At 39.6% G+C, this 72,089-nt stretch overlaps 1 protein-coding gene across 1 annotated transcript; it reads left to right on the forward strand.

The window, feature by feature from the left end:
- Positions 1–9,021: 9,021 nt before the first annotated feature.
- Positions 9,022–11,085, forward strand: LOC110786304 (uncharacterized). The gene has a single exon (XM_021990851.2). It carries the CDS (start codon positions 9,022–9,024, stop codon positions 11,083–11,085), a length of 2,064 nt encoding a protein of 687 aa, XP_021846543.2.
- The last annotated feature ends 61,004 nt before the right edge of the window (positions 11,086–72,089 follow it).

The raw sequence follows: 72,089 nt of genomic DNA on the forward strand, positions 1-72,089 counted from the left end.
CAAGCTCGCGTGCCACGAGCGCTAAGCACAGCGTCGATGGCTCGCGCGCAGCGAGCGATGGCTCGCATAAATCGAGCGCTGGGGCGCGCAGCGAGCGATGGCTCGCGTACATCGAGCGTTGGCGCGCGCAGCGAGCACCAGCTCCCGTGTTCGATTGATGCCTTGCGATGGTGAGCAGCAGCGATGCGACGCAGCGCATGGGCTGCGCGCACATGGCCAGCGATGGTTGTGTGCGTGTGGCCCATGGGCGTGCGTTGCGTGGGATTGTTGCGTTGCGATTAGATCGTTTTGAAATTTTAATTTGAAATTTTCAGTTTACGTAATTTTAATTAATTTTAAAATTAATAATTTAAATTATTTTCTTGGATTTTAATTTTGAATATTGTAATTATAATAAATTTTATTTATTCTAATTATTTTACTAAAATTAAAATCATGAATTAATTTAAATACGACTGAAATTAAATTAAACTTTTTGGGATTCAATTATAAATTTATATGAGCTTTAAATTTTAATTAAATTTGTATCTTTCCGGTTAGACTAGAAATACATTTTTATGTTTAAAATTAGTAAAGCATATGAATTTATTGGTTTATGTGGGAGCCCTTTTTAGTCATAAACTCTTGATTAGGTCTACAAATCCTTAAGGTTAAAACAACTTGATTAGAATTAATAAGGACTGAATAATTTGTAGATTATTGGTGCCCTTGATTAATTGCTGCAAATGTTTATGTGATGCATAATGTGTTTTACTAACCATCTATGTGGGCCATTCATGATAATGAATGGGTGAATGGTATATATTGTATATGTACTGTTTTGCAGGTTATGAAGTGACTAGTATGGCCCAAATAGGATAGAAAATATGGTCTGCGTACCATTAATTTGAATGTAATTGGTCTAAAGTACCAAAGTTGTTTTTCAATTCAAATATGGTCTGCGTACCATCAAATAGTTGTAATTAGTTTTAATTATAGCTTATCCTATTTGAAGAAAATGGTGCCTCCCACGGAGATTTTCAAGACGGACTTTGAAGTTAAAGCTTCAAGATGAAGTCGGGCCATACTAGATCACATTTATCTTATGCATGTTTAAAGTTATTTATTGCTTTTAAATATGTCTTAAAATGCATGAGATCAAAGCTTGATTATGTTGCATGATTAAGGATTTTAGTTCACTTAAAATCTAACCAACATAGTAAGAGCCTTAAGTTCCAAACTTAAAAATTGAGTTAAAAGGTGCCATGCCAAAATATACACTTGCTTGGATATCCTTTACATCAATCTAGTAATAGTTTTCGCTCAGCGAGGTGTTACTTATTGGTCCTAAAGGGGCAAGGTACACAAATAATTGTGAGTACATGTTAGTTTTGGTGAAACTCAACGATATAAGTAAGGAGTCCTTTTATGTCGTGGCAAAATCGATAGGTTTACCTAATAAGTTCTTAGACGTACCTATCAACCAAGAATAGTTTCTAGACTATTAGCAAAAGGCTTTTGCTTACCTAAAATGTTTTAGAATTGAGTCGACAAACTGTGCTTAATTCTTCAATGGTTTTAGGATCTTGGAATCATTTTATTCGCACCTTCCGGAACAATAAATTCGAATAAAATGCTAATAACTTGTTTTAATTGCATGATTGCTTTAATTTTCAAGTTATTATTCATGATAAATGTTTAGACTTTGCATGCTTCAATGTATGTTTTAATTATTGTTTATAATTAAATATCTTGCACTGCGGTAAATCCTTTTAGAAAGGTAACAGTAAATTTCTTCGATTGGTAGTGAATCCAAGAACGATTCATGGAAATGAGAGAAAATGAGCAATTTAAAATGTACGTTTCTTTTAGCGACTTTTATGGTTGTTTTCGAATATCAAAATCGAATGGCAAACCAATTGGTGCTTGTGAATTCAAAATACACTGTAGTTTTGAGATCATAAAGCATTGAGCTTAAACGCTCAGCTTTACCAATGGTTAACAACCTAATATCTTTGTCCATTTAATTCTCGAATGAGTCTAGTCCCTAGACATTCGAATAGATCGATGCTTAGAGAACTTTAGAAGCTTCTGGTAAGATCATCTAGTTGAAACAGAATATTCAACATAAATTAAATGGAAAGAACCTTGTTGGAGTGACATTGGATATGTCTAACAAAATATAAAAGTCAACACTAGAGAATTCAATTCTTAAGGCTATAAGAAAGGGTACAAGAAATAGGAAAACAAAGGAACAGATGAAAGGAATTTACAATTCCGTTTCTACCTGTAAGTTTATGTTTAAAGAAAAGTGACCTAGCAATCAAACTTCCTTGGTATCATATACCGCTTGAGGTTCTTACTTCGGTAATAACTCAAACAATGGAAGCTAGGCTACACTAATGGCCTACAAGTGGGAAATGAAGCATGGCAATGCTACATTAGTTGTAGGGTCATCTAGTTTGTTTTAAGTCCTTTCAAAGGCTGGAACCTAATGGCTATTTTGTTCCATAATCAGCATACCTAAATTTCTGTTTTTCAAACACAGAAAGACTCACATTCAAGAAAAACAAAAACAATGTTTGTTTGTTTATTTGAGTGAAATGGTCAATTACGGGTTGAGTCAATATGCTTGATTAAAACAAACAACTCTTTAACAATAAAAACTTTACTAGGTTCAAATCAACCCCTTGATTTGAGTTCCACTAATCTTTGGCATTGTTGCTTAGACCATATCAACAAGTTAACATTCAAAAGCTCTATTTTGATGGACTTTTGAAAGTTCATTGATTTCTAGATCAATTTAAGACGACTAGTCTTACTTGTTGAAAGTAACAAAAGATATGAACTATTGTTAGAACGCCTAGACAATAGAGTTCAAAGCTAAAGAAAGATTTTATGACTTTATTATTTCACATGGATTTGAGTGAATATAGGTTTATTTACTCAAAGTGATATAAGTTTGAATCTGTTTGACTAGTTCAAAGATTCAGAAGTATAAAATCCACTTGGCAAGAAATCATAAAGATCTAGGTTAGATCATGTTGATGATTACTTGAGACCAAATATGATCATCAATGATTGTGTGTTGTAATTTCACAATCTAGGTCCATAAGATATGACATATCTTAGTTGGAATAATCGAAGTCAATTAGTACTTGATTCGATTAATGATGAATCATAAAGACTTTTCCTATAATTTCTAAAACAAAATGCTCAACTACCACCAAACTAAACCAAATTCGTCAAAGCTATTGAAAAGTAATTTCATAATAACTTTTCGTAAAATACATCTAGAGAGTTCCTAAACTCAGTGGGAGCTTAATGTTTGTTATTCAACAAACTAAGGCCCAAGTATAGATATATGTTTCATTGTGATTTATTCAAATGAAACACAAGGGTATTGTTTCTACCACGAATTTTTGAGAACATAATGTTTGTTTGCTCGAAATAATGTCCTTTTGGAGATTCGTTTCCAAAATGACAAGTGGGAGAAAATAGACCTCGAAAGTCTTCGAGGCGAACAACAAACATAGACGGACATTCCGGAGGCTTTTCGAAGTTCTTTAGAAAATCCGAACACGTATTCTTTAAGGACTTTAGAAGTGTCTTTAAAGAATAGACATCTCTTAGAAGACTTTACAAGTGCTTCAAGAAGAACAGAATATTCAAAGGACTCTCAAAGTACCTGTTGATATTCTATTGTTTGATGTTCTATACTCAAGTAGGCATAGAGTTCAGGTCAATGAAACTATGAGATTCTTCTATTAATAGTGAAGAAACCTACAACTTGCAGTCAAACTATTAATGAGTTTGTGACCTGTAAGAAAGCTATGACGAAACCCAGATTCCCTAAAATGGTTAGAGGCCATATATAGACTCAAATGTTTTAGATGGTTAAAGGTCATAAAACATAACCAATGTTTTGATGACAAAATTGAAATTTTGTTGATTTGCAAGAATAGTTTCACACCTATTGGTTGCAAGTTTGTTTTAAGGATAAAAACCATCAAACATGGAATTGTGTTCACACACAAAGCTAGATTAGTTGCTAAAGGTTACAAGCAAATTCATGACATGGATTGTGTTGAAACCTCATGCATAATCGTAATGCTCATGTCTATAATTCAAGCAATGATTGCATATTGGTACATATGACAATTGGATGACAAAACGTATTCCTCAATCAAATGTTGGAAGAAAAACTATGTACATGGCATGTCATAGGATTTGTGGATCCAAATAAATGCTTGAAAAGGAATACTAACTTATGAAATCTAAGTACAGATTTAAGCAAGCAATTGGGAATTGGAACTGTATTTTAGTGAAGCTAATAAGCATTTTAGGTTCATAAAATGTACATGATTCTTATAGATATATAAGAAGTTTAGTGGGAGTACGTAAAACTTAATTGGTCATATGTGTATCACACATATCTCTCTATTGTGAAATAACATTCAAATGCTAATGACTTAGATTTGAAATTATTCATCAATGATGGACCATGGCGAAACTTAGTACATACTGGGTATTAAGATCTATTTACAAAGATCTTATAATATTGTTTTTGATTAAGTAATGGCATTTACTAAATCAAACACGAAATACTCTATTTGAGATATTCGACCCATGTGAATAAATCTAAGTAAAAGATGTCTGAACTATGTATAAGCGTTTACTAAGTTAAACATCAAAGGATCTAAGTAAGATTCTTAACCTATATTATATGTCAAAGAATTTAGCTAGATTTAGTATCTACTAAAACTAGATGAGCTAAACTTACATGAATAGAATTCAATTGGGAATTATTCTGCAAAAGATTTATCATGTATGATATAATATGAGGATCGCCAAAAACGTATCGTATGGCTTTAGGCATAACGAACATATACCAATCTCTATTGATCTAAGTAAATATCAACTAGATTGAGATCAAGAATACTTATGGTACTTGAAAAGGTACATAGGAATAGTTCTTGATTCAAGGAAATAAAGATATGCTAAATATTGATGCTACACGCATAAACACTGGCAAAGGATCAAGCAAAGACCCTTTGGAGTTAACCATTGACAAGGACGAGCTAAAGAGCATCGTGTTTCAAAATGGCAACATGGATTGGAGACCATGAGTTGTTGCGTGGGAAATTAAAATATTAATTTCTATGTTCTAAGATACAGCTGGAAAGTCTTCCACATATCTGTGAACTGCTTGGATAAGCAAATCCAAACAAAGCATCACTAGCAACCTAAACAGTTGAAGTAAAAGTACTTATTGCCTAAGAAGCAATAAAACAAAGTTGTTTATATTAATGAGTTCTTCATTGAACTTGGGTGGATCACATGTCTGCTAACTTGATGGTTCTTCATTGCAAAATGCGTAGAACCACTATCGAAGTAAGAAAGACTAGATCACATAATAAACAAACTCAAAAGATCGTATCATCATATCTCGAAAAACATTCGATGAAAAGGATATTAAGATTGGCAAAGCATGATAACTAAACCTATGCAACAAGTGAGAAGCAACACTTACATTGTAGCACTGGAAATCAAGCATAGCTTTGAAATTCCATGAACTGTTTTAGAAGATGGGTTTGAGGCCCATGGTTGTAAAACATTGGGGTTGAACATTTATCATATATGAAATGTATTTTCATATTCCATTTAATCTTGGTTTAGTATTAAATGATGAGTCCCTTCAATTTGACGATATATTCAAGATAGACTGTCAGGACCAGTCCTGTGACTAAGAAATGTCTATCAAGTGAACTTGAATGTCAAAAGTTGAAAATGGTCCCTGGTCGGAGTTTTCTATAAAATTGGACGCATAGAAAACGTTAGACGATTAGAATGCAAGATGACTAGTAGTTCTGTTTCTTGAACTATGTGGACATGGCAATGTCATAATCATTTGCATAGATACTTACTTTGGGAAGACTAGTATCGGACAAGACCTATGAAACTTTACTGTAAGAGATGAAAATCTGTCATAAGTAAATTTCATTAAAATTATTAGACACTAAATCCTCAATACCTGAGTGATTTGAGATTACTTGTTTGAGAACTAGTTGCTTTGACGTTGACCAACCGTCGCACCGTAAAAGGAGGCTATAAAGGCAACGCTCAGGTAATCACCTATCAAACAAAGTCTAATCTCAAGATCGCAAGATTGGGATTGTCCTCCCATAAATCGGGATGAGATGCTTAAAAGTTGTACAAGGCCACTCGGAGAGCTAGAAACTATGAAATGCATGGCCGTGCTCGGATGAATCATAGGCTATGATTATCTGTTTATTTGATCAGTTGAACTCTGAAACCGAGGAACACCTCTGGACATAATAAGGATGACAACTCTTACCTTATGTTCAGGAGCAAGCATCGAGCGACAAAGGAATTAGGAAATGCACACTTGTCCCTAAGGACAAGTGGGAGACTGAAGGAAATAATGCCCTTGGTTCAAGTATGCATTCTATGTTAAGTCTAATAAGTGCGGTTCAGTATTAATTAACAAGTTAGTAATTCAGTGAGATCAAGTGAGCTGAATGCCTAGCTAGAGGCCGCTTCAGTTCAAGTGGAATTAATGATATTAATCCACAGCTTACTCTTGACTGAACCCGTAGGGTCACACAAATAGTACGTAAACGGATCAAGTATTTAATGGCATTAAATACTCCATCTATGGATATTCGGAATCGACGGATCTTGGTTTCAGTGGGAGCTGAGATCGTCACAGGCAAGAAATGAATACTCCGGAAACGATGATATTGCCGGAAACGGAAATATGGATCGTATCGGAAATATAAATATTATCCAAGTCGTAGATGTTGCCGGAAACGGAAACATGGTACGTATCGGAAAATATTATCGGAAATGGAAATATTACCGGAATCGGAAATATTGCCGGAAACGGAAATATTGTCAGAATCGGAAATATTATCGGAATCGGAAAATAATTCCGGAAACGGAAATATTAAATATTTGTTCGAAACGGAAATTAATTCCGGAATCGGAAATATTAAATGTTGTTCGTATCGGAAATGAATTCCGGAATCGGGAATTTAATCGGAAGCGTATCGTACGAATTAGCATCGGACGAGGCCCGCTAGACGAAGGCCCAGCACGAAGCCAGGCCATCGCCCAGCGAGCCGCACGCAGCAACGCACGCCTCGACCAGGCCCAGCGCAAGGCCATGCCCAGCCAAGGGCGCGCGCGCGCGCAGCACCGCACATGGGTTGTGCGCTTGTCGTGGGCCGCAAAGCCTGCGCGGGTGCACGGCTTGTACGATGCGTGTGCGGGAAATCCTAATCCTATTAGGATTCGTGCGAAGATTAAAATCCTAATCCTATTAGATTTGCTTTGTTATTTAGAGTCCTAATAAAGTTCTAATTAACAAATCCACATCCTAGTAGGATTACAATTCCTTTTCCATACTCCTATAAATAAGGGCCTAGGGTCATTATTTAAATCGACGATTCAAGTATTCAAAGTCATTTTTGAGAGCAAAAATTCAGTCATATAATTGCCTACATTAGCCGAAAATTCTAAGTACCTTAAGGGCGATTCTAGTTGGTCAAGCTTAAGGCGGATCCGGACGTGCTGTGGACTATCTACGGAGGGACGACACTTGGAGTCCTAAAGACTTGTTCTTGTTCGGTTCGGGCGCAGCTAAGGAGGGCACGCAACAAAGTGTATGCATCTAAACTATGCTAAATGATTATGTGTAAATAATAGGAAAATTTGGTAATATTAATCCAACCTTTGGCCGATTTTCTTTTATTAATCCCACCTACGACATATTTTTTAATAATCTCACCTTTACTACCCAATAACTTTTATTGGGCTTAAGTGATCGAAAATCGGTGAAAAAGTCAACGAGATGGTGATGAATTGATGATAATGACTGAATATATCGAGAGAGGGTACTTCCACGTAGAGACATATTACCGTCTACAACAAGTTTATTACCTGTTAGGCCCAATAAAAGTCGTTGGGTAGTAAAGGTGGGATTATTAAAAAATATGTCGTAGGTGGACTTAATAAAAGAAAATCGGCCAAAGGTTGGATTAATATTACCAAATTTTCCTAAATAATATGCTTTCCTGGCTTTATGGTTTTTCCGCATGATTTATGTTTTGTCATATGTATCATAACCTAACAGACATCATATCCACATGAGACTGAATTGATGTGTTTTTGTCCATCTTGACAGAGTAGATGCCCCTTTGTGCCTCCAGAAGTTCGATTTCTAGGCACGATTTGCGTGGGGTTATGAGCTTGAGATTGCTCATCGAATTAGCCAATTCGTCAACCCTGTTATCCCACTTTATTGGACTAACGACATAACTGCTTTGACGTCTGATATTGTCGTGCCATCCAGGTATCATCGTGTCGCAGGTGGCGTCGTGTCAAGTGAGCCTGTCGAGTGAAGCGACAGGCGACAAAGCCTGGGCGACGTAAGACCAGCGACAAGGCTCTGGCGACAAAGAGGAGATAGGTCAAGTTCCAAGCCCAGAAGCCCAGCATGGGCCGCGCCGTCATAAGATGGGAAGAGGTCCAAGCTTTGACCGAAGATTAGGGAGTTTGTTGAAGACGTGAGCAACGGCCAAGGAGGAATCCCTATCTTCCAGGGATCTTCCCAACCAATAGAACCGTTAGCATTTGGCATATAAAAGCATAAAGAACGGCGTGATGAAGACACATTCACTCAAGCACTTAAACTCTTAAGCTATCAACTGTCTTTAACGTTCATCATTGTACTTTAGGTCTTCGATATCAATTCCCAGAAAAGAAGAGCATAAACAATCATATAGAATACTTAGTGGATTGATAGCCTCATAGCTATCCGCGGTTTTTTACCTTATTCCTGGGTTTTCCGCGTCAACACTTCTCGGTGTCGTGTCTCCTTTATTTGTGTTATTAATTCTTTGCTTAGTTAGTGTCGATCCTAGCCGAAAGTCGTCTCCATACGAATTTTGGCATAAACAGTTTGGCACCGTCTGTGGGGACATTAACTAGGTTTTACACAAAAGCACCCCTGTCACCATGGCTACTGGAGAGATGACGATCGCAGAGATGAAAGCGGCTTACGAGAAAGCCCAAGCCGAGCTAGCCCAAGAGAGGGCATCCAATGAAACCCTCCAGAAAGAGCTCGAATCTGTGAAGAGCAACAAGCACCAGTCCCGCTACAAAGGTGGGAAGCCGAAAAAGCTAACGTTTGAGATGCCCGATGACTTTGAAGATGTGACCGACGATGAGGAGGAGACCCGTGAGGAAGAAGACAAAGAAGCTCCCGATCCGGTGACCCAACGCCTGAACAAGATGGATGCACGCATGACGAAACACTATTCCCGCCTGATGAAGTTAATGACCAGGTTCCCCGGGGCACCTACACCAGTGGAGACCGAGCCGACCGACGGGTATGCAGCGTCGCCGTTCTGCGAAGCGATCGCTAGAGTGACAGTTCCGCACACACTCCGGCTCCCAATCTGGACCACCCTGTACGACGGGACGTCCGACCCCTATAGGCACGTCAACTTCTACAAGCAGCGCATGTGGCAGATCGGGATTCCGCACGACCTAGTGGAACCTGTTATGTGCAAATCTTTCGGCGGCACCCTTGATGGAGCAGCTTTGGAATGGCTCACGAACGTCCCCCCCAGATCCATCTCCTGTTTGTCCGATCTCATCAACGCCTTCTACCAACAATTCGCCAGCAGTCGCCAGTTAGAAAAGCAAACCAGTGATCTCTATCGGTTGGTTCAAGGGCCAACCGAGTCGGTACGCGATTATTTTAACCGTTTTAACTGTGAAAAAATTGGTATAAAAAATTGTGATGTCAGGACCGCTATTGAGGCATTCAAGAGAGGCCTCATCCCCAATTCGGAGCTATACCGGGAAATAACCAAATACCCCTGTGCAACTTTCGAAGAGGTGCGATCAAGGGCCACCGCCCAGATGCGAATCGAAGACGACGAGGTTATCCGAACAGCATCTCAACGATCGATAGGGGGCAGCAGCGACAGAAGATCGTACACCCCGAGGAACAACAATTGGCGACACCAACCATATGTTCGGCAAAACCAGGTACAAAATGTCAATCAGTATTATGATACTAACAATGTTTACAGGAACGAGCGGGTCGAACACCCTAACATCTCCGACTACGGCTTCAACGTCGACATTGGAGGTGTGGTGAACGCCCTTCAAAATGTAGGTGGAACAGTCAGATGGCCCCGGAAGAACGACAGACCGGACTCCATGAAGGACATGAGCAAATGGTGCGACTTCCACCGCGACAACGGACACACAACCGAGGAATGCATATCCCTCAAAAAGGAAGTCGCATACCTCCTGAAACGGGGGCATCTAAAAGAATTATTGAGCGACAAGGGAAAAGAAACATTTTCCAAAGAGCAAACCACCCTGCCCGGCCCAACGACAAGCAGCGAGCGACCAGACCCACCACCGTTCAATAAAGTGGTAAATGTTATTTCCGGTGGTTCAGATATTTGTGGACTAACCTCTTCTGCAGCTAAAAAAATTAACAGGGGAGAATCTGAGACCGTAGAAGAGGGACAAACCGAAGACGAGGTCGCACTACACAGGTCCCTAACTGCAATGGCTATCACTTTCGACGACTCAGATTCTGTAGATACACAGCGGGAGCACCACGACGGGTTGGTAATATCGCTCCCAATAGGGAATGCATTGATCAAAAGGATACTGGTCGACAACGGAAGCTCAGCCAACGTACTGTTCTTGGAAGCACTACAAGAAATGGGATTAGAAGAGAAAAACATTGTAAGGAGATCAACAGTTCTGGTAGGGTTCAGTGGAGAAGCACTACGGACAGTAGGAGAGATATCGCTGCCTACATACGCAGAAGGCGTCAACATGATGACCAAGTTCAACGTCGTCGATTGTCCATCAGCATACAACGTCATCCTAGGACGACCATGGATCCACAAAATGAAGGCAGTGCCCTCAACATATCACCAATCAATCAAGTTCCCAACCAAGTGGGGGGTCATGGAAATCAAAGGGCAGCAAAGAGATGCGAAGAAATGTTATGAGACAGCACTGAAGCCATCCAAGTCACCCATCTAGCAATTACAGCCAGGGTCGACATCGGACGACCCCGACGACCAACAAATCGACGAGATAGTACTAGACCAGACAAAGCCAGACCAAGTCGTAAGGATCGGAGCCTCACTGCCTGACAACATCAAAAGTCAGATAGTGTCGTTCCTAAGAGAAAACTCAGACTGTTTCGCTTGGTCGCACGAGGACATGACGGGAATCAGCCCAGACGTGATCACCCACAAGCTCAACGTCGACCCCAGCTTCAGACCGGTAAAGCAGAAACGACGTAAGTTCGCTCCCGAAAGGAATAAAATCATAGACGAAGAAGTACAAAACTTGATAGATTCAGGGAAGATCAGAGAGGTCAAATATCCAGACTGGTTAGCAAACGTCGTCGTCGTCAGTAAAAAAAACGGAAAATGGAGAGTCTGCATCGACTTCACAGATATCAACAAAGCTTGCCCCAAGGACCCATTCCCTCTGCCGCACATCGACGCCCTGGTCGACGCCACAGCCGGACACGAGCTACTCACATTCATGGACGCCTACTCAGGATACAACCAAATCCTTATGCACCCAGACGACCAGGAAAAAACGTCTTTTGTAACAGATAGAGGAATTTATTGTTATAAAGTCATGCCTTTTGGTCTTAAAAATGCAGGTGCGACATACCAAAGATTAGTCAACAAGATGTTTAAAGACCAACTCGGAGACACAATGGAAGTATACATTGACGACATGCTGGTAAAATCGAGGAAGGCTGACGATCACGTGGAACACTTACGACAATCCTTCGACATACTAAAAAAGTACGGTATGAAACTTAACCCGACTAAATGTTCTTTCGGAGTGTCCGCAGGAAAATTCTTAGGTTACATCGTCACCCAACGAGGAATCGAGGCCAGCCCCGACCAAGTGCGAGCGATCATCAACATTCAATCCCCCAGGAACATAAAAGAGGTACAGCGCTTGACAGGAAGAGTGGCGGCACTAAACCGTTTTATATCACGGTCGTCGGACAAGTGTCGATTATTTTACGACGTCTTGCGCAAAAACAAGGGGTTTAACTGGTCCGACGACCACAAAGCAGCCTTGCAAAACCTCAAAAAATACATGATGTCGCCACCCCTCCTATCCAAGCCAAAAGAAGGAGAAGTCTTACAGCTCTATTTAGCCGTTAGCTCGACGGCCGTCAGCGCGGTCCTAGCTCGAGAAGACGAAGCACAACAACTACCCATTTATTACATCAGTAAGTCACTACTGGAAGCAGAGACCAGGTATTCCTCCCTCGAAAAACTCGTTTTAGCACTCGTTACCGCAGCCAAAAAACTAAGGCATTATTTTGAAACTCACCAAATAGTGGTGATGACTAACTATCCAATCAAGTCTGTGATGCGTAGGCCAGAACTGACAGGTCGAATGGAGAAGTGGACAATGGCACTAGGAAGGTTCGACATCAAGTATCAACCAAGGACGGCTGTAAAGTCGCAGGCTCTAGCAGATTTTGTGGCAGACTTCAGCCCCGACTTAGAGAGAATAGCAGACGACGAAGTCAAACTCATCAACAACATAGAAGAAATATGGACACTCTTCGTCGACGGCTCATCTAACTTTCGTGGTGCAGGTTTAGGCGTCGTACTAAAGTCGCCACAAGGGGACATGATAGCACAGGCAATCTGCTGCGACTTCAAGGCAACTAACAACGAAGCAGAATACGAGGCACTAATCGCCGGAATGACATTAGCTACGGAATTAGGGGCAAGCGGACTCAACATCTTCAGCGACTCACAACTAATCGTCAACCAGATTAACGGCGACTACGAAGCTAAAGACTTAAAAATGACCTTGTACCTCGAGAAAGCAAAAGAGTTAACTTCCAAATTCAAACCCTTTTCCATCAAACAAGTCCCAAGAGACCTAAACACGCAAGCCGACGCCCTTGCCAACCTAGGATCCGCACTCAGAAAATCACCATTCTCGACCATACCTCTAGTACACCTACTGTCGCCCGCCGTCGAAAAAGACATACCACAAGACGCCAGCCTCGTCCTATCAACCTCAAACACAGACAGCTGGACCAAACCCATCTTCGACTACCTAAAGCACGAAACTCTACCCGACGACAAACTAGACGCCAGAAAGGTACTTTTCAAAGCTTCACGATATGTTATTTTGCAGGACGTACTATTTAAGCGATCAGCGAACGGAATGTTGATGCGATGTGCCGAAGAAATCGAATGGGAAATACTATTGAAACAATACCACGAAGGAGAATGCGGAGGACACGAAGGAGGACGAAGCTTATCAACCAGAATCAAAAGAAATGGATACTATTGGCCAGCAATGCTTAAGGACGCCATGAGGTACGTATCCAAGTGCGACAAGTGCCAACGACACGCAGGTATGACACATAAACCATCCAAATTTTTGCACCCAACCCTAACTCCGTGGCCTTTCATGAAATGGGGGATGGACATCGTCGGCAAATTGCCCGTCGCCCCAGGACAAAAGGTCTTCATGTTAGCCCTAACAGATTATTTTTCCAAGTGGATAGAAGCAGGTGCATTCCAACAAGTAAGGGACAAAGAGGTATGCTCGTTCATATGGACTAACATAATATGCAGGTTCGGAATACCGTCAGAAATCATCTGCGACAACGGATCACAATTCATCAGCGACAAAACAAGAGCTTTCTGCAAAACATGGAACATCGAGCTAAAAACATCGACGCCCAGATACCCCCAAGCAAACGGACAGGCGGAATCCAGCAACAAAACGATCATCGCGTCGCTGAAGAAACGGTTGGACGACAAGAAGGGGCGATGGGCAGAAGAACTACCATCCATCCTATGGGCCAACAGGACGACGCCTAGGACGGCAACAGGACAGACTCCCTTCTCACTCGTTTACGGGTGCGAAGCAGTACTTCCCCCTGAAGTGACGTTGCCCAGTGCACGATATGGACTCATGACGCCGGAGCAAAACGACGTAGAACTCAGCGAAAACCTCGACAACACAGAAGATCTCAGGGAAGCAGCGTTGATAAGAATGGCGTCACAACAACAGATCGTGGCAAAATGCTTCAACAAAAATGTCAAAGTGAAGATGTTTAAAGAAGGAGATTGGGTACTGCGCAAAGTATTCCAAAACACGAAAGAATTAAACGCAGGTAAATTAGCACCAGCTTGGGAGGGACCGTACTTGATCGACAAAATCGCCGGAAAGGGGGCATACAGACTCATTTCCAAAGATGGCAAATCGGTCCCCCGAAGCTGGAACGCAACACATCTTAAACTTTACCATTTTTGAAATCTCGTCGTAACCAATTCTATCAGACATCGTATCGTCGTCTTTGTTTTTCTTTATCGTTTTATTTCCGTTTAAAAACCATTACTGACTTAAGCATCGGAGGGCCGTTGGCATCCCCAACGGCCAATCCTCCTAGCGACCCATGTTTTCTTTTGCAGAGTACAAGACACACGACGAATGATAGCCAGAAACAACGACGTACGACGCAAAACGAGAACACGAGAAACAGCGAAAAAACAGCACAGGTATGATTTTACACATCAGAAGATCCAATACTTATTACTTGACAGTTCCACTTGGTTGCAAAGCATCTACTACACGACGGGGTAACCATAAGAAACAAACGACTAAGGAAAAGAAAAACAAATTTATCACAAACACCACACAACGCGCGACCCCAAAGGCCACGACTTTCACATCATCACGCGAAAACACAGACACACAAAATATCCAAACACCTCGCCGCCGCCATCGACGACGAGTAAAAACATCCAAAATGCAACAACAAAAACTAAAATATCCATACCACTAACTATTACATAAAAACATCAACTAGCCATTACATATGTTCGTTTGGAAGAGGGGTCGAGACAACTTGATCCGATATCGGGGGCATGTCAACATTGACCGTCGTGTCTGCCAAGTCCACCTCGGGAGGGGAGACGACGGGAACATCTCCCTCGCCTTGCTCCATGGACGCTTCACCCTCTCGATCAACGGAAGAAACGTCTTCGACCAGAGGGGCGACATCGGCATCAGCTCCGTTAGTACCAGCAGTGTCGGCTTCCATCGCCAACTCATCCGCGTCCACCACCGGCACCGACAACTCCTCAAGGGTACCACCATTAGCAAGGTAGTCATCCACCTCTTTTTGGCATGGCCAGAGGCTAACCTCCCCCTTCAAACACGAGAACATCATCTGCGCCCTCGTCCTCCACACAGCCAAAGCCTCGCAATCCTTAAACTCCTCCTGCAAAGCGTCGTATAAAATCCTTAACCCTTGCATTTCTTCCACGGTCGACGCCAACTCCCCCTTTACCCTTTCCAACTCCTTCGACGCGTCAGCAATCTGGTCGTCCTTGCCCTTTAATTGTTCGTCTTTCGACTTAACCGCCGCAGCAAGATCGACCAACTTCTTCTCAGAAGCCATCCACTTACCTTCCCAAGAAGTCGCCGCCTTCTTTTCCATAGCCACTTGGTTCTTCGAGGAGATAAGCTCGTCGCACAGCAAGGAGCACTGCCTACGCACGGCCAAAGCAGCCTGTGACGCCTGTAAAGAAAAACATGTCACGAAAGCGACACACGACGCGCTTACAAATACTATGAACTGAATAAAATAACATAAATACACTTACCCGCAGGCTTAGTTCAGCAGCGTCCGACGCGACAGAAAGAGGTACGACCTCATGATAATGCTGATACGTCGAGGGCAATATCAAACGGTCTGCATGCGGCCAAACAACGGCATCTTCACCGTCGCCCAAGAAGTTCGGGGGCAGAGTGACAACAGTATCCTCGACGGAACCTTTGTCAGCAGGACGCTTCTTGGCCGAAGCAGCAGGGGGCCTAGTCGCAGCAACAGCAGTCGACGACACCTGAAACGGCCTCGGCGGCGACGACGACGATAGAGGATGAAAACCTTCACCCCCTATAACAACGGGCGTCTCAGGCGACGCACCTATCTTAGAATAACGAGGCACGAGAGGCATCGCCTGACCACCCTGCCCACCAGCATTACTGTTCGACCTCAACCGCTTCCTCGCTCGTTCCATCATCTCGCTCTGTGACATCCTCGACACTGGCTTAGACGACAGCGTATTCTCTTCAACAAACAAAGCGAGAAACCATCAAAAACACACCCCGCAGATAAACCAAGCATATAAGAAACCAAACCAAAAATACCTGATGTATTAGCCATCTCAAACTCTTCCTCTGATGCAGACGACGAATTCGCAACGACTTCCTCGAGTAAGTCCAACCTCCGTCGACGACGAACTAAGCAAATCGTCTCGTCTTCAGCCTCCTCCTCGTCAACGTCACCAACTTGACTCCCCTCTTGACTTCCCAAACGACCTCCGTCACGGCTGAACGATCTCTCCACGACAGACTAACCCAGAAACCTCAGACACTTATCGTGAGAGTCAGAGTTCAGACCAGCTAACGACGTATCAACAACTGCAAGACAAAGCCAAGTAAGACAACGTTCAGTAAAACATCATAAATCAAAAGTACAGAAACATAAAGTACCTTCCGTCGTCCACCCTTCCACTAAGAAGTTTCCTACTTCTCCCAGAGACGCCTTATTCACATAAACAAAACGACTTTGCCAACCCCTATCATTTACAGCTAACCCGACACACAAATTCTTCTTCTTTTTCTTCGTCACCAAAGTATACCGACAACACTCCTTCAAGGATAAATCATAAACATGCATCAGATCAGCCAAGTCAAACGGTGTTCGCCAACCCGAAGTAACCCTATGCACTACAGTAAAAATACGTCAGATCTGGGGCATCAATTGGCCAGGGCTTAAATTGAACACCTCAACAAAAGATCTAGCCAAGGGTGTAAAAGGAAACAAAAACCCCAGAATAAAAGGGTACTCATACATAACCACATAACCCTCCGGGCAATCCTTGGCCTCATCCTCTTGACCAGGAATCCTCACTTCAGCCGACGGCGGCAGACCGGCGAGAGTTATAAAAGCCGCTGGATCCTCAATAGTAGAGTAGAACGGGTTGAGTGACTTGGCCCGACTAACCCCAACATCTTCCTTATCCTTAACCACGGTCGGCCTAGTTTTTGCCATCGCTCTACTAAAATCTACAAGAAAATCGAAGGAAATGATCGAAATTTTACCTGGGTATGGCTAAATCGAAGCAACGAAAGCAATTCCTCCCTTCCTTTTCTCTCTCTTGTTTTCAGATCTGGAAACTTCCTTCGAAAGATTCTAAGACACTTTATTTCATGTCGCGAAAAATTGGCATTTATTACTTCGAGAATCGGAACGGTTCCGTCCCACGAACTGGACGGTTGTAGACGGTTTACTTTTTGAATTTTGAATTGTTTCTTTTGCTTTGCATGCACTCCGCAAACTCACAATTGGGGGCAAACTGTTATCCCACTTTATTGGACTAACGACATAACTGCTTTGACGTCTGATATTGTCGTGCCATCCAGGTATCATCGTGTCGCAGGTGGCGTCGTGTCAAGTGAGCCTGTCGAGTGAAGCGACAGGCGACAAAGCCTGGGCGACGTAAGACCAGCGACAAGGCTCTGGCGACAAAGAGGAGATAGGTCAAGTTCCAAGCCCAGAAGCCCAACATGGGCCGCGCCGTCATAAGATGGGAAGAGGTCCAAGCTTTGACCGAAGATTAGGGAGTTTGTTGAAGACGTGAGCAACGGCCAAGGAGGAATCCCTATCTTCCAGGGATCTTCCCAACCAATAGAACCGTTAGCATTTGGCATATAAAAGCATAAAGAACGGCGTGATGAAGACACATTCACTCAAGCACTTAAACTCTTAAGCTATCAACTGTCTTTAACGTTCATCATTGTACTTTAGGTCTTCGATATCAATTCCCAGAAAAGAAGAGCATAAACAATCATATAGAATACTTAGTGGATTGATAGCCTCATAGCTATCCGCGGTTTTTTACCTTATTCCTGGGTTTTCCGCGTCAACACTTCTCGGTGTCGTGTCTCCTTTATTTGTGTTATTAATTCTTTGCTTAATTAGTGTCGATCCTAGCCGAAAGTCGTCTCCATACGAATTTTGGCATAAACAAACCCCATTGCCACCAGTTTGGCACAAGGGTCGAAAACCCGCATACTTATCCTCGAGGCTACTTAGGAGATCTTGAGGTTCAAAAGTAATGAACCTCCCTCTCCAACTCTCAGGGATAGACTTAAGGATGAACTCCGTGACAAGGTACTTGTGAAGTGCCCAACTTCTGTACCTTTCAGGAGTCATGCCTCGCGCATCATAACTAGGGAAAGGTTGTTCAATGACATAGTGTATGCCATTAACTTTCAAAACTTCGACAAGTTTCTCTTTCCATTCAAGAAAATTAGTCAAGTCTAACTCGACATCCAGAATTTCAGATGATATGATTGTCGTTATGTTTGTGACCATTTTGATTACTACAATCGAAAAGAATTTGCAATAAATAACCATTCATACAATTCAATAACTTTTAAATAAAGGCAAAAACATGCAATCATTAAAGCTATTAAAACATTTCATTCATGCAAAAAGCAAAACATGGTCCAAAATGAATGAAACGATTCCAAGACCCCAAAAGTCCTAAATCCTTAAGCAGCTTTAGCATGTCTTAAGTATTTTAAGATTTTAGGTAAGCAAAACCTATTGCTAGTAATCTCCAAATTACTCTTGGTTAATAAATTAATGCCATAATTTATCCCATTGCCACAACTTAATGCCATTGTTGTTTGAGTTGCAACCACAATCAACGTGCTCCTTTAGGACGCCTTACCACCTAAGTCAACTAAAATAGCACCTCGCTTTAGCGTAAACCTACTATCTTAGATCCCTAGATTTTTGTAAGTGTTGATTTGGAAGGCAATTTTTAAAACTCAATATTACTTGGACCTAGTTGTTTCTATGTTGGTTCGATTATTTAGTGAACTTAAAACTAATCGATTCATAGGAAACAACCTGTTCATGCAAAGCATACATACATTCATACATTCACGCATAATATATATATTAAATTGCATAAATAAATGGTGATCTAGTATGGCCCAAAACTTCTTGTCTTGAAGCATTCAATCTTCATCACCTCCTTGTTAGCTTGGCATTGTCTTGAATCTTCGTTCAAATGCTAACTTAAAGTTCTAAACTTAGAAATACTTGAAATAATAAAATTACATCAAAATTTCCATGGTACGCAGACCATATTTAAAACTTTACATTCAAAGATAGAACGGTACGCAGACCGTATTTAACTATCCTAAATTGGTCATACTAGTCACTTGGAGTACCTGCATTGCATAAGATATATATTCTACGCATTCACCCATTCGTATGCTAAAACGAATGGCCCATGTAAATATGCAAGTATTTACGTGAATTAATTAAAATTCACGTTCACATAAACGCGTCCTAAAAGATTAATTAATTTCCAAATTATTAATCCTTAGACTTTATTCTAATTAAAATGAATTTAACTAAAATAATGCGACCTACGAAATAATTAAAATAATTATTTCATTTTAATTTCATTTAGTGGCTCCCACTCAAACCAATAATTATTCTGGATAATTAATTATGAAATATTAAATTAAAACTCGCGGCCCGGCCCAAGCAAATAAAATATTAAATTAAATATCCCGTTAGCCCAAATTAATGCAAATATAAGAAGCCCAACGAATTAAACGATTTAAATAAAAAGTCCAATTGCTTGATTGGGCTAGGCTTGCGCCCAGCCCCGCCTCGCGTGAGGCCCAAGAGCACACGAGCAAGAGCTCGCGCACCCCGCCCCATCGATCGCGCGCGCGCGTCCCCGCAACGATGCTGCCCTGCGCTGCGTGTTGTGCATCGTGAGCGCTCGACGTCGCAGCCCCGCAAGCTACCTCGCCTGCCCTTCCCTCGCCCAACGCGCACGAGGCACGCAGCATCGCTGCTGCTGCCCGTGTCGCATGGCTCGGTCGAGCATAATGGCCTCTTATAGCTCGACGAGCCATACTTCCACCATGCTCATGTTCGTGTTTTTGGTTCGTAAAACGGACCAACTTAATTAAAATTAAATTTAATTCACGAACTTGCATTAATTTTATTTTTCAAAAAAAATTACGATTTAATTTTTGAAAAACAACGATTTTTAACGATTTAATAAACTTTAACGACAATCCAATTTCGTAAAATTAATAAATCAAGGGCTAACAATATTCAAACTTTCAAGAACGATCGAATCAACTTTAAAGTTTGAACTTTTAATTAATAAAATCCGAAACTTTATATCGTTCATAAACAATTAAATTTCAGATTATTAATAATTTGGTTTAAGTGCGATTAAAATTAACGAAACCATTCAAAATTTTAATCCAATAATTTTTAAAATTAGCCACTGACCCATGAAATTATAATAACATAATAACATGTGCGGAACAATCCCTAAAGCCAGGAAACATGTATAAAGCACAAATTAAGCAAACTTACATTCGAAGCGTGTTTTCCACAATAATCTGTCAACGAACACGAACAAAGAACTCCACTTGTCGTTCCTCTACTTGGTTCACCGACACGATCAGATCCGTCTTGATAATCGTAGCTTAGACAATTGATCAAGATACTTTGCTTTTGGGAAGAACTCACTTTGGAGGCACAGAGAGAATTAGGGTTCTCTGTGTCTCTAGGGTTTGAGTAATATGAATTGTATGTGTGTTGGAAACTAGGTTGTAAGGTTATATCATTAACCTTACTAACCGACCAAGAAAGAAGCAAGGCCGGCTAGCAAGTCGTGCGAGCCAAGCAACACGGACACACGCCCGCGCCCAGCGACACACTGCAGGCCGAAGCCCACAGCGCGCGCGCCGAGCAGCTGGGCCGTGGGCCTTGCTCGCTCGTCGCTGCTGTGCGCTAATGCTTGATGTTGCGTGCTCGCGCCCAATGGGCTTGCCTTGCTTGCTCGCGAGCTTGCTGGCTCGTTGTGCCTTGCACGCTTACGTGCTTGGCTCGACGGGCCGGCAACTCCGATGCCCTTCGTATTCGCGATTTAATATATTTCCGATATATTATTTATCGTTTCGTATACGACGAATCACCGTCGTACGATACGATTTATTCGTGTCGCCCAGCTTACGAATATTCGCGATACGATATACGATTCCGACAAAGGTCGTATCGTATAATACGTTTCCAACTAATTCCCGAAAAGCTATTAAATGAATTTCCGATTCATTTAATCCGGTGATCTGTTACGTTTCATTGGTGTGACCTTGTAGGTTCAGTCAAGAGTAAGTTGTGAGTTCAATATCCATTAGAACTCACTGATCGGAAGCATTGCTCCAGCTAGCTGTTCCGATCACTTGATCTTACTGAATTAATTGTTCGCAATTAATCTGAACCTTGGTATTAGACTTAATGCACCTTGGGTGAAGGACATATTTCCTTCATTTGGCAGCTAGCCCATCGAGTGCTCTACGCAAGCTCTTGCAATCCTTTGTGTCATGACCCACATCATAGTGAAATTTGCAATAGAGGGTACTGTCACGGGTCTCAACCGACGACTTCATAGGAAATTGACGATCGTTTATGTCCCACAATATTGTATAAAGGTCAGTGTTATACTCAATAGGGTCGTCCCCTCTTCTGCCCTGGTGACGAGTTGGGACGATACCCTTTGTTTTCAATGGCCCAGGTCCCATTTGGACGAGCACTCTTTTTGTCAGATTTGTCTTTGCGGTGATGGTTATCGGATGTTTTCGTTCCCTTTAACTCCTTTGGGGCAGAACATATTTCCGTGGCATGGATGAAGAGCTCCGCCTCGTCTAGTGCATCAGCCGTGATCCTTACACTCTTTTTGACCAAATCAAACTTGAAAGAACCCTTCTTGAGTCCTCGAAAGAAATTATCAAAAGCTACTCCATCCGGCAGATCCGGTATCTTCCCTGATACTAGGTTGAAACGTCGCACATAGCTGCGAAGGGACTCATCCTTGCCCTGTTGGATGCGTCCTAGATGCATACTCGTCTTCTTTTCTTCTTTATAGGTCATGAACCTTGTCGAAAACAGCACTTTCAGCTCAACGAAAGTGTTAATGGTACCGGTTGGCAGCTTTTCAAACCATTTCGAAGCCACCCCTTTCAGAGTAGCAGGGAAATACTTACACCATGTTACTTTGGTGGTTCCTTGGACATACATGTGATGACGGTATGCAAGAAGATGCACATCAGGATCCGAGGTACTGTCATAAGCATAAATAGCCGGTGGCTTGACCTTGGACTCCTTAGGAGCATTCATAATATTGGCGCATAAGGGAGTAGTGTAATCTAGTATCAAACCAGCTACCCCTTGTTGAATATGACAGATAGGATCCTGCCTCCTTTCTTGAGATGGCCTGCGCCGTCCACTATCCATTTGGCTCATGGTTGTTCTTGCCGGCCGTCGAGAGAGTGAAGCCAATGGTGCATCATCCATGACGGGAGTTGACCCTGTATCCGAAAGTTCTGACTCTCGGGGGTGGTCTGGCCGAGCTGCCGGTGCCTTCCTGGATGGTCCGGGGTCAGGACGAGCAGGGACCAGGATGCGGCGTGGAGCTATAGGTAAATTCGAAGTTTTGATCCATTCAAAGCGCATGTCTCGCTCATCATTACGAGGTTGGTCCTGATGCCAGACATTTGATCTGGTAACTCCATTCTGAAATGCAGTTCCCATCCCATAAGACTGAAGATGGATGGTACTTATTTCTTCCTGGAGAGTGTCCATTTGAGCCTTAAATCCAGCCAACATATCCTTGAGTTGTCCAGCTGACACCGACAAATCTGGGTTCTCTTCTATTACAATGTCGGCATCTTCTCTTAAATGTCCCCCGGCGGAGGTTGATTCTGGTCGGCATCTTCATCCTCAATTATTACCGGCTCTGGGTGTTGTTGCTTAACAAGTGGACTAGGACGAGCGCCTTGTCCTGAAGAATACGTGTTTCTGTCGTCTCTCCGTCGAGGATGACGTTCGTCAGCCGTTTCAGCCCTATTCGTCTCATCATGATTGGCGTTCGGTGAGTTACCAGAGTGTTGGACGTCTACCATGGTTCCTTACCTCCCCATATACGGCGCCAAATGTTGTGGGAGTATTTCCTTATGTTGCTGACGAGGAGGTATGCGGTTCAGGTAGAGATTGGTCCACGTCACGTCCGGTTGAATTACCTGCAAAAAAGGAATATTCCCGTAAGAATATTCCCTCTGATGCTTAAGTAAGATTGGTGGTTTTTGGAGGAATAAGATATTATTAAATTAAGAGAGAGAGAGAGAGAGAGAGAGAGAGAGAGAGAGAGAGAGAGAGAGAGAGAGAGAGAGAGAGAGTTGATGTAATCAATGATGACGTATTTTTTTGTGTGGAAACTTATGGCCCCCTTTTCTAGGGAAATGGGGTATTTATACTTGTTGTCTCATATAGGACTAAATAGGCAGGTCTTAATTGGCTAATAAATCAGGAGAGGACAAGTGTCTCCATCACGATATTCCTGTTTTGGGCCATGGGCCAGTGGAATAAATGGACAGTTTGTCTAATACCTATCAAAGACACAAATTGAAGGAGCCAAGTGGCTAGCTGGCCACTTTGAGTAGTGCCACGTGGCACTTGTGGATTGGGCCACGTAGGCCGGGCATATTTACCCACAACAAAATTCCTACTGACTGCGAAGTTGTTGTTTTTTCTTTACTCTTTTTCAACTTTTTATTATTGTCTTTCGTCGGGAGATCCATGTTAGTTGTTTTACCATTATAAGGGATGAGGTCCCCTCCTTCTAGCGCCAATTGTTCCGGGTGTGAAGTGAGAACAGTTGTTTGTATGACCGCGAACGTCTGTGGTATCTGCTGACTGCAATCTGCACAACATAATAGATTAACTAGCCTCGGGGGTGATTCGAGGATACCCCCTCCGATGCTTAAGTAAGATTACTGAAGGTAGTTAGGGTTTAACTAAGCAGTAATTAAGTTAAGTGTTTAAGTGATTCGTACCTCATAGAAATAAATGAGGTCCTCCTTATATAGACAAACAAAGTTGTACAGTAGACTCGTGCTCGTAGAGTGGTGACCTTTCTGACAGTGACCTTTTGGTGATCAACGACCACGTGGCACCAGAGTAATGCCGGTAAGGATTCACATAATACGCCGGTAAGGAATAAATACCTTTGATGACTGAATTACCTGTATGTTAGTTTATCTGTAGACGAGTTATGCCGATATGCAGACATACCAGTAGAACATCCCGTACAACAACTTAAACGATTTTATAATTAAGAGAAAAATCATACATCACACTAAGCTAGATAAAAGCTATTTTAGTTTATAACAAAATATTTTAGGTCACTTCGCACATATATTCTTTTTAAGAATATCTTTTAGTATTATAAATGGAATAATGTAAATCCTAGAAGAAATCGATTGTCATGTTTGTTAGGCCATTTATTAGGCAAAGCTATTGCTATATAGACGTCTAAACTCTAGAGTGTTTATATGGAGTAAAAATCTTCTATCCTACAATTTGCCTATTAGTTGTATGTTCCTCCTTCTGTTTCTGTTTGTTTGTTACGTACTCCTTCTGTTTCAAATTAGTTGTTACACTTACCTTTGCATAAAGTTTTAGGTGATAAGTGGTTGTTTGGTTATCAATTGTTATTTTATTGAAAAATTAGATGTGATAGGAGTTAGTGGGGTATTTACTTAATTGAATGAGAGAGGGTGTGAGGACAAAAAAAACTTTAATGGAAAGAGAGTGAGAGTATAATAATTGTGGGGTCATTCCTAATTTAGAAATGTAACAACTAATCTGGGACGGCCAAAAAAGGAAAGTGTAACAACTAATCTGGGACGGAGGGAATATTTCTTTTAGAGTGTTTCACAATGTTTGTTACATGGGAGAATATTTCCTTTTATAAACTTATTATACTATGGCTCTGTTTGGCAATCAGCGGTTAGCGGTTAGCTGTAGCGGATTGTATTTGCGGTTTTGACTAGCTGTTTCTATTAGCTGGTTTGACTAGCTTGTTGTATTAGCTGGTTGTTTAAAAGTGTTTGGTAAATAGCTGATATGTTATAGTTGTTTGATTGACAAAATGACCAATAAGGACATTGATATATTTAATTTTGTGAATTAGCAATTATTACAATATGGATATTTTGTGGGGAATAAAATGTACTACTCACTAACATTAACATAATTATACAACTTTAACCAAAAGAAATAAATATTGAAATAATAACATGGTTATTTAAAAAAAATCTAATTCACGTATATTTAATAATTAAATATCTGAATAATTCTTTATTAAAACATTAAAGAATACAGAAAATAAAAAGATAAACAATTAAACATTTATTTTTTAATTTAAAAAGGATAACATTCAAGTAAAATAAAAGATATTTACTTACCCTATGGATTTAATATGCGAAGATCAGATGAATAATTTCTTTGATATTCTAGGTATGTTGCTTTTTTTTATTAAAAAAGAAGTTCTTGTATTTTAGTTTAATACAAATTATATGATTCAATTAGATCTTGTCAAAGTTTAACATGAATTTATTATTCTATTAGTTCAAAAAAAAATCCAATTGTATTTAATAAATTAAATGAAAAAAAAATCCCAGATTTTATTGTCCTTCATTTAATTTTTTCTGGAAAAAACAGTTAATTAAATTTTTTAAAACACACAATGAAATTGTTTGTTGCTTGATTCCTTCTGTGTGTTTACTTTGTGCTAATTACTACAGGTGTACTAAAGGTGTGTGAAAGAGAAGTAAAAATGTTGTTAAAAAGGGGCAAAATTGTCTTTTCGCGAAATTTAAGGAACCAGCTAATTCAAAACGCTGCTCCAAGCAGCAGATTGATATTTAGTGGACTGAAACGAATCAGTTGTTCAATCTGCTAACTACCAAACACAAACATTAGAGGGTTTGACTTGTCAAACCTCTAATATTGGTCAAACAGCTATTTTTTAGCCAATCTGCTAACTTCCAAACACCCCCTATCATTTTTTGTGCCAACTTTTAATTTTAATTGAACCAATTTTTTCAACTCATTAAATTTCTTTACAATTTCCCAAATATGTTAAGTTAGCAATCTATGTGCTTTTCCATTATTGATTCATTTTGATAAATAAAACAATCTTATTGGTTGTTGTAGTGATTAGTGGATTGAGGTTTTACTTGGATTTATTTTTTTAATAGAAAAGAAAAAGAATCTTTATTATACGTTTATAAACGTGCAAAAGTCCAAACGTAACGAACAAAAAGAAAAGACGGGAGTACTTCTACGGAGTATAAGTAGTCAACCCCTTTTTTTAATATCTAAAATTACATTAATTGCAACAAATGGAAAGAAGTGGCACATGGATAATGGATTAATGGGACAAAAGATTCGAGCTTGTTTATAACGGAGTATGTGTTTAGTATCACGTTGACAAGTTGGAATGTTGGATACTGGAAACTTAGTAGGGGTGAGAAAAAATATCCGATATGTTTGATACGATCGGAAATTTTGAATATCCGATTTAGGTTTAAGGTTTCGGATATTACGGATCCATCCAGGGAAAAAAATTGATTTTCGAATCAACTCTTTTTCCATTTCGGGTATCCGAATTATCTAAAATATTTCAAAAGAAGTAAAAAGAGCAATATAAAAATCCAAAGATTCGATCCAGATTTTCGAATATCGATCCTATCCGATTTCATGGTTTCGGATATTTCGGATTTGATATCCTTGTTACTTTTTTTTTGAATTCTGATCAATTTCGGATTGTTGGATATCCGAAATTTTCGGATCGGATCCGGATCACCTTTTCCCGATCCGAAAATTTCGGATCGGATCCTAGATCCGAAATTTGAACACCCCTAATATGTAGTATATGTTCTAGGTTTTGTTACCTTTGATAAATTAGGATACAATAATGACATAAGGTTATCCTAATTTCAATGTATTTTTCCTTTTCAAGAACAAGAGTTGACAAGTTGGATACTCGAAACTCAATACTATACACAGTGCATGTTCTACGTTTTATTTGAATAAAAATGACATTCAAACGTATATACGAACTTTATCTTGTTCCCAACTATATTTATAGTTATGCGTAGTCAAAATCAATTTTATTCTTATTTATCAGTTGTACTAAATCGTAAATTAACAAAACCGGTAAAGTTAGTAAAAAAAAAAGACCTTTGGTACATGTACTTGGCTCTAAATATACTTCGTACTTAAGTGTAATACCCCGAAATTTTTAAACTCGATTTATTAAAATTAATAATATTTTATTAACGTAATTTCGTTTTAATTATTAGAAATAATTTAAAATTTTCGTTATTTTAAACGTTTTTACGATTTATTTTAAACGATAAATTTATAAACGAAAATTTATTTATTTTTCGTTAACGATATATTTTACGAGACTTTGTTTTAATTAAACATTTCTATTTTTAGTAATTTCCGAAAATAGAAACAGAATTTCTGAATTTTAGTCAACCATGTGAAATAACGAAAATGCCCTTGGAGCACCAAGATTCCATTTCCCTTCTTCTCTTTGCTCTCCACGTACAAAGCAAGAAATGCAGAAATTTCTTCATTCCTCTCCACCATCAATTCAGTCCACATTCATGCCTTAATCCCCAAGAATTTGAGCTTGTTCTTCACTCTACTTGACTATACAAATCAATCCTAATTCCAATTGAATTTTCAACATCAAAAATCAGAGAAATTCATACCAATTTTTACCCCCCTTTTTGCTCCTGCTCCGTGCGAACCACCACCACCCTCAGTGGCTGTTGCCACTGAAACCACCACCAATCGCCAGCTCCTCCACCATCTCAACACCATCGCACCACCATCATCCCTCATCTCTCCTGCTTTTCTCCTCCCACGCACTCCCCTGCCCCGCTCTGTCTTTTCCCTTTTTCGGCACCACCAACGTCGCGCCACCACTCCTAACCTCCTCCACCACCTTGCAAACCAACTCCCGCCCCCTCATACTCCGGCGAGACGCCGCCCAGGACCGCCCTAGAACACTCCCAAACTCCCCTGATTTCTCCCCTGTTCGCGCCCCTCTCCCCCTTCCCTCGCCTGTTTCTGCCGCCTCAAACCACCATCACCGTCGCCTCTCGGCGCGGTTTCACCGCCCAGGCTGAGCCCCCAGCCTCCCTCCTCTCTTCCTCCTCCCCGTGTTCCTCCTGTTCGTGCCCCTGCTTCGTTCGTGCCCTGCTCCCCTTGCTGCTCAATTTCAGAAACTTTGTTTCTGAAATTGAAACCTCTTTTATTCCTCCTTATTTAAGTTGGGCCAATCAATTGGGCTTTGGGTAAGATAAACCTGAATTTTAGATTATCAATTCCTTAATATTCATGTTTTAATAAATTTTATGATATAATTATTTACTAATGAATTGTTATTATTTCCAGGAAATAAATAAATTTGATTATCGAGTTTAAGAAAAATAAATTACCGTACTAAATTTATCAAGGACATAATTAAATAAATCTTGTGTAATTGATTTAGAATTTATATATACTTCGATTGAAATTTCCATAAATTATATATATTACTAAAATTGGTGTTTAATTATATTTTCATTAAAACTATGAATTTATATATTTCTAACTTTATTTTTTTAGAAAATTCGTTATTTATAATAATTCGAAATTTCTAAGTTAAATTATTACCATATTAATAACTAATTCAATTATTTAATATTTTGAAAGAAATTGGACTCGGAGTTCAGAAAGAACGATCCATCGAACAGGAAGTATAAACTACGGTTGAGGTAACATCTATTGCTAACACCCACAGTCCCCTTATGAACCATGTTTTATGAATTTATGAAATATGTTTATATTGATATGTTTTAATGGATTGTGGGATATGAAATGTGTTTATAAAGTGTGTTTTATGATGATTATATTCAAGCATGTTTATGTATGATTTTATAAGAACGATGTTTATGAGTTATGAATAAGATACGAAACATGATAAATAAAAGTGTAACAGGTTCTGGCAGTTAGTGGGGTTACTATTTCTAGGTCGTGCACGTACCGCCGTACCGCGGGACACCCAACAAGGGAGAGTGCTCCTTGAGGGTTACCGCAAGCTAAAAGAGAAACTATTTAGGTACCGGCGTATGTCCAACAAGGGAGAGTGCTCCTTGAGCACTATCGCAAGGTGGGAGACGTCCCGCAAGGCTAACTTGTCAGTTACCAAGTAAAAAGAAGGTTTTATGAAAGATAATGGGAACTATCAAAGTTTCAAGTTATAAATGATGTTTTATTGCATTTATGAAAATGTTTTACTATGTTCTATTCTCCCTGATTTCAAAGTAAATAAAATGAATTGAAATGAGTTTACGCTGTTAGGGTAGTGTGTTACTGGGCCTCGGCTCACGATGTTGCTTTTGTTTTAGGTACGAAGAAGATCATGGGATGCCTTAGAGTGAGGATGCAACCATCAAATTCACGATCGATGTTTAATAAAGATAACTATGTCATTAGTAATAAAGGGATGTATTAATTAAACTCTAAGTTTGATTTCACGATTTGAGTTAGATTTTCAAATTAATGATTAAACATGTTAGAAATATTTATTAAGATTTCAATGTAATTTTTAAAGAATTAATCGAAATGAAGTATAATCACTGTTACTCAACAGTAGTCAGTAAATGTAAAAAGGTTATGTCGCCTTGTATTTCCCACGAGGGAGATACGGCAAGTGACGCTCCAACTAAATTAGGGTTTCCGCTGCTAATTAAAGATAATTAACCTAATTAATGGTGTTTAGAAGTCGGGGTGTTACATTAAGACAAGATTATTATATTAAAGAGTATGAGTTAAAAGAGTATCTAAGAAATATGCAGTGAATTGTTTGTATTAAGGTTTCAATAAGACTTTTGCACTTAATAAATGTAGTTGACAAATTAGGATAATTAGTAAAAAAGAAGTAAAATTTAGTTTGGACCCAAAGATGAGAATGAGCTACCTTATTGGTTAGAGAATAGCGAAAGCAAACAAGAGAAAGAGTAGACTTTTAAACAAATACAAATTAGAGTCAGAATAAGAAAAGGTTGTCTATTTGGGAAAAGACAGAAACAGCCTTTGCAACCCGGACTTTTATATTTCTACTACTCCTGCAGAAAAAGGACCCATATTAAATTATATATGGGCCAATGTGGCCCATTTCTGCCATTAATCTTTAATTAATAATGGTAAAAACATTAACTCCAATGAGAAGGACATGCATCAACTTTCAAGTTTGTCCATCCAATTTGGACTAACTTCTGTTGTGTACTGGACCCAAATAATCCAAACTAATGTGAGTGAAATTTGCACATAAACAAAATCTATTCATTTTTCATTTGCCAAAACATATTTATGATGGGGGTAAAAATTAATAATTAAATACAATTTCGGTCAAAAATATTAATAGACCATGGCTCCATCTCCATGAGGCAACTAGTTATATGGTCCCCTTTTTTGTAGACAAACATGGATGTGTTTTCCTAGTAGTTCATATGTTATGTTTCAATGGCATCATCATAATGTAAAGCATGTATGTTCTTTGTTCATATAATAGCTATAGGGAAAGTTCTTCAAGCTATGGAGCACTAATCACTAATGGTTTTGGTGTGTGGTGTTTTGATGATTTCCCCACTCAACTTGGATCGATTAAGCTTGGTCTAGAATTCTAGGAGCATTTAGGTATAGGCGAATCGATGACGTGGCATATTCTCTCTTCTCCTTTACTTATTTTTTTTACAGGAAATTATAAATTAAATTTTAGCGTAACTTAATAAAAAGTACGAGTATGTTTTATGATCCTTGAGACGACATATTGCATTGCACATGTCCCTACGGACAATCATCAAATTCATCACATATGCTTGTAGGCATCCATTGCCTAAGCATATATGTACTCCACACTAGTGCCGGGGCTATAATCACGTCATAATAATAGGACCATGTGCAATTTCTCAAAATGGGGCCCTCAATTCATTACTTTAATAATTAAAAAAAAATTAACTTTTATCAAACGAAAAACCATCTCTTACATAAATTTGTCAAAATGATAAACAAAACAAAAAAAAAAACATTAATGAAATCACTTAAAAAGATTAGGGGAGGAATGAATCAAATTTAATTGAAGGATTTGGTTTGGTGAACATTGAACGACAACCGAAGGAAAGAAATTGAAGGAAATTGGAGCATTGTAATCTCCGAAAATGCTAAAAACCATAACTGAATGAAATTTCCAAAAAAAAAAAAAAAAAAAAAAAGTACAGCTCTAAAAGTAAGCAAAATAAATTTCATTGTAAGGAGAATCGAACCCAATACCTTTGATTTGTAACCCATTACCTTAACCAATACTCCAACTTAGTTTTTATGTACATCAGGGAGACTATTTTTACTATATTACCGAATAAAATTTAGGGGCCCTGTTCCGTCGCTCACTCCGCGCTGCCCCAGAACCGGGCCTACTCCACACATCAACGTCCACATTTTACATAATGCTCTGGTAGAACTTGGTAGAATTTTAAATGAGAATTCTAGGAGTGTGGCTATTGCACGTCTAAGGTCCTGTTCTTCTGAGTTTTTTTTACTAACTGAAATGAATGGAACATAACTTAACTAAATTGAACTGAATGAATAGTAATAATAAATAATAAATAATAAATTCTTCGCAATAAAATATAAATAGAAGTAAAAAAATATTAAATAAGTAGTAATTAATGATAAATGATAAATGACAAATAATAAAAAATAATAATATAAATAAATAAAGACGAGCATTACAATATAATATTAGTAATATTTAACATTATAATAATAAACAAAAAATTAAAATAAGATAATTAAAGACGAATCTATATGAACACAATGTCGTTCTTGTAAATTGAACTGAGTGAAGCTGAACTAAACTGAATGAAACTGAAATTAAGTCCAAAAGAATAAGGGTCTATTCCCTCTTTAGTTTGTTTTCGCTTTCTGTTTGTTTGTGTTTTTCTTATTTCTTGGAATTCATTCCTCATTTTAATCAAATAAAACTAAAAATAATAGTACTCGACTTTTTTTTACTATTAATTTCATTACCTATATAAAAAAGCCCTTTGGGAAAATGTTTCGTCGTAATTTTTTTTCCAACTTTACCCTTTATAATTTCTCATTATTACAAATTAAATAATTCATATCCAATTTCTCTTCTTAAACGACACATGTTATTGCCTTATACAAATTTTTATTAAAGTTGATATCCAATAAATATTGTAAATCGAAATAAAAGTTAAATCAAATGTTTCTGAAAATTTTTCAACTACAATCCAGTAAAGTTGTCTATGCATTTAATAAGAAACGGAGAAAAGTAGATATATATAATTATTATTTTTTGTAAAGCTAAACATCTTCATGCTGCTTTTTATAGAGATAGGGATATACACTTATTAACTTGCAAATAAGAATGATAAACTTTTGTTTGATGTAAACAATTAAGAAAAAATGTCTTTTATGTTTTACAGAGTGCTTAATTAATATGAGTACTCCTTCCATTCTTGAATGTTAATCCCTTTTGGAATCCAAAACAATCCAACAAAAGTACAATTGTCACATGACTTTCAATAGAATATATGACTCGTGTGGGTAGAATAGAGAAATAATTGTGGGGTTTAATAGGGATAAAAATTTACTTCAGAGTAAACAAGTGTCTTATGTATATTTATAAGGGTATAAAGAAAATAAATGCTGGACAAATAAAGAAAGGTTTTCAAAATGGACTAATAAAAAAGAATAACTTTATTAAAAAAAGGAGACTAATATTAAAAAACGGAGATAATAATAAAATTTATAAATGTACGTCGAGCCAACCCGTGTGTTGCACGTGCTTCTGACTAGTTTTATAAAAAGGGATAAAGATCAAACTAAAGTTTGTTGACTATAATGTACTCCATACTAAATTATATATTTTCTTACCAAAATTAATAATAATATTGTAAGAGACGAATACAGTTTGGACTACATAGTGTTGTAACACGAAAGCCGAAAGGAAGGTTGAAAACCAACGAGGATGAGAAGATGGTGGAGTGAGTAGGGTTTAAAAAAAAAGTTAGGATACCTTGAATCGGAACCGAAACATGTTGTTCAGGTCAAGGGTAACAAAATTGGGAACCTGTTGCAACAGGTTCCAGATCTGGTTATCAATTTTTCGGAACGAGTACCTTGTTGGGTACCTTGTACACATCATTTCTAATATGGAGTACCCAAAATAAAACCAGGCCATATAGAAAAGATTCATATGCCCAAAATATAAAATAATCCAAGATGATTTTTGGAAAATATAAATATATAATTACAATTTAAACCCAAACTATAAAACAATCAAAGCCCAAAGCATAAAATAGATTTTTTTTTTCAATAAATAAACAATAATTTATTTAAAATCTTAAACTGGCGGGGAACCCTGAACCGGAACCTGTCGTAACACGTTCCGGCTCTCATTTTAAGGAACATATTGCAACAGGTTCCGATTCTGGTTCCTGTTCCCATTTTTAGAAACCTGTTGCAATAGGTTCCTATTGCGATTCCTGAAATTTTGACAGGGTACCTGTCACACTAGATCATCACCTGTGTACTGTTTGGTTGAATTTCTTTAATATATTTTGACTTATTTCAACAAAAATATTTAAGATGTTTAAATATAATTAAAATTAAATAAGGTGTTAAATTACAAATGTTGATTTTTTTTAAGGTGTTAAATGAAAAAAAAAATCAAAAAAAAAATTACATTAACAAAATAGGTTAAAAGATCGAACTAAAGTTTGTTGACTTGTATTTACGAAATTAATAATAATATTTTAAGAGACTAACAGAGTTCGGACTACGGAGTGTTGTAGCGCGAAAGGAAGGTAAAAAAACCAATGTGTTTATAACATGAGTAAGGGTTTATTTGTTTCAATTTCTTTAACATATTTCGACTTATTTTAACAAAAGTAATTAAAGATAAATTAATATGTTTAGATAAGTTCAGTTTTTACGAGTTCTGCAGAATTAAGTTTTTCTAAACAATTTAACACAAATTAGTTATTTTCAACAGATAAACTCATAAATGTTGATTTTTGTCAATCTCAATTGAACATGTTATAGCACCAAGTGATCGATTGAATGAATAATGAGAAGAAAAAAAACTCTCCAATCTCCACATTGTCGTACTCCTAGTCCTATATAGGATACATACTCTCTCATTCGCTAAAAGAATGCCCCACTATAATTTTTTTAGTCAAAATTTGAAAACTTTGACCATGAATTTTTATTAGCCAATAAGAAATAATATAGTCATGTTGAGTCTTGTTACATTCATTTCAATGCACTCCTCTGTCCCTTAATACTCACTCCGATTTGATCGGCACAAAGTATTAGATAGTTTTATTGATTTATTTTTATTAAATTATTAGGTGATAGTTTATAGTAAGGTATTCTTTAATATAGTTAGTGGAAAATGTATCAAATAAAGGGGTGGGAGTTTGAATTTTTTAATGTTCTTTTAGGAAGTATGAATATATGTGGATCCATGATTAAGTGAAAGAAATGATATGATATTAGTAAAAGTATGTCATCTATAGAAACGAGAGGAGTATTAAGTACGACTTTATAAGGAAACATGGGAAAGTATTAAGGGACGAAGGGGTATATTTTTGAAATATCAACTTTGTATATATTTGCGAGTGTATAGTCAGAGATGTTTACGTTTTAAGTTGTATTTTTTAAGACCTTGAAAAGTCAAATGAGGTAATCCTTTAGAAACAGAGAGAGTACTTAACAAAAAATGGGCAGAAAATAAAAAGGAAAATGGTTGGTCCAAAAATATGGAATGTCAAACACCAGTATATGGCAAGTTGTAAAATAAAGAAAATTAAAAATAATGTTTCCATCATCATAAATTCATAATCCAAGTGCAGGAATCAAATCTGAGGAAATTAAAAACAAGTGATTTGATAAAAGGAAAAATTGATATTGACAGTCCCAACTATGGTCACTTCACTTTTAAAGGTCTCAACTTTTGATTATTCTAGAGTGGTCTCAACTTTAAGGTGTGTTTTCCCAGAATGGTCCTTTAGTTTATTAAACTGTTAATTAAGTTGATTTAAGCATATCATACTATTCTATTTACTTCATTTAATTAAAAAATATGGTTATTGCATGAGAGATATGAGTCTTAATTAAGTTATTTAGCACTTAATTTTAACTAAGGGACCATTTTTGGAAAGGACTCTCTATAGTTGGGACCACTATGAGATAATCAAAAGTTGAGACCTTTTAAAGTAAATCGGCCATAGTTGGGACTGATAATATCAATTTTTCCTTGATAAAATGATATCAAATGAAGAAAATAGCACTTCATCAATAATAATGCAACTGCCAAATTACCTAAAACCTGAACCATTTGAGGAGAGCAGCAGAAGAGAGAGAGATTTTCATTCAGAGAGACTTATCTCGCCGTCAAATTTGAACGTACCATCCCTTGACCCCTATTACCCCCTATTTTGTACTATCACCGTGTAGACTTACCACTAAAGAAGGCAACGGATCGGGCCGGGCCGAGCAGTGTAGCACAAAGAAAGCACGGTCTCACACGGATACGGAAAAAAAAACATTATCCGGTACGAGTACAAAGTTATAGCCGCAGGTTGGTCCGCAACTTTTTGGAAAAATCACAACATCATAAAACACGCTAAATTATGTAAAAGTAAGCTTAGACACGAAGATACGACCTGACCCAATATAAGGGCACGTGGGATTGTTGGACCATGCTTGGGCCGCCTTTTTGAAATTTTCTGCACTAACAAGTGAGTTCGGCGTGGGTAGGGCCCGTTCAGGCACAAGATATATGGTCTCGACACGAAACACGACCTGGACCAACCTCGACCGACCTGACCATACCCGACTCATAACCATCTTTAGGGTGTGTTCCTTTCAACTTATTGTGAGGGGGTCGAAAAAGCGCGAGGCTAATGCGTGACCTTGTCCCTCGTGGGTGTGACGATTATTTTTATTCAATCAAGTGTAATTGGATTTCCTGTGAGTATACACCCAATTGACTAGTAATGTAGGAGTCGCCATTCAGTTTTTAACGACAATGAGAAAAACTGACAAAACCCGGTTATCGTGACATAAAGGGAGTGCAATTATGTTTGACCACGACGGCCGTAGGTTCCCTTGTGATCCCTGGTGTGGGGATCTCTCAATATACACCCGCAAGGTAGAGATTGAGGGTTCGTGGGACTGTAACTACCGAGAGGAGTAATTCGCTCGTCGATAACTCCAGAGGCAGGATATCCTTACTAGCTCAGCATAAATAATTGAAGGGACATGCGTTAACTATTAAACTAATCTGAGTTGATTTTAGCAATATGCAACATATAATACTAATTCGATCGTGATTATCTAATTTAAATAACATTAAGGGACCTAGCATGATAATCCGATTTCCCAAAAATATTATATTTGTTAGGCGTAACTTAAGGGACCTAGCATGATAACATTAAGGGACCTAGCATGATAACATTAAGGGACCTAGGAACATTCAAATTAGGTTAGTTTAACAGTTCATAAAAAGGCCGAGGAAAGCGGTTAAATCGTCGAAAAGGGACACATTAAGACGCACCCTTGAGAGGTGCGTCACGGTTCTCAGAAAACTAACCACTTTGACTTTGCTATTTCTCCTTTTTATTTAACGAATCTCGATTATGGGACAGGATACGTTCTGTTCGATTTATGGATCGATTGCGACAGAACGCGTGAACAGTTTCGCAGCGAGAGGTTTAGGCTAAGGGGTTTAGAGTCAATACTCAGAATATATTATGTGTTGTTGTGTGTTGTTTCACGTCGAAACTAGGGGCCTATTTATAGGGAAGAGTTCGTGGAAAGATAGAATTGCAGAGTTCTAATCCGCAAAGAATTAGGAAAAGAGACGTACCCAGGTACTTTCTGTTAGGTTATGATACATATGACATTACATAGATCATGCGGAAACAACCATTAACCCAGGACAACATATTATTTACACATAATCATATAGCATAATTTAGATGCATACTCTTTGTTGCGTGCCCTCCCTAGCTGCGCCCGAACCGAACAAGAACAAGTCTTTAGGACTCCAAGTGTCGTCCCTCCGTAGATAGTCCACAGCACGTCCGGATCCGCCTTAAGATTGACCAACTAGAATCGCCCTTAAGGTACTAGAAAATTTCGGCACTTTATGAGCAAGATGTGTGTTTTAATTTTCTCTCAAAAAACTCACTTTTGAATACTTTGAAACTTGTGTATAAATTATGACCCCTAGGCCTTTATTTATAGAGTTATGGAAAAGGAATCGTAATCCTAGTAGGATACGAATTAATTGAAATTAGAATCCTACATGAATTCTATTTAATTAATTTATCCAATTTAGGAATAGAAATTTAATCATACACTGACTCTTGTAGATTTAGGAATCACGCATGAGCACAAACTCACACACACACGGCAGCCACAAGGGCTGCCCATGCGCGTGCGAGCAGCAGCCCACGCAGCGCGGCCCACGCAACGGTGGCCTTGGCGCGCGCTGGGCCTGCCTTGTGGTAGGCCTGGGCGCTGCCTTGGCTGGGCTTGTGGCGCGCGCGTGCTTGCTGGGCGATGGCCCGGCTTCGTGCTGGGCCTTCGTCCGGCAGGCCTCGTCCGATGCTAATTCGTACGATACGCTTCCGATTAAATTTCCAGTTCCGGAATTTATTTCCGATACGAACAATATTTAATATTTCCGATTCCGGAATTAATTTCCGTTTCGAACAAATATTTAATATTTCCGTTTCCGGAATTATTTTCCGATTCCGGTAATATTTCCGATTCTGACAATATTTCCGTTTCCGGCAATATTTCCGATTCTGGTAATATTTCCATTTCCAATAATATTTTCCGATACGTACCATGTTTCCGTTTCCGGCAACATCTACGACTTGGATAATATTCATATTTCCGATACGATCCATATTTCCGTTTCCGGCAATATCATCGTTTCCGGAGTATTCATTTCTTGCCTGTGACGATCTTAGCTCCCACTGAAACCAAGATCCGTCGGTTCCGAATATTCATAGATGGAGTATTTAATGCCATTAAATACTTGATCCGTTTACGTACTATTTGTGTGACCCTACGGGTTCAGTCAAGAGTAAGCTGTGGATTAATATCATTAATTCCACTTGAACTGAAGCGGCCTCTAGCTAGGCATTCAGCTCACTTGATCTCACTGAATTATTAACTTGTTAATTAATACTGAACCGCATTTATTAGAATTAACATAGAATGCATACTTGGACCAAGGGCATTATTTCCTTCAGTCTCCCACTTGTCCTTAGGGACAAGTGTGCATTTCCTAATTCCTTTGTCGCTCGATGCTTGCTCTTGAACATAAGGTAAGGGTTGTCATCCTTATTATGTCCAGAGGTGTTCCTCGGTTTCAGAGTTCAACTGATCAAATAAACAGATAATCATAGCCTATGATTCATCCGAGCACGGCCATGCATTTCACAGTTTCTAGCTCTCCGAGTGGCCTTGTACAACTTTTAAGCATCTCATCCCGATTTATGGGAGGACAATCCCAATCTTGCGATCTTGAGATTAGACTTCGTTTGATAGGTGATTACCTGAGCGTTGCCTTTATAGCCTCCTTTTACGGTGCGACGGTTGGTCAACGTCAAAGCAACCAGTTCTCAAACAAGTAATCTCAAATCACTCAGGTATTGAGGATTTAGTGTCTAATAATTTAATGAAATTTACTTATGACAGACTTTCATCTCTTACAGTAAAGTTTCATAGGTCTTGTCCGATACTAGTCTTCCCAAAGTAAGTATCTATGCAAATGATTATGACATTGCCATGTCCACATAGTTCAAGAAACAGAACTACTAGTCATCTTGCATTCTAATCGTCTAACGTTTTCTATGCGTCCAATTTTATAGAAAACTCCGATTAGGGACCATTTTCAACCTTTGACATTCAAGTTCACTTGATAGACATTTCTTAGTCACAGGACTGGTCCTGACAGTCTATCTTGAATATATCGTCAAGTTGAAGGGACTCATCATTTAATAAACCACAAATTAAATGGAAAAATGAATTCCTTTCATTTATTGTGAATGATTAACCAATAATGTTTTACAAAGATTTAAACTCTAAAACTTTAAAACATTAAACAGAGACATCAAAGCCATTCTCCAATATGCTTGATTCCCATAGCTGCAGTGTGCGAGTTGTGCTTCGCTTGCGGCAGAGGTTTAGTCAATGGATCTGATATGTTGTCATCAGTTCCAATTTTGCTTATCTTGACTTCTTTTCTTTCAACGAACTCTCGTAGAAGGTGAAATCTACGAAGTACATGCTTGACTCTCTGGTGGTGTCTAGGCTCTTTTGCCTGTGCAATAGCTCCGTTATTATCACAATACAGGGCTATTGGTCCTTTAATGGAGGGGACTACACCAAGTTCTCCTATGAACTTCCTTAGCCATATAGCTTCCTTTGCTGCTTCATGTGCAGCAATGTACTCCGCTTCAGTTGTAGAATCCGCAATGGTGCTTTGCTTAGCACTTTTCCAGCTTACTGCTCCTCCGTTGAGGCAGAAGACAAACCCAGACTGTGATCTGAAATCATCTTTGTCGGTTTGGAAACTTGCGTCCGTATAGCCTTTAACAATTAATTCATCATCTCCACCATAGACCAGGAAGTCATCTTTGTGCCTTTTCAGGTACTTCAGAATGTTCTTGGCAGCAGTCCAATGCGCCTCTCCTGGGTCTGACTGGTATCTGCTCGTAGCACTGAGTGCGTACGCAACATCCGGGCGTGTACATATCATAGCATACATTATTGAACCAATCAATGATGCATATGGAATCCCATTCATTCGTCTACGCTCATCAAGTGTTTTTGGGCACTGAGTCTTGCTTAGAGTCATTCCATGAGACATGGGTAGGTAGCCTCGCTTGGAGTCCGCCATCTTGAACCTATCAAGCACCTTATTGATATAAGTGCTTTGACTAAGTCCAATCACCTTTTTAGATCTATCTCTGTAAATCTTGATGCCCAATATGTACTGTGCTTCTCCTAGATCCTTCATCGAAAAACATTTCCCAAGCCAAATCTTGACAGAGTTCAACATAGGAATGTCATTTCCGATAAGCAATATGTCGTCGACATATAATACTAGGAAAGCAATTTTGCTCCCACTGACCTTCTTGTATACACAAGATTCGTCCGCGTTCTTGATGAAACCAAAGTCACTGACTGCTTCATCAAAACGTATATTCCAGCTCCTGGATGCCTGCTTCAACCCGTAGATTGACTTCTTTAGCTTGCATACCTTTTTAGCATTCTTTGGATCCTCAAAACCTTCAGGCTGTGTCATAAACACAGTTTCTGTTAAAACGCCGTTTAAGAAAGCAGTTTTGACATCCATCTGCCATATTTCGTAATCGTAATATGCAGCGATTGCTAACATTATTCGAATAGACTTTAGCATTGCAACTGGTGAAAAGGTTTCATCGTAATCCACACCGTGGACTTGCCTGTAACCTTTTGCAACCAATCTAGCTTTGAAAACTTCAAGTTTCCCATCCTTGTCCTTTTTCAGTTTGAAAACCCATTTGCTTCCAATGGCTTGGTAGCCATCTGGCAAATCGACCAAATCCCATACTTGGTTTTCAGACATGGAGTCTAATTCAGATTGCATGGCTTCTTGCCACTGCTTGGAGCTAGGGCTCGTCATAGCTTGCTTGTAAGTCGCAGGTTCATCACTTTCAAGTAATAGAACGTCATAGCTCTCGTTCGTCAAAATACCTAAGTACCTTTCCGGTTGAGATCTATATCTTTGCGATCTACGCGGGGTAACATTTCTAGATTGACCATGATTCTCACCAGATTCTTCTAAAGATCTCTGAGTTTCATCCTGAATGTCATCTTGAGCATTCTCTAGAGTTTGTTGTTCGACTCGAATTTCTTCGAGGTCTACTTTTCTCCCACTTGTCATTTTGGAAATGTGATCCTTCTCCAAAAAGACACCATCTCGAGCAACAAACACTTTGTTCTCAGATGTATTGTAGAAGTAATACCCCTTTGTTTCCTTTGGATAGCCCACAAGGATACATTTGTCAGATTTTGGATGAAGTTTGTCTGAAATTAATCGTTTGACGTATACTTCACATCCCCAAATCTTAAGAAAAGACACATTTGGAGGCTTTCCAAACCATAATTCGTATGGAGTCTTTTCGACAGCTTTAGACGGAGCTCTATTTATAGTGAGTGCAGCTGTATTTAGTGCATGTCCCCAAAATTCTAATGGAAGTTCGGCCTGACCCATCATTGACCTGACCATGTCTAGCAAGGTTCTGTTCCTCCGTTCTGACACACCGTTCCATTGTGGTGTTCCAGGAGGAGTCAATTCTGATAGAATTCCACATTCTTTCAGATGGTCATCAAATTCATAGCTCAGATATTCACCGCCTCTATCAGACCGCAGTGCCTTAATCTTCTTGCCTAATTGATTCTCTACTTCACTCTGAAATTCCTTGAATTTGTCAAAGGATTCAGACTTATGCTTCATTAGGTAGACATAACCATACCTACTGAAGTCATCAGTGAAAGTGATAAAGTAGCTGAAACCACCTCTAGCATTTGTACTCATTGGTCCACATACATCTGTATGGATTAAACCCAATAGTTCATTTGCTCTTTCTCCAACTTTAGAGAAAGGTTGCTTTGTCATTTTGCCAAGTAAACATGATTCGCATTTACCATAATCCTCTAAGTCAAATGGTTCTAGAATTCCTTCCCTTTGAAGTCTTTCTAAGCGTTTCAAGTTTATATGGCCTAATCGACAATGCCACAGATAGGTGAGATCTGAATCATCCTTTTTGGCCTTTTTGGTATTTATGTTATATACTTGTTTGTCGTGATCTAATAAATAAAGTCCATTGACTAATCTAGCAGATCCATAAAACATCTCTTTAAAATAAAACGAACAACTATTGTCTTTTATTATAAAGGAAAATCCCTTAGCATCTAAGCAAGAAACTGAAATGATGTTTTTAGTAAGACTTGGAACATGGAAACATTCTTCCAGTTCCAAAACTAGCCCGGAGGGCAACGACAAATAGTAAGTTCCTACGGCTAATGCAGCAATCCGTGCTCCATTTCCCACTCGTAGGTCGACTTCACCCTTGCTTAACTTTCTACTTCTTCTTAGTCCCTGTGGATTGGAACATAAGTGTGAGCCACAACCTGTATCTAATACCCAAGAAGTTGAATTAGCAAGTATACAGTCTATAACGAAAATACCTGAAGATGGAACGACTGTTCCGTTCTTTCTGATCTTCCTTTAGCTTTGGACATTCTCTTTTGTAATGGCCTATTCCATCACAATAAAGACAGCTTGATGTGGACTTGTCCTGCTTTGATTTAGCATTGCCCTTGGACTTTCCACCTTTCTTGAATGGTCTCTTTCTAGCCTTGAGTAAATCTTTGGCTTCACAGTCCAGTACTATTTCAGCCTTTCTGACAAGGTGAATAAATTCTGCAACTGTTTCTTCTCTTGGTTCACTTAGGTATTGTTGCTTGAAGCGACCAAACCCACTGTGTAGTGAATTGAGCAAGACAGAGACTGCCATCCTTTCGCTTATTGGTGTTCCTAGTAGACTTAGGCGATCAAAATATGAACACATAAGATCCACATGGAACCTCAGTGGGACGCCTACCCTCTGTTTAGTGCGAAGGAGCTGAACATGTGTTTCTTGGACCTCCATCCTATAACACCTGTTGGGAGAACTAACCTTTAGCCCAGACATTGTTTCAATCAACTCATGGACGTTCAGGTCCCTGTCCTCCGTACTTCCACGACAGATATCCCTCAGATTCTTGATGAGCGTAAAAGGTTCATAGGCTACAAACCTTCTAGCCCAATCATCAGGGATATTGTTCAGCATGAGACTCATAACCTTTTTGAGATCCGCATCCCAGGCGTAAAATCTCTCAGGGGTCATGTCTCTGGCATAGTAGCTTGGCATGGGATGTGATAGTACATACTCAAGTCCATTGAGTTTGACTATTTCAACTAGCTTAGCTTCCCATTCAAGAAAATTTGTCAGGTTCAGCTTGACCATAAGCTCAGAACCCATGATGATGTTTTGATTGTTGTTTGCCATATTAAAACTACAATTGAAAAGAATAAACAAATAAATAACCATTCACAGTTTCTCTTAATAAACTTAAATTCTAGCATACATGCATAATTCAATGTTTATTAAGCATTTTATTCAAGTTATGTGTTCCGGCAGGTGTGAATAAAATGATTCCAAGATCCTAAAATCATTGAAGAACTAAGCACAGTTTGTCGACTTAATCCTAGAACATCTTAGGTAAGCAAAAGCCTTTTGCTAATAGTCTAGAAACTATTCTTGGTTGATAGGTACGTCTAAGAACTTATTAGGTAAACCTATCGAATTTGCCACGACATAAAAGGACTCCTTACTTATATCGTTGAGTTTCACCAAAACTAACATGTACTCACAATTATTTGTGTACCTTGCCCCTTTAGGACCAATAAGTAACACCTCGCTGAGCGAAAACTATTACTAGATTGATGTAAAGGATATCCAAGCAAGTGTATATTTTGGCATGGCACCTTTTAACTCAATTTTTAAGTTTGGAACTTAAGGCTCTTACTATGTTGGTTAGATTTTAAGTGAACTAAAATCCTTAATCATGCAACATAATCAAGCTTTTGATCTCATGCATTTTAAGACATATTTAAAGCAATAAATAACTTAAAACATGCATAAGATATTTGTGATCTAGTATGGCCCGACTTCATCTTGAAGCTTTGACTTCAAAGTCCGTCTTGAAAATCTCCGTGGGAGGCACCATTTTCTTCAAATAGGATAAGCTATAACTAATTACAACTATTTGATGGTTCGCAGACCATATTTGAATTGAAAAATAACTTTGGTACTTTAGACCAATTACATTCAAATTAATGGTACGCAGACCATATTTTCTATCCTATTTGGGCCATACTAGTCACTTCATAACCTGCAAAACAGTACATATACAATATATACCATTCACCCATTCATTATCATGAATGGCCCACATAGCTGGTTAGTAAAACACATTATGCATCACGTAAACATTTGCAGCAATTAATCAAGGGCACCAATAATCTACCAATTATTCAGTCCTTATTAATTCTAATCAAGTTGTTTTAACCTTAAGGATTTGTAGACCTAATCAAGAGTTTATGACTAAAAAGCGCTCCCACTTAAACCAATAAATTCATATGCTTTACCAATTTTAAACATAAAAATGTATTTCTAGTCCAACCGGAAACATACAAATTTAATTAAAATTTAAAGCTCATATCAATTTATAATTGAATCCAAAATTTAATTTAATTTCAGTCGTATTTAAATTAATTCATGATTTTAATTTTAGTAAAATAATTAGAATAAATAACATTTATTATAATTATAATATTCAAAATTAAAATCCAAGAAAATAATTCAAATTATTAATTTTAAAATTAATTAAAATTACGTGAACTGAAATTTTCAAATTAAACATTCAAAACGATCTAATCGTAACGCAAACACCCTACGCGTTGCACGCCCATGGACCGTACGCACACAGCCATTGCTGGCCATGTGCGCGCAGCCCATGCGCTCGTCGCATAGCTGCTGCTTCCCTATCGCAAGCCTCCGCACACATCGTGCTCGCTGCGCGCGCCAGCGCTCATCGCACGCGAGCAATCGCTCGCAGTGCGCGCGCGCGACATCGCTCGCTGGGCGCGCGACATCGCTCGCTGGGCGCGCGAGCCATCGCTCGCTGGGCGCGCGAGCCATCGCTCGCTGGGCGCGCGACGTCGCTCGCTGGGCGCGCGACATCGCTCGCTGTGCGCGCGAGCCATCGCTCGCTGGCGCGAGCCATCGCTCGCTGGCGCGCGACATCGCTCGCTGGGCGCGCGACATCGCGCGCTGTGCGCGCGAGTGATGCTGGGCGCAGCGCTCGTGGCACGCGAGCTTGCGCTCGCTGCGCGCGAGGCTGCGCGCTCTTGTGCGAGGCAGCGCGCGTTGTGGCGCAGCTCGCTTGCTGCCCACACGCCACTGCCTTGGCTCGCTCTTCGCCCATGCCCATTCGTTCATTGCTCGTGGCACACGACACAAGGCAGGGCTGCTGCCTTGTGCTCGTGCACTACGCCCTTGCTCATTGCATTCGTGCCGCACGGGCGACGAGCTCCCTTGCTCGTCGTCGCATGCCCGCATTATACAACACCCCTTAAGGGTAACACGAAGCGTCCATTGCTTCGTGCGTGCAAGTTTTATGAACGAATCGCATAAAAATTTAAAATTTATATTTAAAATTAATGACAAATTAATAAATAATATTAATTTCATAATTTTAGGGCGAAAAATCGAAAATTTATTATCCAATTGATTTCCGATTGTTATGGATTCAAGTCTAGGTCATAAAAATTTAAAATTTATCGTAAATTTACAATTTTTATGGTGGTTTTTAATCATAGGTTTCTAATTAAATTACAATTAATTATGAAAATCAAATTAATTCTAAATTATTCTAATTTTCAACAAATTAATCATAATTACAAATTAGATTGCATAATTAACAAGACTAGGCATTCAAACTTGTTAAACATATGCAGTAGGTCAATCAAAAATTCAAGATTTATCAACAAGAATCGCAAATATTTAATTTAACATCTTAAATTTACGAAATTTTGCATTCGAAAAACTAAAACCTTCGAAAAGTCATAGTTAGGCTTCGAATTTGAGAATTCTGGGTTCGGCAGAAAAATACTATTTTTGTCAAAATTTTAGAATGCCTTTTACATGCGGAATTGACACAAAAATCACTCAATTCGGATGAGTAACGAAGAAACTGCCGAAAAACTGCGTACGTATAATTAAATAAACGCAATTTGCAATTAATTAACAATTACGAAAATTAATCACCCCTTTTAATTCTTGCAAATTTGTAATATTTAACCATGTTCATGCAATTTAGATTATGAAAATAATAAGGGGCTCGTGATACCACTGTTAGGTTATGATACATATGACATTACATAGATCATGCGGAAACAACCATTAACCCAGGACAACATATTATTTACACATAATCATATAGCATAATTTAGATGCATACTCTTTGTTGCGTGCCCTCCCTAGCTGCGCCCGAACCGAACAAGAACAAGTCTTTAGGACTCCAAGTGTCGTCCCTCCGTAGATAGTCCACAGCACGTCCGGATCCGCCTTAAGATTGACCAACTAGAATCGCCCTTAAGGTACTAGAAAATTTCGGCACTTTATGAGCAAGATGTGTGTTTTAATTTTCTCTCAAAAAACTCACTTTTGAATACTTTGAAACTTGTGTATAAATTATGACCCCTAGGCCTTTATTTATAGAGTTATGGAAAAGGAATCGTAATCCTAGTAGGATACGAATTAATTGAAATTAGAATCCTACATGAATTCTATTTAATTAATTTATCCAATTTAGGAATAGAAATTTAATCATACACTGACTCTTGTAGATTTAGGAATCACGCATGAGCACAAACTCACACACACGGCAGCCACAAGGGCTGCCCATGCGCGTGCGAGCAGCAGCCCACGCAGCGCGGCCCACGCAACGGTGGCCTTGGCGCGCGCTGGGCCTGCCTTGTGGTAGGCCTGGGCGCTGCCTTGGCTGGGCTTGTGGCGCGCGCGTGCTTGCTGGGCGATGGCCCGGCTTCGTGCTGGGCCTTCGTCCGGCAGGCCTCGTCCGATGCTAATTCGTACGATACGCTTCCGATTAAATTTCCAGTTCCGGAATTTATTTCCGATACGAACAATATTTAATATTTCCGATTCCGGAATTAATTTCCGTTTCGAACAAATATTTAATATTTCCGTTTCCGGAATTATTTTCCGATTCCGGTAATATTTCCGATTCTGACAATATTTCCGTTTCCGGCAATATTTCCGATTCTGGTAATATTTCCATTTCCAATAATATTTTCCGATACGTACCATGTTTCCGTTTCCGGCAACATCTACGACTTGGATAATATTCATATTTCCGATACGATCCATATTTCCGTTTCCGGCAATATCATCGTTTCCGGAGTATTCATTTCTTGCCTGTGACGATCTTAGCTCCCACTGAAACCAAGATCCGTCGGTTCCGAATATTCATAGATGGAGTATTTAATGCCATTAAATACTTGATCCGTTTACGTACTATTTGTGTGACCCTACGGGTTCAGTCAAGAGTAAGCTGTGGATTAATATCATTAATTCCACTTGAACTGAAGCGGCCTCTAGCTAGGCATTCAGCTCACTTGATCTCACTGAATTATTAACTTGTTAATTAATACTGAACCGCATTTATTAGACTTAACATAGAATGCATACTTGGACCAAGGGCATTATTTCCTTCACTTTCAGCGCCCAGGCCTGGGCGCCGAAGATTTCGGCGCCCAGAGCCAGGCGTTGAAAATAGGGTCTGGGCAGCTTTGTTTAGTCAGATTCGGATTTCTAAAATCCGTAGAGTTTGAGATTAATTCGAGTCTTTTAGCGCGTATCAATTTCATGACGGAATGCGTCTGGGCCCGTTACGAACTCTAGGCTCGTTAGGATTTTGATTAATACGTAACTCTTATTTCCGAATCCTATTAGGAATAGGATTCTTGCGGTTTTCTATCTCATTTAGGATTTATGTTGGAGTGCAACACCTAATTCTGACAGGTTTCTATCTTTTATGATTTGCCACTTTTAGACGCTACCTTTTACGGCAGTTACTATTTTTAGCAGGTTTCCATAAATAGCAGGTTTCGGGTGAAATGAAATAGGGAATCGAGATTCGTTTATTTTATAGGAGATGCGTTGTCAAGTGGAGTTTTTATGCTTTCATCATCGAACCTTTCCCTTGCGGGAATGGGGACAAAAGTAGGTGTCTACAGTTAGCCCCCACTTTGACTGAGTCTTGGAGTAAGACGATGGTCAAAGTATTAGACGGAGTGCGTCACACAAGCCATGGTGTATGTGACCTGTTTTGCGAGGGTCTCACGAGCCCCCGAGTGATAACATTTGACTTAAGGGTCATCACTTGAAGTGTCGACATATCCCTCACGTGTCATTGGGATTTGTCAACTGATAGTATAGAAACTTCCTCACTTTGTCATTGGAAGGATCTAAAGATGCGTAGAAACTCCCTCACTTTGTCATTGGGAGTAACTACAGATGTTTTCGAAATTAAAGCTGTAAAGTGTAATTGGGCCTGGCCAAGCCCAATCACGAGGTAAAACGTTTTTAAAGATTCTCATTTTCAGGGCTAGTTAAACGAGAAAACCCCCTTGTTTTTATAGGACGTAAAACGAAGGAAAATCCAACACATCGCTCTTTTTTGGAAAAACGAAAAACCAATCCTTTAATTTTTGGAAAAAGGGAAAACCAATAAAAGTTATCGCTGCAGCGACTAAGGACCTGCGCTGTTAGTGACGCAGACCCCGCCCGCTGAAGGTGGGCGAGCCTGTCCGCTGAGGGTGGACCCCCCGTCCGATAGAAGTGGACGAATCTGTTTGATGTTTTTGAAAATAAGGACCTACACGGTTTGTGACGTAGACCCCGCCGGCTGAAGATGGCGAACCTGTCCGCTGAGGGTGGACGCCCCGTCCGATAGAAGTGGACGAATCTGTTTTGAATTTTTTTTTTGAAAATAAGGACCTACGTGGTTTGCACCGTAGACCCCGCCGGCTGAAGATGGCGAGCCTATTTTAAATTTGAAGACTTTATTCTTCGAAAAACTGAGGACCTGCGCGGCTAGTGACGCAGACCCCGCCCGCTGAGGGTGGGCGAGCCCATTTTGAATTTCTTATTTTGCCTATGTAGAAGAGCTTTTGGTGATTACAACCTGTTGGTGGGTCGTAATATTTCCTGATTAGATGTGTCCTATAAGTGGGTCCACACTGTGTATATTTTTGTTTAACAATATATTTTTGTTTATATATTTTTCTCTTCTCTTTTTTTTGGATAGAAATATCAAGATAACGGATATCTTACACAAAATGGGGGAGTACGCGTGCCCGACAGCGAATATTCGTTGTCTAGGAAGCATTTTCAGCGCCCAGCATTGGGCGCGGGAATTTCTAACGCCCAGAGCTGGGCGTTGAAAATGCGAAGGGGGGCTGGTCTTTGAATTCGCGGACCGTCTCCTTCCTTTCCCATTTCCACCATTTTCGCTCAAACTTCTTCACTTCTCTCTACTGACTTTTGCTCGTTTTCTTCACTTTCCTTCACGAATTCTACTCCAAATCACTTCCAAATCTTCCCAATGTAAGTAATTTTCAATAATTTCGAGCTTTTTTGTCAATTTCAGTATTTTGTCAAGTATTTTTGTGCATGAAATTGATTTGGGGGTTTTTGATTTTGTGCCCCTTTCCTTCAATTGGATAGTTGGAAATGCTCCACATAACATGTTAATTAGTTTGTGCATGTTAATTTTTGCAAGTATGTTGATTTTTGTTAAATTTGGGCATTTTCATGCTAGCCCCCAAGTATACCTACGACCCTAGTATTTTTTCATAATGTAGGTATTCTTGGTATGTTGCTTGCGTTCCTCATAATTCATGGGTGACAAATCATGGGGGAATTTTGATTTTGCTGGAGTTAAATTTTACTTAGGGAATTTTGCTAAGTATGAACTTAGTATCATGTTTTTAGGGAACAAAAATTGTATGACTCCATTTCATGAGTGAAATGCACTCTTTTTAGGGATCGGTATGAGTGCCGATTTTGTCAAAGGTATAATGCCTTGTTGTATTGTTGATCAGCATGTCTGACGAGTCGTTACCCCCTCCTGGTGGCCATGAGGTGCGTGGCATGACGCGTCAGTCGACTGGCCCGGGTCCCCTATGGGTGGGCCCTGAGCTTTATGATGGTCGTGATCTGCACTACGACCTAGAGCACCATGTGACTTCCCGCCTTCACGCGAGGAGGGAGACTACGGTTCGCGGCTATGGCGCCGCGACGAGTGAGACCGTTTTTAGCTATCTGAGCTCGGACGCCCAGGCCTTGGTGAGGGCGAGCTCACTGTTTCTGGTGGTTGAGACCTTCTGGGAGATACTGCGGCTCAACATCTCCCTGTCCTTTCTGCGGTCGTTCATGAGGTGGTGGTGGGATACCACCAACACCTTCCATTTTCCTTGGGGCGAGATGACGATCACTCCTGAGGACTACACAGATTTGACGGGTTTGACCTTTACAGGGAACCCCGTTCGTCTGAGGTCGGACGGCCCATCGCCGACTGTTGCTGAGGGTACCAGGCTCCTGGGCTCGTGGATGGGCAGTAGGTTACCTTCGTACCAGCCCCGTGGGATACCTTTCGCTGACCTGATGTGGGCTTTGGAGCACGGGGTAGAGGAGTCGCCTTTGAGACAGGCTCGGCTGTTCTACCTCCATTTTATTACTTCCACTTTTCTATCGGGTCCGACTAACACCTTTGACCCGAGGTGGATAGGCATGGTGGAGGACGTGTCTTCACTGGGTGACTATCGCTGGGGCGATTTGGGCTATGTGACGCTTGTCGGCCAGATGAGTTTGTCGGTGCGCGACTCGGACCCGAGTAGATGTCACTTTGTGATTACATTAGCGGGAGTGCCGCGTTTGATCGAGGTATGTGCCTAGACTTTCTTTTGTTTTTCTCGCTTTTACCCGGCCTCTTTTTTTTTAACGTTTTATTGCCCTTTTCTTTTTGCAGCTGTGGGCCTTTGAGCACTTACCTTGGCTAGCTCCCCGAAAGGGGCAGGGGCCTTTGGAGTTCCCTGCCGGTCGCCGTTGGGGTTGGAAGAAGAAGCTGACAGTGCGTCCACCGCCCGATACCGTGTGGGATCTTATCCGGGACGGGAACCCTGAGCATGTACAAAATCTTATCCTCTATCTCGTATTCTTTTATATTATTTTGTTTATGTGCGAGTTCTGACTGCGTTTGTACAAAAACAGGTGGTTTGGACCCCATGGCTCTCTTTTAGGGGTACCCATGCTTCGGTCAGGGATAGTTATGCCCTGAGCCAGATGCGGGTCTTGTTCGTTGGCCGCCGGGACCCTGTCTGGTACCTGGGAGAGCGGGTACGTATGCAGACGGTCGGGGTTTTTTCGGTGCCCAGGCCTCCGCCTGCGACCATGCTGTCTACTCGCTCGATAGGCGAGTCGTGGAGGGTCCACTCGAGGACTGGTGTGCCGGCGACAGAGTTGGTGATAGAGGGAGCTAGCTATTACCAGTTTATCCAGGATTCTCTTCGTCTCCCGGAGCCTGGCGCTGTAAGTTGCCTCCTCTCTTTGTATTGATTTTAGTGTTTTCATGTTCGTGCCCATGTGTTTATGCCTACTGTGTTTTGTGCAGGAGGGTCCTGACCCTTTGTTGGGGGGATGGGTGCTTCCCGATGCTCGGATCTCGTATACCGGAGAGAGTGGATCCGAGATTGTGGAGACTTTCCCGGAAGACTGGGTTTCCATGCTCCGCTCCCTGAGGGAGTAGAGGCGGTATGCACCTTTTATTTGTGTACTCTTCTTTATATTTTATCTTTCTTTTTTACTGACATTCTTGTTTTAGGTTCCGGCCCGTACGGCCAATGCGATGGTGGGGGTGATCAACCGGTTGAAGTCCGCGTTGGTTCGAGCTCGGTCTGCACTTTCTTGCAGGAGCCCCCACTCTACTCGGGTAATGTGCCCTTTCTTTTTTTTCTTTTGATCTGTACCTTTGGTTTGGCTTTCGGTTATTCACTCTCTTTTTTGTCCCTTTTTGCAGACGGCTACTGGGCGTGCTGGGGCCGACGGCGCGGGTCCCTCGGGCGGGGGACACGGTCGTTGCGAGAGAGAGAGAGAGCACGGCACTCGCCCCTACGGCATCGCCGTTCTGACGCGGGGGTGAGTTCTTCCGGGGAGAGGTCCGAGCCGGAGCGCAGGCGGCGTTCCGTGTCGGTGGCCCGAGAGCCTAGCCCCGAGTTGCAGTCGCAACCTCATTTTTGGGGTGACTCTGGCTGGGGTCCCTCATACCACGGGGAGTGGAGTGGATGGACCGACGAGGCTTGGAGACATGGAGCCGATGACGAGTCTTAGGCTTACCTCCTGTTTTATACATATTCATTCTTGTGTTCCGCATGTATATATATATTTTTTGCGATTTTTGGTGCAAGAATGTTTTGAGCCTTCCGTGGGCTTTGTTTTAACATATTATAGCAATATTAGCTTCCTAAACCAACGACGAATTTTGAAAAGGAAAAGACTTTCGTAAAAATAATGAGTTCATATAAGAGTGCACATATATTTTTAGACTAACCGACTACTTGGGGTATTACATATGCATGTTCACTATTTTTTGTTTTTTGCCGACTCGTGTCATACTCCTTTGTTGGGCTTGTTCCTGGAAACTCTTGTGGCTTTTTCATTTTATTTGGTCTTGCCCGTGCATGGGTTAGGGTAGAGTGCCCTTTGCAATATCTTTTCTTCTTGATGCGTTGCATGACTTTATTATTTTTTAATCTTTTTATTGGACCGAATCCTTGAGAAGGATTGCCTACGTATCTTGTCAGAATCAGGTCGCGCGTAGTTCTAGCTTTTTTGAATTTTTTTTTTGAAAGGGTGTTCATTACTCGTCTGCTTCCCCCCCAAGTGTTCGTGGTTCTTTTGAGGGTTAGAAAAAGGAGTACGAACACTTTGTAGAAGCGGGAGGGTAGGTGGCAAGAGAGAACGACGCCCGATTTAGGGCGAAGGAAATATCGGCGCCCAGGCCTGGGCGTTGAAGTTTTGTCTTTGGCTTTTTCTACTTTATCGAGTTTTATGCTGTTTGTTTAGAGTAATGCGCAGAATGTTTGCTTATGAGTCTTAATATGTTTTATTAGATGCCTTAACTCCAGACTGAATTTTATTAAATATAGTACTTTTTCAATTGGTCTAAGTTTGTGAGGTTAGCGAATTCCGCTCCATCTATGTCGGCTAGTTGGACTGCTCCGCCAGGTAGGATGGTCTTTACAAAATATGGACCTGTCCAGTTAGGCCGGAATTTCCCTCGAGGGTCCGTAGTAGGTGCGCGGACTTCTTTTAATACAAAATCGCCTTCTTTGATGTTTCGAGGTTTGACTCTTTTGTTGAATTGCCTTGCGATGCGCTTTTGATACACTTGCACGTGATGTAGAGCTCTCAACCTCCGTTCGTCTAAAAGGACGAGTTCGTCGTACCTAGCTTGAACCCAATCAGCTTCGGGTAGCTTGCTTTCTAGGACGATCCGGTGGGAGGGAATCTCCAACTCGACCGGTTGGACTGCTTCCATTCCGTATACCAAGGAGTAGGGTGTTACTCCAATGGAGGTGCGGATTGAGGTTCGATAGCCCCATAGTGCGAAGTGTAATTTATTGGGCCAATCCTTATAATTTTCGGCCATTTTTTCGATTATGACTTTAATATTTTTGTTAGCCGCCTCTACCGCGCCGTTCATTTGCGGCCTGTAGGGAGAGGATTTATGGTGTTTGACATGATATTTTTTGAGCAGGTCTTGGACTTCGGCCCTGAAGTGGGAACCTTGGTCGCTTATGATTTCATGTGGAACCCCGTATCGACAGAATATGTTCTTTTCTAGGAATCGGGCGACATGTTTGGCTGTTAACTTTGCATAGGAGACTGCCTCTACCCATTTAGTGAAGTAATAAATTGCAACTAAAACGTACTCGTGTCCCCCTAAGCCTGTTGGTGTTACCTTGCCGATTATATCTATACCCCAGGTGGAAAGGGGCCATGGGGAAGTGAAGGTGTATAGTTCTGAGGGAGGTAAATGGTTAAGGTTACTGAAGATTTGACATTTTGGGCAAGTTTTTACAAAGTGATGGCAATCGGTTTCCATAGTGGTCCAATAGTACCCTGAGCGGGATATTTTCGGGATAGCATTTTTCCGTTCATATGGGGTCCGCACACGCCGTTATGGTATTCTTCCATTAGTCTTTGGGCTTGGTTTTGATGGACACAAAGTAACTTGATTTTATTCGGCGTGTATTTGTACAGTTCTCCCAGAATTATGCTATATTGTGAAGCGAGGAGGCGCAGGGCCTTTTGTGCTCGCGGGGAAGTGTTTGGGGGGAATTCCCCACTTGTTTTGTAACGAAGGATGTCCGTGTACCATGGTTCTTCCTCGGTGTTTTCAGGTTCGGAGTCTATGGCACAACAATAAGCCGGCTCTTTCCTTCGCTCGACCCGAAGGGTCATTCCGTCCCATTCATTCGGAATGTTGAGCATGGAAGCTAGCTTCGCTAGTGCATCCGCGAATTGGTTGTCGTCTCTTGGTAAGTACATATACTCGATTTTTTCAAATTTCTCGACTATTTGGTCCAAGTGAGCTTGATATTTTGAGAGATTAGTGCTTCGGACCTTCCATCTTTTGGATATATGGTTGATTATTAGGGAAGAATCCCCGAAGACTTGTAGGTATTTGACTCCGAGGCTAACTGCGGCCTCTAGCCCGACTATGCAGGCCTCGTATTCGGCGGCATTGTTTGTGGCCTCGAAGTCAAGTTTGACGGAAATTGGTATATGGGCTCCTTCGGGACTGACTAGGAGAACTCCGACGCCACATCCTTTTTGGTTGGACGCGCCATCGAAGTATAGTGTCCAATAGTCGTCTTGTATCATTAGAAGTTCCTCGTCGGGGAGGAGGTAAGCTTCCGGGGTTTCCTCATTCGTGGCATGCTCGTCCAGGAATTCGGCTACCGCTCTTCCTTTGATTGTTTTTTCCGGCATGAATTTTAGGTTGAATTCTGAGAGCATGACTAGCCACCTGGATAGGCGACCACTCAGGGCGGGCTTTTCGAACACGTATTTTAAGGGATCTAGTTGTGACACTATATGAACAGTGTGGGCCAATAGGTAATGTCTGAGTTTTTTGGATGCCCAGACGAGGGCGAGACAGGTTTTCTCAAGCTCTGTGTATCTCGTCTCGTAATGTATGAACTTCTTGCTCAGGTAGTAAATGGCTCGCTCGGATCCATGTACACACTGTGAGAGCATAGCACCTGCTGCAGTATCCGTGACAGTTAGGTATAGGCGTAAAGGGATTCCAGGCAAAGGTGGGGAAACGACGGGTGGCTTGCTTAGGTATTCTTTGATTTTATCGAAGGCAGTTTGGCATTGTTCATCCCATTCGGCCTTTTCCTCTTTTCTTAATTTTTTGAATATTGGCTCACAAGTCATAGTAATCTTGGAAATGAACCTACTAATGTATTGCAGCTTTCCTAGGAAGCCCCTTATCTGTTTTTCAGTTTTTGGTGGGGGCATTTCGGTAATGGCTTTGATCTTAGATGGGTCAATCTCGATTCCTCGCGTACTAACAACATATCCTAGCAATTTTCCCGAGGTTACCCCGAACACACATTTTTGTGGATTTAGTCTCATGTTATATTTCAAGATTCGAGTGAAGAATTTTTTAAGTGCCGGGAGGTGACCGCGCCGGTCTTTAGATTTGACGATCATGTCGTCCACGTAGACCTCGATTTCTTTATGTATCATGTCATGGAGTAACGTGGTGGCTGTTCTTTGATAGGTGGCCCCCGCGTTTTTCAAATTAAAAGGCATTACAGTGTAACAATATGTTCCCCAAGGGGTAATGAAAGTTGCTTTTTCCATGTCTTCTTCTGCCATTAGTATTTGGTTATATCCGGCGTACCCGTCCATAAAGGAGAGGAGCGCGTGTTCTGCGGTGTTGTCTACTAGTATGTCAATGTGAGGTAGGGGGAAGTCGTCTTTAGGACTGGCTTTGTTGAGGTCTCGAAAGTCTACGCACATTCGCACTCGTCCATCTTTTTTAGCTACGGGGACAATATTGGCCACCCATTCTGGGTAGTTGGAGACTTTTATAAAGCCGGCGTCTAATTGTTTAGTGACTTCTTCTTTTATTTTCAAGGCTATCTCTGGTTTGAGCCGCCGTAGCTTTTGTTTTACTGGCGTCATTTTGGGATCTAGCGGAATTTTATGCTCAGCGATTTCTCGATCTATTCCTGGCATGTCTTTGTAGGACCAAGCAAAGACACCCTCGAATTCCCGCAAAGTGGAGATTAGATCGGCCTTTTCAGTGGGAGTTAAGGTGAGGCCAATTTTAATAATTTTAGGATTTTCTTTTGTTCCAATATTTACCGGTTCTGTGTCCTCAATTATAGGAGTTTTGAGTTCTTGTTCACTTACAACTTTTATTAGTTCGGTATATTCCTCTTCTGGCTCTTTTTCGTGCTCATTAGTGGCGAGACATTCTGCATTATTACTTTGATTTTTAAGCGGCACATACTCAAAAGTTTTGTTTATCTTATTAAAGTCATGAAGCATTACATCAAAAAGATCTCCCGGAGTAGAGATTTCCGGGTCTAAACTATTTTTGGGAGGGGTTACAATTTTGCTAGGTTCGGACTCGGAGTCAGACTCGGATTCAGACTCTAATTCTTCGTACATCGGACCCTCTCCCGCAGATATCTTGAACTTCATCCCACGAGCATTAGTCCATTTGAAAGTCTTGCGCCACCCTCGTTGGATTTGGTCATCTTTTGAGGGTGATGGAGCGATCAATTTAGTAGGATCGAACACTTCATCTTGGAGAGCTAATGCCATAATTTCTGTTTCTTTCTTCGCTCTTTTCTTTTCTAACCCAAACAATAGCCCGAAAGCATGTGAGTTGGAGAGCGTTTTTGGCATAGCATGGTTCTTTGGGGCGAGTGGCCTTTGAGAACGTAAAGGGTCGTGTCCCAGAGCATGCATCTCTTGGGTTTGCGCGACCTCTAGGTACAGATGTTCGGGATATGCTTCTTCCATCGCGTTTCTTGATGGCTATCACGGGCAAGTACTCAGGGGCCCTGCATTATTGTTGTGGAGTAGGAGACACATTAGTTGGATTCGTGAGTCGGTTTTTTAGGCATTCCATGACTACCCTCAAGTCGGACTAGTATATTTGGACTGTTATGTGTGCACTTTTGAACTCTTTATATTTTTTGAAAATCTCTGCCCGTGTGACATTCATGATTATTTGCATGGTCGACTTTTAGTGTCGAGCATTGCCGTCGTAGGAGGCCTAACAACGACGCAAAGAGTTATTTATTTTTCGCGAGTCGCTTTTGAAATCGAATGCTTTCCTTACGCCCTCGTAGCAATTCTTTTTATGAACATTTTTTGCTACGTATTTTCCTTTCGTGCGGGTATCGAAGCTGTTGTGCCTGACCAGAAGGCCAAGCAGCAACTTCAGCGCCCAGCTAGGGGCGTGAGAAATTCTGGCGCCCAGCCAGGGGCGTTCAAAATGTGTCCGTGGCTGGTTCTCGTTTTCTGTTTTCTGTTTATGCGACTTCGATTTGCGTGCTTGCCTAATAACGTCCTTTACGCGTAACAGCGGTTGTGGGATTCGTTACAGGCCATCCCGAGCGTCGCTTATTTTGTGGCGATCATTCGGGTTTGCGGAACACGTGTTTCGGTATAATTCTTTGGCAAATTAGTCTATGAATGTTTGGGCAGTTTTTAAGGTCGTTGGTTTTCTAGGATAGTTTGTCACACACAATCACATATTTCGCTACACATAACTACATTACAAACATGGATTTTAAAATTAAATATGCCACATAGTTTATGATAGGCTTCTATGGGTAGTTTATCTGCGCCTGGCTTGGTACCGCTTCTATCGTAGATCCAACACATGCCCCGGTCGAGGTAGTGTCTTCAACAGACGAATTTCGCTCAAGAGGCCAACCCGCAAGTGCAAGCCAAGGGGGCAGGCAGGCAAGAGGGACCTAATGGGCGAGCGATTGGGTTCGGGATAGGTGTACTACCTGCACAAGTACCGAGTGGGAAACATGCGCGGCGTATGCACCCCCCTATTGGCGAAAAAAGGTATCCTTAGTCCCAACTCCCAAGGGAGCCGAGATTCGTTATGATGTTCTGCCCGTTCACATTAATATGCTGATTTTCAGGTCGTCCCAACTTGATGGGGAAATAAACGCGGGGTAGGATCATTTCACCCTTCGGCTATTTTGATTACCTACAAGCACGAGTATTTCCTTCACTATCCCCAGTGGAGTCGCCACTGTGAGGGGGTCGAAAAAGCGCGAGGCTAATGCGTGACCTTGTCCCTCGTGGGTGTGACGATTATTTTTATTCAATCAAGTGTAATTGGATTTCCTGTGAGTATACACCCAATTGACTAGTAATGTAGGTGTCGCCATTCAATTTTTAACGACAATGAGAAAAACTGACAAAACCCGGTTATCGTGACATAAAGGGAGTGCAATTATGTTTGACCACGACGGCCGTAGGTTCCCTTGTGATCCCTGGTGTGGGGATCTCTCAATATACACCCGCAAGGTAGAGATTGAGGGTTCGGGGGACTGTAACTACCGAGAGGAGTAATTCGCTCGTCGATAACTCCAGAGGCATGATATCCTTACTAGCTCAGCATAAATAATTGAAGGGACATGCGTTAACTATTAAACTAATCTGAGTTGATTTTAGCAATATGCAACATATAATACTAATTCAATCGTGATTATCTGATTTAAATAACATTAAAGGACCTAGCATGATAATCCGATTTCCCAAAAATATTATATTTGTTAGGCGTGATAGAACATTCAAATTAGGTTAGTTTAACAGTTCATAAAAAGGGCGAGGAAAGCGGTTAAATCGTCGAAAAGGGACACATTACGACGCACCCTTGAGAGGTGCGTCACGGTTCTCAGAAAACTAACCACTTTGACTTTGCTATTTCTCCTTTTTATTTAACGAATCTCGATTATGGGACAGGATGCATTCTGTTTGATTTATGGATCGATTGCGACAGAACGGGTGAACAGTTTCGCAGCGAGAGGCTTAGGCTAAGGGGTTTAGAGTCAATACTCAGAATATATTATGTGTTGTTGTGTGTTGTTTCACGTCGAAACTAGGGGCCTATTTATAGGGAAGAGTTCGTGGAAAGATAGAATTGCAGAGTTATAATCCGCAAAGAATTAGGAAAAGAGACGTACCCAGGTACTTTCAGCGCCCAGGCCTGGGCGCCGAAGATTTCGGCGCCCAGAGCCAGGCGTTGAAAATAGGGTCTGGGCAGCTTTGTTTAGTCAGATTCGGATTCCTAAAATCCGTAGAGTTTGAGATTAATTCGAGTCTTTTAGCGCGTATCAATTTCATGACGGAATGCGTCTGGGCCCGTTACGAACTCTAGGCTCGTTAGGATTTTGATTAATACGTAACTCTTATTTCCGAATCCTATTAGGAATAGGATTCTCGCGGTTTTCTATCTCATTTAGGATTTATGTTGGAGTGCCACACCTAATTCTGACAGGTTTCAATCTTTTATGATTTTCCACTTTTAGACGCTACCTTTTACGGCAGTTACTATTTTTAGCAGGTTTCCATAAATAGCAGGTTTCGGGTGAAATGAAATAGGGAATCGAGATTCGTTTATTTTATAGGAGATGCGTTGTCAAGTGGAGTTTTTATGCTTTCATCATCGATCCTTTCCCTTGCGGGAATGGGGACAAAAGTAGGTGTCTACACTTATAGGACCTGAACTTATCTTATTTGAACTTATTTGAACTTATAGGACCTTATAAGACCTTATTAAATCTTATTAGACTTTATTTAAAATTTATTAGATTATTATTAAAATTTTAACCATTAGAATATTTATAATAGTTGATTGTAAATATTAAATAAATATAAATACGAAATCGACCAATTTGTAAAAAAAATTGTAACTAACTCTTTAATAAACATCTTTAACTCTTTAATGCAACTTTATCACGGACGAAAAACAATTCTTTGATACTCCGTACGAGAATTTCACTTTATGCATTGATGTAAATAAGTAATATTATGATTATTTGTGTCTTACCAAAAAAAACGTCCATTGATTTGTTGTGTACACGTAATTTTAAAAGTGTTTATCAAGTTTTTCCCTTATAATTATATTGATAGTAATTAATAATAAAATATTAATTCATAGTTACGTATCATTGATAATTATTATTGTTAGAAATAGTACGAGATAACAATCTAGACAAAGCACACACAATATAAATAACGTGGCATACACACGTCCGAACTTGTATTATTAATCAAAACCGTTATTAACAATACAATCAATCAACCTCACAAGTATTTCTCTCAAACTATGCTCAAGCTCAGGATCTCAAGCATGTCAATTATAATGGTATATAAGTCTCTATTTATGTACCCCAACTTCCTAACCCTAGTCCTAGTATTAGGAAACACAATATTACTATAATATTACAATTTAGGAGAAACCAATATACTAGCATATCTATCCCTAAAATATAACTCGTAAAATAGGAATGCAATATATCTCCTAAATAAATATCTAGTATATACCAAAACTGGAACTGATTTCCATATTGGATTTAATATTAACAATTACTCCCCTTCAACCCAATATGGTTCCACAACCGATTTAACGGTCACCATTGAAACACCGTCTCCCATCTGACAATGCATCCCCTCGAACTAGAACATCTCCATCTAGCACAAATAGATTTCTGTTGTTCTTCCAACCTTAAGTATCACCGAACCCTTTTTAGTGACCTCCAAACTATTGTTGTTCACCATAACAGCATAACCCAAATCATGTAATCTACTCTATGAAATTAAATTCCGTTCTAGCTTTGGTATGTACCTCACTTCAGCTAACTTACGAACACGACCATTGCAAAGTTTTACCGCAACCTCACCAATGCCGCCAACTTTTACCTTCTTACTATCCGGTAAAGTAACCATCTTCCCTTCACACTCTTAATAGGATGAGAATCATCCCCTCCTAGCACATATGTGATGAGAACTTCCCGAGTCAAGCACCCAACCGTCCTTTGGTCCCTTATCTTCTTGAACCAAAAGAGCATCACCAACATCATCATCATCTCCTTCCAAATACGAAACACGTCCCTTCTCGCGAGTTTTCTTCAACTCCTTCAAGTCTTCTTTTGCTTTAGGACACATAGTTTGTATATGACTCAACTCTCCACAATAGAAACACTTAATATTAAGGTTATGTTTTTTACCATTTTTTTTTTCTTTTGTCACGTGCATTACCAAGAATGCTCCTCCATCTGATGAGTCACCTGATCCTTGCATCGCCAATTTTTTGTTCTCTAGAAGAACAACAATAGTCTCTTCCAAAGCGAAATTCGTTTTCCCCACCAACAAAGAAGTAATCACTATATTATACTTCTTTAGTAGAGACACAAGCAGAATAATATCTTTGTCCTCATCCTTTAATTTTTCATCCAAATTATTCAATTGGTTGATCAAGCCATTGAAACGATTCAAATGATCTCTCAAAGCTTCATCTTCTTCCATCTCGAGTCCGAACAAATCATTCTTGAGAAATAACTTGTTGGCCAAAGACTTGGATTGATATGTCTTTGTCAACTCCTCCCACAAATATTTAGGGTTATCTTCCTCAAGAACATCATATTTAATTTTCGGCGCAAGGGCCAACCGGATTGTCGATGTCGCACGTAACTTGATGTCTCCCACTTTGCCTTTTCTACTTCGGTAGGCTTTTTGTCTTCAAGGGTTCCATAGAACCCTTGTTGGATTAGGAGATCTTTCACCGTCCTCTTCCATAAGGCAAAATTGTTCTTTCCATTGAACAATTAAATCTCGAACCTTCCACCAACTTTGTCCATCACGAACCTTAGCTTTTGATACCACTTGTTAGGAATAGTACGAGATAACAATCTATACAAATCACACACAATACCAATAACGTGGTATACCCACGTCCCAACTTATATTATTAATCAAAACCGTTATTAACAATACAATCAATCAACCTCACAAGTATTTAGCTCAGGATCTCAAGCATGTCAATTATAATGGTATATAAGTCCCTATTTATACACCCTAACTTCCTAACCCTAGTCCTAGTATTAGGAAACACAATATTACTAGAATATTACAATTTAGGAGAAACCAATATACTAGAAAATCTATCCCTAAAATATAACTCGTAAAATAAGAATACAATATATCTCCTAAATAAATATCTAGTAATATACCAAAACCGAAACTGATTCCCATATTGGGTTTAAGATTAATAATTATCGTCAACTAGTAACCACAAATTGTTTTAATTTAATAATATAAATATGATTTATTTAATATAAACACGTAAATAATCATAATATTTCACATTTTATTTAAAAACTTATTGAAAATTATACGACCTTATTATAACTTATAGGACCTTCTTGGAACTTATAAGACCTTATTGGAACTTATAGGACCTTATTCAAGTTATAGAAACATATCATCTACATATAAGCAGACAATAACACAATCAGAACCAAATACTTTTGAGCTTGTTTCAACACATACAAAGATTTGTTTAACTTACACACTTTATGTTCCTGTCCTAGAACTACAAAACCAGGAGGCTGAACTATATAAACGTCCTCTTCTAAGTCGTCACTCAAGAAAGAAGTTTTTACATCCATTTGATGCACAATTAACTTATCACTTGAAGCTAAACCAAGTAAAGCACGAATAGTGGAGATCTTACTTACATGTGAGTAAGTATAAAATAAATCAACACCAATTTTTTGAGTGAAACCTTTAGTTACAAGTCTAGCTTTGTACCTGTCAACCGCACCATCAGTTTTCCTTTTCCTTTTAAAAATTCATTTACAACCAATGGTTTTACTACCTTTAGGTAATTCAACTAGTTCCCATGTATGATTAGACATAATGTACTCTATTTCGCTGTTAACCACCTCTTTCGAAACACTGGTATCAATTGAACTCATGGCCTTATCAAAAGTTTTAGGCTCATCATCAAACAAATGAAGAAATACAACTAAACTATTTCATCCACATCATTGAGTTCAGATAGAAATATAGTAAAAAGTCAGGACCATACCTATTTTCAGTCCGACACCTCTTACTTTTCCTAGGTTATACAACATCACTTTGAACAATAGGAGAAGAAGAAGGCCTAGAGGATGAAGAGGGAATAGAAGTAAAGACATCATGTGAAGTATCATGGGACTTATCATGTGAAGCAACATTATTCTTTAAAGGAAAAATATGCTAAAAAAATTCAGCATCTCTAGATTCACACATTGATATATCATTCAAGCACATAAATCTATAAGCTGCACTATTTCACCATAACCAACAAACACATCATCAAAAGTCTTTGGACCAATATTTTCCCGTTTAAAATATGGTAAACCAAATTTATCTAAACACCCCCACACTTTCAAATATTTTAGGTTGGGTCCATGCCCTTTTGACAACTCATAAGAGGTTTTTTCTAACTTCTTATGGGGTACTTTGTTCAACACATAATTAGCAGAAAGTACAACCTCCCCCCACATATTATCAGGTAAGCCAGAACTAAGTAACATTGCATTCATCATTTCCTTAAGGGTTCTATTTTTCTTTTTAGTAATGCCATTTTGTTTGGGAGTATAGGGAGCACTCAATTCATGAATGATTTTATTTTTCTCACAAAATTCCTTTAAAAAGGATTTACCATACTCACCACCTATATCAGACCTAAACCTTTTAACCTTACGGTCTAATTGATTTTCAACTTCTGCCTTATAAATTAAGAACTTTTGTTCTGCCTCATCTTTGGTTCTTAGAAGATACACTTTGTTATATCTAGAATGGTCATCTAAAAAAGTGATATAATATCGTTTACCGCCTCTGCTTTCGGTATTCTTAAAGTCAGCTAAGTCTGAGTGAATTAGTTCAAGCAATTCAGTTTGTCTAGAAGTAACTAGTTTAAAGTGAGTTCTAGAATGCTTAGCCTCAACACAAATTTCGCACTTACTTTGACCACTACTAATCAGATTAGGAATTAAAGACATTGTTTGCAAATGTTTCAAAGAGCCATAATTGACATGTCCTAATCTACCATGCCAAAGATCAAAAGACTCAAGCAAGTAAGCAAAAGAAGAAGTCTTATTTGTAAAATCAGCAACAGATACAATCTCTAAAATAAATAAACCAACAGACAAATATCCCTTCCCCACAAATTCCCCATTACGAGATAAAACAAGCTTATCACCTTCAAAATAAGTTTCACACCAACTTTGTTAAGGAGAGCACCAGAAATGAAGTTCATGCGAAGAAAAGGGACATACAATATATTTTGCAAAGATAAATATTTTCCAGAATTTAGCTTTAGGAGAATTTTTCCTTTGCCAAGCACCCCGGAACTGCTTGAATTTCCCATAAAAACTTGTTCACCTCCCGTAGTCTCTTTGAATTCCTCAAACAATTCCTTATCCGAACAGAATTGATTAGTTGCACCTGTTTCAACAACCCATTCAGTTTTATCATCAACTAAATTAATTTCAGAAACTACAGCAGCTATAATTTCATTAGAGTCTTCAGCAATATTAGCCTGGTTCTTGGTTTGATCTGGTTTCTGGCCATTGTTTGGACATCTTTGCGGTTGTAGCATTGCAAAGACTTATGGTCTGACTTACCACAAACATAACAACCACCAGATCCTTTGTCGGACTTCCCATTTTTCTTTGAAGTCTCTAGCTTTCTTGCCTTGAACACCAAGTTGTTTGGTATTATGATTCTTCTTCATGAAATTTCCAGCGTTCTTATTTTGTTTATTAAACCTGTCAGATTTTGGGAAAGGAGATTCCACAATGTTAGCTTTAACATAAATTTCACAAGGAGAAGAATCCTTATCATCCAATCTGTTGGCTTCTTCGATCTTCATGTGGATGACCAATTCTTCAAGTGACATATCTTTCTTCTTGTGCTTCAAATGATTGCGGTAAGTGGACCATGAATCAGGAAGTGTCTCGATCAGGACATTGGCTTGAAATACCTCACACATCTTCATACCTTCTTCCAGAATATCAGCAGTCAGCTTTTCATACTCATGTACTTGATCCATGATAGGCTTGTCATCAACGATATTGAACTGAAGCCACTTTCCAGTAGCATATTTCTTCTTTCCAACATCATCTATTCCATATTTCTTTTCCAGGTTCTTCCAAACAGATTTAGCAGATTTGTTATTGATGAAGATATCAAAAAGAGAGTTACCCATGTGACTGAGAAGATGACCTCTAAGGAACTTGTTATGCTTCTCATACTTGGTGATCTGTTCATCAATATTTGGTGTAGCAACGGCAGCATCTGACGTCTCTGTGGTTGGACGTTGAGGACAATCTTGAACAAGGACGTAATCAACCTCCAATTGCTAAAAAAAAAATTAGCAATTTTTTAGCCCATAGTTTGTAATTGGTACTGACAAGCGTTTTTCGCGTCGTTATACGAAAACCACTTAATCAAACAAGATTTATAAGAACACCTAACTAACCAACTATATTGATTAAAGTCGCAAGTTCGCGATCGTCCTAAGAGAACGGTGAGAATGAATTCAACAAAGTCAAGCTAGCTTAGAATAGGAATGTGAATTGGATTATAATAACTAACAATTCTACGCTAATTAACAAGTTGATCAATAGGGAAAAAGCTAGGGGAAATGGGGTTCGACTTGGGTTTATTAGGGAAAGACGAAGGTTCAAACATTTAGATGTTGCAAAGACATGATAATTAGGGGGAAAAACCGGAAATGTTGCATTCCCCACCTCTCGGATAGAATGCATTAAGTTGCTTAATCCGAGGGAGAGCTTTCGCATGACCCCTAGACTAAGTGACTAACAATTAAAACTAGTTCACTCATATGCTCACACTAATTCACAATTTCTTGCCAAACTAATATGAAGCATTCCAATCAACTAAATAGAGTTAGCATTTGCAACTACTAATCTAACTAGACATGGACATCCTTATCATCAAATCAAGGTTTAATCACAACATCAACATGAATTCCCTTCAAAAATCCCTAATTCATTCCCAAGCTTCCCCCCTAACCCTAGCAAGTAACTACTCACAAGCCATGAAAGGAGACAACAAACTAAGTTTGAAATTCAAACAAAGATCCATAATAATTAAGTAAAAGTCAAAGTAATTACCAGACAAGGGTGCAAGCGCGTCGTTCTGCATTCTTACTCAACTTTGTTTTCCATTTTCAACTCCATCCGATAACCTAGAAAAATCAAACAAAAACGAAATAAAAACTAAGGAAAAAAACGAACTAAACTAAGAGACACTACGAATTCAACTAAAACTAAAATGTTAGCAAAATCATAGTGTAAAAGGGAAAATAAGAACGAAAATAAAAAGAAAATAATAAGAAAATAAAGGTTTAGAGCGACATAAATGTCACTCATCAGGTACCGTCTAGAGGTTCCAGTTTTGAGAGATCGGAAAGTGTTTTGATAAGAGATGAATCCGTAATCAGATATCACAGTTGGAATTTTGCTTCTAAATTGTAGAAAATGATACTGTAAAATCTGAAAATGATAAGAAAATGTGCGCCAGATATTTGATGTATGTAAAGTTGTGACGTGTTACAAAACATTGTCTTAGAAGCAAAATTCGCCCCGACTATGGTGCAATCGGTAATGGCGTTGCCCCCCAAGATTTCACACAGCATTCCTCCGAAATGTACACTCAACTAAGGAGGAATATGGAACTCATAACAATCCTCAAAACATTATAGAAGGAAGGAGGAGGAAAATTAATTTTTTGGTATTCTTAAAATGATCCCAAAAACTATTTTTTAAAGGCAATAGCACTTACTAAAGGAAATCGGAAACAATTGAGGTAATCAAATAGTTGAAACCTAAATTCAGTATTCAATGGGGCAATCAAAACGGAAGCTAAAATCAAGGAATAGTTTTCGCAATCCATGCGACCGTTACGGTATTAATTTTGAATGTGAAGTGGACTTCGTAACTGATCAGTCCCGTAAGTTTTTGAATGTCAGTAACAACATGGCCAAAAAATGTAACACCCCGACAATTCTCCCTTTTATGGAATAACTTTTTTAATAAATATAAATATAGAGAATTATCAATGTATTATCGCATGTGTGAAAACGTAACGGCTTATTTTGAATTTTGCAGCGGAAAACATAAAACTAACTTTAAATTTATAAATAGTCAACTACGGAAATAACTCCAAAACCAACCAATGAAAATAAAATCAACGTAACTAATTCGACAAGTTTAAAGTCCAATTAAACAAACCAAAGTTACTTTAGTAAATCAAAACTAAACTACAAGCTCTCCAATCCCGAACCCAATGATGCATCATCTTCAACCTGTAGATGGACAATTCTTATTGATCCTTAGAGACTGCTCACCAAAATGGGTCATCACATGATCAATAAGGCATAGCCATGATCAACACACAAAAACAAAGTACGTAATCAGCAAAGCTGAGTACTACATACTAAATCAATGAATAAATATTCCTCACATGATACTAATAAAACATAAGTAAGGACAACCAAAACATATTAACTTGAAGACCACGTTTGACTAGAATGGACTAGACTTTTATAACATTGATATTATTTTAATTGGAATAGGCAATGGACCGAGTTTTCTAACTAGAAGCCTTCACTAAGGAAGACGAGGTACGGGCGCGACTCCGTAACCCCAATTACCTGCGATATCGAGGAAGCTTTTAAATAAAATAGAACGCGGTGATTAATCCGGTCCCAGAAAAAGCCACAGGCTACCACCATGAATCCCAACTCTTGATTGTTCGTCACTTCAGACGTTCACAGTCTAAAGCTATAGCTATTCAGTTTCACTTTACATGATTTACCAATTATTACCTTGTTATGACTCGTCAATCGCATAAATCATATAATCAACAAGTATTCACAATTGTTTTTATCTTGGAATTAAATAAGTGATCACAAAGATATCAATCAAGAACTTATTCCAATTAATTCAATCTTCCTTTTAACAATGGTTAACCACCTTTATATAGGTGTAAAGTATCAACTTACTAAACACGGTCCTCGACCCTCATAAAGTAGTGAAATGCTAAAAAGGAACAACGATCAATCGTGATCTATACCAATATATAAATAATATAAGTTCCCAAACTGACATGCTTGCACCAATCATCCATGCTAACATGTTATAATTCTCATAATAAAACTCTATGCTGAACGCATTCATCCAACGACATTGAACATGAAATTTCAACATAAACAAGTTCATAAATATTCAACATGGTTTCTGAAGGAAATAATGCCCTTTGGTCCAAGTATGCATTCTATGTTAAGTCTAATAAATGCGGTTCAGTATTAATTAACAAGTTAATAATTCAGTGAGATCAAGTGAGCTGAATGCCTAGCTAGAGGCCGCTTCAGTTCAAGTGGAATTAATGATATTAATCCACAGCTTACTCTTGACTGAACCCGTAGGGTCACACAAATAGTACGTAAACGGATCAAGTATTTAATGGCATTAAATACTCCATCTATGGATATTCGGAATCGACGGATCTTGGTTTCAGTGGGAGCTGAGATCGTCACAGGCAAGAAATGAATACTCCGGAAACGATGATATTGCCGGAAACGGAAATATGGATCGTATCGGAAATATAAATATTATCCAAGTCGTAGATGTTGCCGGAAACGGAAACATGGTACGTATCGGAAAATATTATCGGAAATGGAAATATTGCCGGAATCGGAAATATTGCCGGAAACGGAAATATTGTCAGAAACGGAAATATTAAATATTTGTTCGAAACGGAAATTAATTCCGGAATCGGAAATATTAAATGTTGTTCGTATCGGAAATGAATTCCGGAATCGGGAATTTAATCGGAAGCGTATCGAACGAATTAGCATCGGACGAGGCCCGCTAGACGAAGGCCCAGCACGAAGCCAGGCCATCGCCCAGCAAGCCGCACGCAACGCACGCCTCACCAGGCCCAGCGCAAGGCCAGGCCCAGCCAAGGGCGCGCGCGCGCACGCAGCACCGCACATGGGCTGTGCGCTTGTCGTGGGCCGCAAGGCCTGCGCGGGTGCACGGCTTGTGCGATGCGTATGCCGGAAATCCTAATTCTATTGGGATTCGTGCGAAGATTAAAATCCTAATCTTATTAGAATTGCTTTGTTATTTAGAGTCCTAATAAAGTTCTAATTAACAAATCCAGATCCTAGTAGGATTACAATTCCTTTTCCATACCTCTATAAATAAGGGCCTAGGGGTCATTATTTATACATAAGTTTTCAAGTATTCAAAACTAGGATTTTTAAGCAGAAAAATCAGCCATAACTCTTGCCCATTTTAGCCGAAAATAATAGTACCTTAAGGGCGATTCTAGTTGGTCAATCTTAAGGCGGATCCGGACGTACTGTGGACTATCTACGGAGGGACGACACTTGGAGTCCTAAAGACTTGTTCTTGTTCGGTTCGGGCGCAGCTAGGGAAGACACGCAACAAAGAGTATGCATCTAAATTATGCTATATGATTATGTGTAAATAATATGTATTCCTGGCTTAATGGTTTTTTCCGCATGATTTATGAATTGTCATATGTATCATAACCTAACAGTGGTATCACGAGCCTCTTATTATTTTCATAATCTAAATTGCATGAACATGGTTAAAAATTACAAATTTGCAAGAATTAAAAGGGGTGATTAATTTTCGTAATTGTTAATTAATTGCAAATTGCGTTTATTTAATTATACGTACGCAGTTTTTCGGCAGTTTCTTCGTTACTCATCCAAATCGAGTGATTTTTGTGTCAATTCCGCATGTAAAAGGCATTCTAAAATTTTGACAAAAATAATATTTTTCTGCCGAACCCAGAATTCTCAAATTCGAAGCCTAACTATGACTTTTCGAAGGTTTTAGTTTTTCGAATGCAAAATTTCGTAAATTTAAGATGTTAAATTAAATATTTGCGATTCTTGTTGATAAATCTTGAATTTTTGATTGACCTACTGTATATGTTTAACAAGTTTGAATGCCTAGCCTTGTTAATTATGCAATCTAATTTGTAATTATGATTAATTTGTTGAAAATTAGAATAATTTAGAATTAATTTGATTTTCATAATTAATTATAATTTAATTAGAAACCTATGATTAAAAACCACCATAAAAATTGTAAATTTATGATAAATTTTAAATTTTTATGACCTAGGCTTGAATCCATAATAATCGGAAATTAATTGAATAATAAATTTTCGATTTTTTCGCCCTAAAATTATGAAATTAATATTATTTATTAATTTGTCATTAATTTTAAATATAAATTTTAAATTTTTATGCAATTCGTTCATATAACTTGCACGCACAAAGCAATGGACGCTTCGTGTTACCCTTAAGGGGTGTTGTATAGTGCGGGCATGCGACGACGAGCAAGGGAGCTCGTCGCCCGTGCGGCACGAATGCAATGAGCAGGGGCATGGTGCACGAGCACAAGGCAGCAGCCCTGCCTTGTGTCGTGGGCCACGAGCTATGGATGAATGGGCATGGGCGAAAGGCAAGGCATGGCAGTCGCGTGTGGGCCGCAAGCGAGCTGCGCCACAATGCGCACTGCCTCGCGCGCAGCGCGCGCAAGCTCGCGTGCCACGAGCGCTGCGCCCAGCGTTGATCGCGCGCAATTGCTCGCCCACAGCGAGCGATGGCTCGCGTGCATCATGCGCTGGAGCGCGCGCAGCAAGCGCTGGCGAGCGCGCACAGCGAGCGATGGCTCGCGTGCGTCGAGCGCTGGCGCGCGCGCAGCGAGCACCACTTGTGCGATGGCTTGCGATGGAAGATGCAGCAGCTATGCGACGAGCGCATGGGCTGCGCGCACATGGCCAGCGATGGCTGTGTGCGTGTGGCCCATGGGCGTGCAATACGTAGGGTGTTTGCGTTGCGATTAGATCGTTTTGAATGTTTAATTTGAAATTTTCAGTTTACGTAATTTTAATTAATTTTAAAATTAATAATTTAAATTATTTTCTTGGATTTTAATTTTGAATATTGTAATTATAATAAATTTTATTTATTCTAATTATTTTACTAAAATTAAAATCATGAATTAATTTAAATACGACTGAAATTAAATTAAACTTTTTGGATTCAATTATAAATTTATATGAGCTTTAAATTTTAATTAAATTTGTATGTTTCCGGTTAGACTAGAAATACATTTTTATGTTTAAAATTAGTAAAGCATATGAATTTATTGGTTTAAGTGGGAGCCCTTTTAGTCATAAACTCTTGATTAGGTCTACGAATCCTTAAGGTTAAAACAACTTGATTAGAATTAATAAGGACTGAATAATTGGTAGATTATTGGTGCCCTTGATTAATTGCTGCAAATGTTTACGTGATGCATAATGTGTTTTACTAACCAGCTATGTGGGCCATTCATGATAATGAATGGGTGAATGGTATATATTGTATATGTACTGTTTTGCAGGTTATGAAGTGACTAGTATGGCCCAAATAGGATAGAAAATATGGTCTGCGTACCATTAATTTGAATGTAATTGGTCTAAAGTACCAAAGTTGTTTTTCAATTCAAATATGGTCTGCGTACCATCAAATAGTTGTAATTAGTTTTAATTATAGCTTATCCTATTTGAAGAAAATGGTGCCTCCTACGGAGATTTTCAAGACGGACTTTGAAGTCAAAAGCTTCAAGATGAAGTCGGGCCATACTAGATCACATTTATCTTATGCATGCTTTAAGTTATTTATTGCTTTAAATATGTCTTAATTATGCATAAGATTGTGGCTTGATTATGTTGCATGATTAAGGATTTTAGTTCACTTAAAATCTAACCAACATAGTAAGAGCCTTAAGTTCCAAACTTAAAAATTGAGTTAAAAGGTGCCATGCCAAAATATACACTTGCTTGGATATCCTTTACATCAATCTAGTAATAGTTTTCGCTCAGCGAGGTGTTACTTATTGGTCCTAAAGGGGAAAGGTACACAAATAATTGTGAGTACATGTTAGTTTTGGTGAAACTCAACGATATAAGTAAGGAGTCCTTTTATGTCGTGG

This window comes from Spinacia oleracea, chromosome 6, assembly GCF_020520425.1.
Source record: "Spinacia oleracea cultivar Varoflay chromosome 6, BTI_SOV_V1, whole genome shotgun sequence".
NCBI lineage: Eukaryota > Viridiplantae > Streptophyta > Magnoliopsida > Caryophyllales > Amaranthaceae > Spinacia > Spinacia oleracea.

Coding starts and splice junctions, on each gene's coding strand:
- LOC110786304 (XM_021990851.2), top strand. CDS start 9,022: ATGGCTACTGGAGAGATGACGATCGCAGAGATGAAAGCGGCTTACGAG.